The sequence below is a fragment of the Dysidea avara genome, chromosome 15 (genome assembly GCF_963678975.1).
Source record: "Dysidea avara chromosome 15, odDysAvar1.4, whole genome shotgun sequence".
Lineage (NCBI taxonomy): Eukaryota > Metazoa > Porifera > Demospongiae > Dictyoceratida > Dysideidae > Dysidea > Dysidea avara.
Genome location: NC_089286.1, coordinates 12,096,543 through 12,168,631, shown reverse-complemented (window position 1 = coordinate 12,168,631; position 72,089 = coordinate 12,096,543). Strand labels below are relative to the sequence as shown.

Here is a 72,089-nt window from a genome sequence, read left to right as displayed (position 1 = left end):
AGAGTGCTAGTGCTACACCAAAACAGGCACTTGCTGATTCATTGCAGAAGTGTGGAGGATTGCTTGGGGCTCGTAGTGTGGGATGTCTTCCAAAGAGTCGCAGTCAAGTTAGGTACCACCAGTCAAAAAACAAACAACCATCAGGAACTGACTCGTTTACTAAAATTATTTACAAAAAAGTTAACAAACAAGTACACGAAAAAATTGGGAATTTTCAACTAGAGTAGGGACCATAGCACATCGATAAAAAGTACTGAAACAAGTTGGAGTAGTCCATGATCACAGTAAAACAATAAGTGTTATATCCCTACTGTGCATTTCTATTAATAAAATGTGTGTACGCGTGTGCCCCATTGTTGCATGAGGCCATGCACTTGGGGTGTCTCAAGGTTAACTCCAGTTCCAAGTTGAGAGGTCTGTAAAATACGTATCAGCTACATTAATGCTCTTTGTTTCATCTTAAATTGGTGAAGAAAGATCAATCGCGTACAATTGCTTGACATTATGTAAACAAGCGCCCTGAAGTCACGTACCGTTTAGTGTACTGCAGTGACACAAAAGATTTTTGAACTCCTCATAAGTAGGCAAATGAAGTTGATATCCAGGTTTTATCAAGAATGCAGTGTTTAACAATTTTACGATTTTTCCAATTACGCAAACATTTTACCCATTGCAATCAGTGGCTTATGCTAAAAAATTAGACTTGCACCATTATATCGGGTTTTTGCAGATCCGGTCACATTTTATGGGTTGAAGTTCATATTAAACAAGAGAGATGAGTTGAAGACATCATATAACTTGCATTCCAATAAGTGTCCCCCAACAGTCATCCCCCAACTACATCTTTGATTCATCTGTTAAACAGAGGAGCCTATCATCACTGGCTTCATCAGGTGTAAAACTTAAATGATTGATTGTTTTCTTGACCTAAGCATGCATGCACTTAAATTTAATGTTGCAACAACGCATATTCCTGTATAAGTTTTCTAGACAAAAATATCGATTGCCCGACTCACTTTTTAAATATCATTTGTTTGCTTGCTCTCCTTAGTATATATATTATGAACTCTTGGTATCATAAACTAACTCTTGCACACTTACATTAACAGAGTAACTATTGTATTGGTGAACACAGTATGGAAACTTAGTTTGGCCACAACCCACAATCAATTATGACACTGAGTAAAGATTAATTGTGATAAATACCAATGCATGTACTAACAACGCAACCATTATCGAAGATTTCAAATTCAGGTAATTGAGTACAGTGGATAAATTCTCACTGACTTGGGTGACTGATTGCCCCATGCATGAAGGTACAGGCTATTGGCATGGGTACTGTAATTTACTATTTTTTCGTTGTAAAATAATTTTCGTCTACAAAATTTGCACGAAAACTTTTATACAAGATCGAACTACTCTAAAGAGCAGTCATTTACGTAAATCATATGAAAATATTTTTATACGAAAACTTTTATCACAAAAAAATTTTGCACAAAAATTAAGCGAATTACGGTAATTGGTAGCTAGATATACATATATGGTAGCATTTGTATACATACAGTAGCTGTACAGAAGCCAATTACAAATGATGTTAATTGCATTCTATGATTACATTATTATCATTGGCTGCCACCGCTGATGTCACAACTAAATACATATATCACAATAACTATTTTGGTGGCCACTACAGCTTGGCTGTTTTGCTATAGATATACATTTCTTGTCATTACAAAGCTTTAGGGCATACTTTTATTACAGGAACGTGAGGACGACTGCAGATTTTTTTTTATTTGTGGTCTATATGCCTATTCAAAATAGTCCATTGTTCATAAACTTATGTTTTGGTATTGTAAAACTCTCTACAGAGTAATCAACTTGAACTCTCTACAGGGTAACTTTAACATAGCTCAGCCATTTCTTAGTTGCAACCTACTTTTTCACCTGGGCTTCACCTTTTCTATGTGTTTTGGTAAAAGTAACGTTATCCTTGCACATAATTCTCTCAGCTGTGTTTGTGTAGGTTAATGCATACTTTTAAAAAAACCACATATAGTACATAATTACAGGATATGAATAGTGGTTGATAACCACTGTTGTAAAGAGCTGATATTCAAGATGACCAATCAATTGCTATACACTGTGTGTATTATGATCAATAGTGTTGTTTGAAGCAGTAAAGGTGAGTTGCTAATAGAGTAAACTATTTCATACATCCTGTATGCTTATTCTTAGTGCATGCATTCGTGGCAGCAGCTTTTGAGAAACAAATTTTAATTTTACGAGCTTTAAAAAAACATGATTGCATAATTCGCTATGTGGAATTTCGGTGAAAATATTGCCTTTATGAAAACTTTGCCCCTTGCTTAGCTATATATTTACATATATTTTGTACAGCGATAATTATCTAATCCAAAACAGCCAAGCTGTAAAAAGTGCAGCCCTCAAAAAAGCTGTGGTGAAAAAAGATGTGAAATCCAAGAAAAATTTTAATAACAATTCAGGTGAATTTTAGTGACGTTTCGTCTTGGCACAAAATTCACCCAAATTGTCATTATTAAACTTTTTACCATTAACCTACCATCACAGCAATTTCTTGGCCGCCACCTTGGATTTCACTGCTTTTCACCATAGCCTTTTTGAGGGCCGCACTCTTCTTGACTGTTTTGGATTAGATTTCACTTCTTTTTGTATTTGTGTATCCCAAAGCTAGCCTATAACTGGTTTAGGAAATTTTTTAACTTATCTTTTTTACAGAAAGAAGAAAATATGAAGCAGATGTTAAATACTTTAAATATTTCTGATTTTATCAGTAAATGTACAAATTATATATAATACATATATTTATTACAGAAACTCTCTACATGGTGGTTTCTTTGTAACTGTACACTCTACAAGGTGACTTCTTCTAGCTGACCTCTCTACAGGGTGAACTGTTTTTTTGTAGCTGAACTATCTACAAGTTAACTTCTTCTAGCTGATCACTCTACTGGGTGATTTGTTTGTAGCTGAATTCTTTACAGGGCGATCTGTTTGTAGCTGAACTCTCTACATGGTGGTTTCTTTGTAGCTGAAACTCTCTACAAGGTGACTTCTTCTAGCTGAACTCTCTACAAGGTGAATTCTTCTAGCTGAACTCTCTAAAGGGTGATTTGTTTGCAGCTGAACTCGCCACAAGGTAACTTCTTCTAGCTGATCTCTCTATGGGACGTTTCTAGCTGATCTCTCTACAGGGTGAATTGTTTCTAGCTGAAAACTCCTACATGGTGATTTGTTTGCAGCTGAACTCTCTACATGGCAGTTTCTTCGTAACTGAACTGTCTACAAGGTGACTTCTTCTAGCTGAGCTGTCTACAGGTGATTTGTTTGCAGCTGAATTCTTCTACATGGTGATATCTTTGTAACTGAACTCTCTACAAGGTGACTTCTTCTAACTGATCTCTCTACAGGGCGATTCGTGTGTATCTGAATTCTCTACATGGTGATTTGTTTGCAGTTGAACTCTTTACATGATGGTTGCTTTGTAGCTGAACTCTCTACAAGGTGACTTCTTCTAGCTGAACTCTCTACATGGTGGTTTTTTTGTAGCTGAATTCTTTACAGCGTGATTTGTTTGCAGCTGAACTCTCTACATGGTGGTTTCTATGTAGCTGAACTCTCTACAAGGTGACTTCTTCTAGCTGAGCTCTCTACAGGTGATTTGTTTGCAGCTGAATTCTCTACATGGTGATATCTTTGTAACTGAACTCTCTACAAGGCGACTTCTTCTAACTGATCTTTCTACAGGGCTATTCGTGTGTAGCTGAATTCTCTACAGGGTGATTTGTTTGCAGCTGAACTCTTTACATGATGGTTGCTTTGTAGCTGAACTCTCTACAGGGTGATTTTGTTTGCAGCTGAACTCTCTACATGGTGGTTTTTTTGTAACTGAACTCTCTACAAGGTGACTTCTTCTAACTGATCTCTCTACAGGGTGATTTGTTTGTAGCTGAACTTCTACAAGGTAACTTCTTCTAGCTGATCTCTCTACGTTTGCAGCTGAACTCTCTACATGAAGGTTTCTTTGCAGCTGAATTCTTGACAATGTGATTTGTTTGCAGCTGAACTCTCTACATGATGGTTTCTTTGTAGCTGAATCTCTACAAGGTGACTTCTTCTAGCTGAGTTCTCTACAGGTGATTTGTTTGCAGCTGAACTCTCTACATGATGGTTTCTTTGTAACTGAACTCTCTACAAGGTGACTTCTTCTAACTGATCTCTCTACATGATGGTTTCTTTGTAACTGAACTCTCTACAAGGTGACTTCTTCTAACTGATCTCTCTACAGTGTGAATTGTTTGTAGCTGAACTTCTACAAGGTAACTTCTTCTAGCTGATCTCTTTACGTTTGCGGCTGAACTCTCTACATGATGGTTTCTTTGCAGCTGAATTCTTTATAGTGTGATTTGTTTGCAGCTGAACTCTCTACATGGTGGTTTCTTTGTAGCTGAACTCTCTACAAGGTGACTTCTTCTAGCTGAGTTCTCTACAGGTGATTTGTTTGCAGCTGAACTCTCTACATGATGGTTTCTTTGTAACTGAACTCTCTACAAGGTGACTTCTTCTAACTGATCTCTCTACATGATGGTTTCTTTGTAACTGAACTCTCTACAAGGTGACTTCTTCTAACTGATCTCTCTACAGGGTGATTTGTTTGTAGCTGAACTTCTACAAGGTAACTTCTTCTAGCTGATCTCTTTACGTTTGCGGCTGAACTCTCTACATGATGGTTTCTTTGCAGCTGAATTCTTTATAGTGTGATTTGTTTGCAGCTGAACTCTTCATGGTGGTTTCTTTGTAGCTGAACTCTCTACAAGGTGACTTCTTCTAGCTGAGTTCTCTACAGGTGATTTGTTTGCAGCTGAACTCTCTACATGGTGGTTTCTTTGTACCTGAACTCTCTACAAGGTGACTTCTTCTAACTGATCTCTCTACAGGGTGATTTGTTTGTAACCGGACTCTCCACAACAGAGTACAATATAAGGGAAAATTATTGCTCGGACAGAATGGCCAATCAAAAGTAAATTTGATTGGCCATTTCTGAAATTGCATGGCCATAAGATAGAGGTGTACTATCCTGGTGTGCGAAACACACCCCGTAGTGCGAAGCACAAGCCTTCAAGGGGAGTTAGAGGGCATGCCACCCCAGGAAATTGTTGGAAAAGGGTCACTCTAAGATTGAATCTGAGACCACTTTCAGCTACTTATCACTGAACTTTATGCACATACATTTTACAGAAAATTAATTGTTTATTAGTAATACATGTACAAAATTTGTATTGTTGCATACATATTTTACAAAAAAAGAAACTATGAATCAATGTATTGTACAGCCAGTTTGTAAATTTAGTTAGGCTAAATGTTTTGCTACAAGTGGTGTTGAGTCAACACAGATTGAATTATAACTGTCCAACTAGCTATTTCTCTTGTAAATTGCAATAGATCAAAACTTACTCTCGAACCTGCTGTGTGCAGAACACTTTTATCACCTGCCTTTATTTTCACTCTCCAGCCAGTGCTGCATCTCTACACATTTTCTAACCACGAAATGGCCATCTTGTACTTAATATCGTACCTCCACTTCGCAAATATTAATTACTTTCTTTTCTTCTCCTGGAAAGCACCACTCGTGTAGTCAGTGTAGTGATCGCTTCTTCACAACATCGACTGTAACCCACAATCCATAATTGGGATAAACACGAGGTGCAGTGCTCTAGCTTACGCATCTGCATCGAGTCACATGCTTCGACGGGATCAAGACTTCAGGCAGCAATTAAGTAGCTTCGGTAAGGAAAGGTAATGATACGATAATAATAATAACTATAATAATAGCATGTTATAAAGACTAACGATAAAGAATTATAGTTGTGAAAAATTTGGTAGGCACACATGGCCGACCAACGGCTACATTGATCGGTCAACAGCATCACTTGGTCAGAAAATGACCGATGGCCGACCGTTATATTGTGCTCTGCCACAAGGTAATTTCTTCTAGCTGATCTCTGTACCCGGTGAATTGTTTGTAGCTGAAGTCTCTACAAGGTAACTTCTTCTAGCTGATCTATCTACAGGATGATTTGTTTGTAGCTGAACTCTCTACAGGTGATTTGTTTGCAGCTGAATACTCTACATGATGGTTTCTTTGTAGCTGAACTCTCTACAAGGTACTTCTTCTAGCTGATGTCTCTACAGGGTTGTAGTTGAACTCTCTTCATGATGGTTTCTTTGTAGCTGAACTCTCTGCAAGGTACTTCTTCTAGCTGATGTCTCTACAGGGTTGTAGTTGAACTCTCTTCATGATGGTTTCTTTGTAGCTGAACTCTCTACAAGGAAATTTCTTCTAGCTGATGTCTCTACAGGGTCACTCAGGGGCATACGGAGGGGAGTTTCCAGGGGTTTCAGGAAACCCCTTTGGATTTTACACAGTACTTGAAACATTAATAAATTGAAACTTCGGGTTTCCAGAATCTGGAATCTGGCATGGAACAGAACACATTTTAAACTTTTATAATAGTTTCTCACATGATAGCAACACTTATAACATTGCTCTGAATTATGATTTTGGTGAAAAGATCGAGATACTCTAATAAAGCAGTCAGACAATATTAACTACTCTAATATAACAGTCACTTAGCTGTAGTAGAAACCAGTGTTTTTGATAAGGCTATATGGCGCGCCATTGGCGCTAGCCATCCTCCACTGGCCCACTTATAAACAGAACTTAGCACCAGGCTGGCGCAGTGTAGAATTTATTAGCGCCAATGGAGCAAGTGCAATTTAATAGCAAAGCGCCACTGGCACTTAACATTTACCTGAGTTTTGATAAGGTAATGTCTTTTAAACGTGAATAACATTACTTATATCAACAATTAAGTAGCCAAGCGGTCCCATAGAGCTTCCTCCATTAGTCTTCGCTATGGTATTTGTATGTCAATGACCACAGATACCCGAGCGCAAATACATTATCCAATTAACATTGTAAGGCTTCAGTCACGTGTTTACAGATGTCAGCTTCGAAGAAACAGCGATTGCTCAGTCCATTTGTCAGGGCTGAGCTATCATCCAGTGGAGTACTAGAAGACACTGAGACTTTACCTTCTTCATCTTCATCGAGCACAAGTGAAGAAATGGCGACAAACCTCCATCACGACATTAGCACGAGAAAGTTTTTACCACGTTGGAAATATCTATTCCCATGGGTTGAGGTTGAAGATGATGAATGCAGCGAAGAATTTATAGAAAAACTATACTGTCGTGAGTGTAGAGCAGCAGGACTGAAAAATGATTTTTCACTTGGGAAGGTTCGTCAGTACCTCAGACGTCACGCTGATTCGAGCGACCATTCACGGATTGCTCCGCAGGTTACTGCTATTGCTAAAACCACCAGTTCCATGTTTAAAGCACCTAAAACATCTGCTTCTGAAAGAGAAACGTTGGGACTGTTAATTAACATCCATTTCTTGGCTACAAATGGACTTTCAATGAATAAAGGAGCCCCACTTCATTCTCTTGTAGATTTTCATATTTTATTTCATGACAAAGAGCCAGTGATAATTGAAGATGATTTGGAAGAGGTATCATCTCTATCTACAACAGCCAGCACTTGGTTGTCTAAGACCCATAGGAGCACCTACAGCACTTGGGAATTTGTGCATGCTCTTAATGCTGTAACAGAGAGTGAAGATGTTGCTAAATTACAAAAGGCAAGGTATTTTTCTTTACTGTTAGATGAATCCAATGACATTTCATGTGCCAAAAATCTTATGGTTTATTGTCAGTTTTTGGATAGAGAAAACAATAAAAAAGAATTGAAATTTATGAAATTGTTGGCTTTGAAAGAATGCGATGCGGATTCAATTTTCAAATCAGTGGCAGAATATTTTCATGAAATTGATGTTTCAATGGATAAAATGATCATGTTTACTAGTGATGGAGCATCAGTGATGCTTGGGTGCAGTAATGGTGTTCAGGCCAAGTTGAAATCTGTCGTGCCACATTTAATGGAATTTCACTGTGTTGCTCATCGAGAAGCGTTATCAGTTAGCCAGGCCTACCAGTCTGTTGAATATTTTATTCAAATAGAAAGCATACTCCGTGCGATTTACTCATATTTTTCGCACTCAAGCGTGCGAACTGAGCGATTAAAGCTTGTGTTTAGTGTGCTCAATAAGAGGTTTGTTAGGATACAAAAGCTGTTTGATATCCGCTGGCTGAGTCAACTCCAAGCTGTAAGGGCTGTTGTGCGTTCTTATGAAGTACTAGTTACATATTTTGAGGATCAGTCTAATAAAGATATCACTGCTGATGGAATTGCAAAAAGACTAAAAAAGTATCGGTTTGTTGTGTCGTTACATTTCTTGTGTGATATTCTTAGTACCCTTGGCCAATTAAACAAAACATTTCAAATACCTACTTACCACCCATGTGATGCACACAGAAAAGTTACTGAAGTTATTAAAGCCCTAAAAAACAGGTATTTACAAAAAGATATACGATGGGGTCCTTACACTACAGAATGCATTGAAGGAATTGCACATCACACAATACAGGTTGAAGAAACAGAATTACAAAAGCAGATGGAGGAAAAGAAGAGGCTTGAGACAGATGTAGCCAAATTTGTTCAGGCTATAGTCAACAATTTAACAGCTCGCTTTCCAAGTAGTGATATTATTCAAGCAGCAAGAATATTTGATCCAGCTGCAGTTCCTGGTTCTGATACAAATTGTGCAGCATATGGAGAAAGAGATCTGCTGTTACTGACTAGTCAGTATTCATCATTTGTGGATCACAATTTGTGCTCACTGGAGTGGGATACTCTGAAGCATTGTATGAAGATAAGCTATGCAAGGTATTCTCTGAGGGAGTTCATGCTGAAATTAGCTACTGATGTTACACTTATAATGCACTACCCTTCTCTCTCTAAACTAGCAGAAATTGTACTGATATATCCTTCTAGTACTTCTGAAGTAGAAAGAGGCTTTTCTTACCAAAATGCTACAAAGACAAAATTCCGTAATCGGTTGAGTGTGTGTCACCTCGACCAGCTGCTTAGATTAAGACTTAATGCATCCAAGCCTGCAGAATTTCCTTTTCACGAAGCATACAAAAAATGGGTTGAAACTAAGCACCGTCGTTACGTTATACCTCTGCCTGAAAAGCAAAATATAGACTTAGATGATTCAGACTCATCAGACTCAGAGTAATGTTTTTCATTATCAAACTGTAGTATACTCTGTATTGTAGTGTGACCTAGTGTTCTTAGTGATATTATTGTAATACATAGTGTGTAACTTGACATGACTTGAAAAGAAACGTATATATACATACATGATTTAATTGAGTGAATGCCAGGGTTTATAGTGTCAGGACAAACATACACACTAGTACACTGTATGGACACAAGCACTGTACTGTTTCTTTGTGCTGCCTAAGCAGAAGGGTTGGCATTGTATTTGTGGGAATGTAGCAACCAACTGGTACTTGTTAGTAGAATAAACTGTCACACATGAGTCAGACAGTAGGCTCCTGTCAAATTCAATTATGGTTGGAAAATGGGCTATTTGTCAGGAATTTGTTTATTGTAAACCCTGGTGGATGCTTTTCACATTGACACTGTTTAATTATGATTGTGGAATAGTGTGCTCCTTGAGTCCTTGACGTGACTTGATGGTACCTAAAATGATGCACACATACATAATCTGAGTGAATGCTCTTCACAACATAACATGTACACTACAAGAAAAAAAATTCCCTAACAAAAAAAATCCCTAACAATAGATTTCCTTCTGCTCATGGCGCAAGAGCAAACAAATCTGGCTCAACAGCATGGTGGGTTGGGCCAATTTGGTGCAAGTTGGTAGCTTTATCAAAAACCCTGGTAGAAACCCCTTTTCAAAATTCCTGCGTACGCCCCTGTCACTAGTTTGTAGCTGAACTCTCTACATGGTGGTTTCTTTGTACCTGAACTCTACAAGTTGACTTCTTCTAGCTGATCTTTCTACAGGTGATTTGTTTGTAGCTGAACTCTCTACAACGTAACTTCTTCTAACTGATCTCTCTACCAGGTGATTTGTTTGTAGCTGAACTCTCTACGTGGTGGTTTCTTTGTAGCTGAACTCTCTACAAGGTGACTTCTTCTAGCTGAACTACCTCTTCCCGTAGTTGAACTCCCTACAGCAGGGGTCAATATAAGTGTTTGTGGTTGACCTGTCATCTTGTCAGATCAAAATTGAAATGATAGGGTATTCAAGTGGTTTGATCGGTCATTAATCTGAACCCGAGCCTAACCCTAACGCTAATGTTACTTTTCGCGTCCTCTAAAGTTGAATGCTCGGGGGAAACTACTAGACGCGTCCCCTAAAGTCGAATGGTCTGGGAAACTACTAGACGTAAAAATAAAAAAAACCTTTCGTTCCATAACCACTACCAAAAAAAAAGGTCGCTACATGCTCAAAATACAAATAAGCACAGGTCAGTCCAATTTTATGCACAGGGCTAATTATAACAAAGCGGATATAGTTCCGGTACCGGTTACGAACGTGAATGGCTATTTTACCGGCACAAGTCCATCATTTGCTGGACTATTAAACAAACCAGTTGTGTCTAGGAGAGCTAGAGTTGGTACGCGTCCAATATTCCCCGAGCATTCGACTTTAGGGCACGCGTCTAGTAGGTTTCACCGAACATTAAACTTAGGGCACGCGTCTAATAGGTTGCCCGACCATTCAACTTTAGGGGATGCGAAAAGTAGTTCCTTGGCGTTAGGGGTAGGCTAAGGTTCAGCTTTTGTTTCTTATTCACTCTTGTTATATATAGAAGTCATTTCAGTCGGATGTTTATAAGGTAGAAACTAAAGGAGGTGAGTAGCTGCAGCACCGGTGGTATAATCGTTACAAACAAACCCTTGCATTTGAAAAGGGAAAGCTGAAAGCCAACCTACACAGTAGGAGAACTTTGGGCCAATCAGAACAATTTGGGCATACAAACAAGTTATACCACACTTTCCTATAATCAACAGTTTCAATTGATAGGTACGATCTGGCATAAATAACCACATCTTCTACCTCATCTCGAAGCGTTGGTATGTCAACACCAGTGGCTTCTAGTGGTTCTCTGAAGTGACTACACAGGAACTCTATTGCATCACTCACTTGTTCCAATAATATATCCTCATCCTCACTGTCACCATCAGTAGAATGCCTTTTAATCCAACTCTGTGTATGCAAGAAAACTATTAGAGCTCTTAAAAGCTTAACATCTGACCATTCTGATGGTTTTATTCAATCGATGTAGGTCTCCTAGTGCTTGCTTTTTGCAGTTTTCCAAGGTAGCAGAAGTATAGTTCTTTAATTCTGCTCCTTCATAGCTACTGATACTTCCTTCTGAATTAACTTTTTCTAACACTAGCTTTACTGTAGGCCATGGTGTTGGATCTTGGCTTATAAGTGACTTGATTGAATCAGCCACCTTCAGAATTTGTTTTAGACCAAACACAATGTCACAATCTGCTTTTTGCAAGCACAAACTCAGTTTGGATGGGCCTTTTAGAATGTCAACATACATCGCACATCTTATCAAAACCTTTGTCTGTGTCCACTTTCGAATGTATCCATTCAAACGAGCTCAGTCCTCAGATTTAACTGTTGTATCTTCGGATAATGATATCAAATGTGCAATGTATGCTCCATACTGATCTACTACCTTCAGTAGTGCTTTCCTTTTATTGGAAATCCAATGGGAGCCCTGTGACCGAACAGGAATACTACTGCTTGCAGTTTCATTAAATTCATAAACTTCTTTAAGATTTTCTTCAGCTGTCATACCTTTATTGCGGATCTTTGACATAGGTAGTAAAGACGTAACAACATCTCGTCAATACTCTGATGAAAAAGTTGACTACTCAAGCCATCCCCTGTGTGCCAAATTTCAAGGCAATCAGATATGGCGTTCACGTTTTATAGCAGTTTTTGTAAGCGTGCGAAAAGAGGAAGAAAAATAAGCAGAAAAAAACAAAGAAACTAAGTTAATTTTGAAGTCGCATATCTTGGGACTGCTTGACGCGATTTCGCTCAAATTTGGTATGTGGAGTACTGAAGTTGGTGGGCATGTCCACAGCAAAAATTGTCTTGTTTCATCAAGGCAGCACAGAGCTACGTGGGTGCGAAAATTGCATTTTTGTTCTTTCTGTCAATATACCGACAGGTGTTGCGCGCCGGCTTCTTGGGCACTGTGTGTCTTGATATTGGTGCTGTATCTATTAAGACTATAAATCACTTACAAGTTGACGTAAACAGGTCAGTAATCTTGCTACTTTATTATCTACATTAGCAAAGTACTTGCTCTCCTGATTTACTGAAGCTGCCTTTTCATTATACATTGCTTTCTTTTCTTCTGGTGAAGAATTCCAGTTCATGGATGAATTGGCATTTTTCTCTGCCAGGCAACTGCAACTCTTAGATTCTGCAGATGGCAAGAAGGCTTTAATATTAAAACACACACCAAAACCCTTTAGCTACTTACGACTACTCAAGAGTATCGAGACTAGCACACCACAGAATGTTGTACCGAGCAACTGAAATACCACCTCCATTATGTAAGGCATGAACATTGACATTTGCTTCCCCAGGTAACACCAGGTAAAAGTTAAATAACACAATTAAATAGATTTCCCAGTTCACACACGATCCCCCATTTATAGAATCTACATGGATAGACTGGAACAACATGTAATTCAATTTTTACTCACGCTGATAAACAGCAACAATGTAACCAAGCATCCACTTGACACACACATGCACACATACACACGAGCATTATTATGGAATAATAGGCTAGATAAAAGAATAAAGAAAGAATAATAATAGGAGAAAATTTGGGGAAATTCTGGAAAGAATAATAGGTAAAATTTTGAGCATATTAGGCTCAGTCCTAGCTTGTACCAACTAGCATACCACACCAGCATTTCTAACAGAAACAATAATAAGCATGGATATCATGCTCCATCCATGCAAACCACTAGCCCCACTTGTAACTGTTCAGCTGGTGAGAAACTTGAGATTTTGTGCATACAGTGACAGTACTCTGAGCAAGGACCTGGTTCGTCCTCAGTAGATGTCACTGTTGGTTTTACTCTGTTCTGGAAAAATAATGATTATAATCTTCCTCAGCACCAAGAACAATATCAGACACAGTGCAAGAGTCCGAATCATCGTTGCTTTCTGATAAATATGCCACAAAGGCACCAATAACAGATGAAGGAAATCCAGTCGCCATTGTTCAACTGTACCATGAGTAAAAGCGAAGTATAGGTGCTTAGAATAGATAATTGTCACAGAGAATCCGTGAACCTTACAGAACAGGGATTATGTGGTCTATCTCTACTTCTATGAGGGGTGTCAGGATTCTAATGTTCGTCTTTTTGCATCAAGTAAACACTGTCATCTACACCTGTGTCCCACTGCAAAAATGTTCATTTATAGTGTACTGTTTAAATCATGTATACCTTTGTGATGAGTGAATCTGGCACCATATGCAAAAAAAAAGTTTAAAGTAGTTTTCTTCAGTCCCACCAATATTAACAGCATCTAATTTTAATACTTTAATTTCATCCTTCAAATATACATTTTTAGCAGGATCATAGATTGTATAATACTGTAATTGCATCCTTCAAATATGCATTGTTAGTGGGATCATAGAAATAGCTCAACTTTGTACATTTCCTCACTTATCTTAACAGAACGGTTTCACAATATTTCATTATTTGCTGAAGTGATCCCTGTAATAACTGGTAATTTTCTTGTGCCATGATCACTGACAGCACAGCAAACTATGCTAGCTATTGGATGAATGAAATCAACCATAATAAATTATTCAGAACGGATGTAAAAATCTTGTAGCTAGCTAGATATACCGTATTTACTCGATTTGTGCTGCACCCTTGAATAGTACCGCAGTACGGTACTATTCGAGGGTTTTTAACCTTGTTTCCGAAAATAGTTTAATCGTACCACACCCTTGAATAGTACCACACTATTGTACTTTTGTAATTACTCTTTACTAGTTCTCTCATAGCTTTAGTATTAATCCCCATCTCGATTTAAGGAAGGCATTGTCCTGGTAAAACTTAAACGACTGTCACATAATCGAAATTCCAGATATTGGATAGAAAATTGACCACATAGCAAGAGGCATGACATGGTTGTGCTACAAGGACATGAGTGAAAGGAATGTCTTGTATAGATGAAGTATTTAGCAATGCACTGTGATCTATATATATATATATATACATAGCTGAAAAGCCATCTGTCCATCTGAACATCACGCAGCTTACTCACCAAACTCAGCAAGAATTGACACAATCTGTGCTGATGATGAAGCACTCATCATCCGGTTACTCTAAGATTATCATCACAAGTTCACACGTGCTTCCATTCGTTCTCTGCAGCATGTAGAAGGCCAAGGTGTAAAGAAAACTTCAGCAGCTTTCCTTTGAAAACCACAGCACAAACTGTTGAAGTGGTAGAGCATCCAACTTTCATAGGTGTGGTACTTGGTTCAAATCCAGCTGCGAAAAATATTATTTTTTGTAGTCAAACATTTTTGGTGCACCTTTTGTTTATTAGCACGTGACATCGACCACATTGCCATGGTAGTTCTATTGAAGTCAAACATGGAAGTTCTGCTAAATTCAAAAGCCTAGCATTAGTTGTGAAATTCCAAAGTTGAAGAGATCATCCTCGTCTCACAATGCGTCTCAAGCAAAGAGACGCAAACATAAACAAGAGAGGATCCTGACAAGCGATGCCAGGAACAAGAGCAAAATGCAGCTCCCATAGATTAGTTTCACTGGAGCCTGTGTCAAGATGGGAGGAGCAAAACAGGGACGCAGCTGCCCACAGAGTAGCTTGCTTTGATCCAGCTACAAGGTTAGAAAACTTATTAAAATATTTACTAAATTTCTTATTCCTATATACACTAGACAAGAAGAACAACATTGAAACACCGCTGCCTATAGAGTAGCTTGACTGGACCCCGTTTTAAGGCGGGAAGAACAAGACAGAGACACAGCATCCCGTAGAAAACCTTGCTAATTTTTGTTAAAAGTTCACATCGTGGGGCTTTAAAATTTCCCTGGAGAAACTGAATCATTTTGCTGTTGTAAAGGTAACGTCCAATTGGAGCCATTTCCTCAACCACAGTCATTCTTGCAGCACCTATATGAGGGTACAGATAGTGATCCAGCACCTGACCCTGAGTTGTACCAGATTGTGATATCCAACATGGTACATGGAGCATCAATTCATTGTCTCCTTGCATGGAACATGGCCAGTACAATAAAAGTTCCCCAACCATTGATACCTGAGACCCAACTAGGTACTGATAGCTACCCATTGTACAGGAAGAGAAGCCCTGAAGATGGTGGACAGGTGAGTACCATCACCATTAATGTGAGAGGCTCTCAGGTAACTGAGGAAATTGACAACAATGGATGATGCCTTACAATAAGTTTTTGTTGCGAGCGTTAAATTGCCACTGCAATGTTGAATTGTGCATGTCTATCGGTTCCATTAAGTATGTACTGAAGTATGTACACAAGGGCTGTGATCAGGCAACCTTTGTACTCATTCAGACCAGGTGGATGAGATCTCTGAGTATCAGAATGCTCGATACATCAGCAGCAATGAATCAGCCTGGAGAATACTGGAATTCCCAATTCATGAGAGATTTCCTCCTGTTCAACAACTACCTGTGCACTTGGAGAATGCCCACGAGTTTATATTACTGAGGACACCATTAGAGATCAAGCTTCAGGGGACCCTCCAAAGACCACCTTGACAGAATTCTTTATGTCAAGTTGACAACTTTGCTAAGACTCTGTTGTATATTGATGTTTCAGAGTACTACACATGGAACAACAAATCTTGGCAAAGGAGGAAACAAGGAACAGAGGTAGCTGGGTACCCTGGTATTAAGCAAGCTCAAGCCTCTTGGGTAGGGTCTACACCATCAGTCCACGACAAGGAGAGTACTTTTATCTCTGCTTGCTATTACATAATGTTAAAGGTCCTCAGTCATTTGCTACTCTGAGGACTGTTAATGATGACCTATGCAGTTCCTTCCGTGGAGCATGCCTCAAGTTGGGACAGCTTGAAGATAACAATCAATATCACTTGGCAATAGTTAGCAACTCACCAGCAAGTATTCGCTCTCTCTTTTTCAGTGATACTAGCATGGTGTGAGCCATCCAACCCTGTGGATATTTATGACAGTCACAAGGAAGCCATGGCTGAAGAGTTCTCACACCAGAAACGTACCTTACACAACGATGAGCACTTTGAGGTCAATGATTACATTTTTAACTTGGCACTTAATGACTTGCAGGAGAGTCATTTCCATGGGAGGTAGGCGACTATCTGAGCATGGACTACCTCAGCCAGTAACCATAGATAGTGACAGGTTTACAAGTAATATCGTAGGGAAATAGACTTGCCTATGTAGAATGTAATACTGCTTTACTTACAACAGACCAGAAAGAGGTTTTTGTTCCATGGTTGATGGGAATGAGGGAGGTGTGTTATTCTTAGATGCTCCAGGTGGAACAGGTAAGACTTTCTTTGTCAACTTTATTCTAGCCATAATCAGGATCTAGCGGAATAGCTGCCACACTATTAACTGGAGGTCGCACCTTGCATATAGCGCCTTCAAGATACCACTAGATTTTAATGCTTTGGACATTCCAGTCTGTAGCATTAGGAAACTGCACTCTGCAAGGTCATCCAGGAAGCCAAAGCCATCATTGTGGACAAGGTTCCTATGAATAACAAACGTGTATTTGAAGCATTGGACTGCAATCTCAGAGACTTCACAGGTACAACCAGCTAATGGGAAGAATTTTTTGGTGACTTTAGACAAATCCTCCCAGGTATTCCATGTGGCACCAGGGGTATCATAATGGATGCCTGTCTGAAGAAGTTGCACATATGGGACAGTGTGGTTATTAAACATCTACACACTAATATGAGAGTCTATATTTGTGGGGATCAAGAAGCTGGACAATTTGCTGACCAGTTGTTAGCCTTTGGAGATGGTAAGTTTCCCACTGACAATGACACTACTGATGTTGTTCAGCTGCCTGAGAGTATGGGTACCTTTGTATGTAACATTGATGAGTTAGTTTTTAGAGTTTACCCAGACTTACTCTTTTACTTTACAAACGTCACATGGTTATTTAAGCATTGCATTTTCGTTCCTCTAAGCAAAACTACCTGTACTATCAACACAACCAACTAATGGAGTAGTTACCTGGTGGATGTGTGCAGTACAAGTCTTTGGACTCTTTGCCTGATGAATCCCAGGCAATTGAGTTTCCAGTAGAATTTTGGAAGTGTCAGGGCTGCCCCCACATTTACTTTCATTGAAGCTTAGTGCACCAATTATAATGTTATGTTCCTTAGACCCCCACGAGCTACCAATGGTACTAGGTGTGTGATCACTTAACTTTCTGCCAACACAATAGAAGCCAAAAGTTTTTCATGGTAGGCATGCAGGTCATGACATCATCATTCCTCGGATTCCATTTATTCCGAGCAACTCCACATTGCCATTTGAGTTTAGACGTGTACAGTTTCCTGTTTTTTGTGTTTTGCAATGACTTAACAACAGTCAGGGCCAGACTTTTAAGGCTGTAGTAATACATATGACCAATGAGAGCTTTACACACGGAATGCTTTACGTAGTACTGTCCAGAGTAGGCTCTCTAGATTGCTTGACACTATTGGTTAGGGAAGAACACGCAACGTACTATATAGTAAAAATTTTTGTTTAGGGAGCTCCTCTAACTGCTACTGTTATTGTTGGTATTGTAGGTCAGCTCATGTGGTAAGGATTGTATCATGGTAAACATGTATTGAATGTGAAGTGTTAGTGTGTTTATTGCCCTCTGTGCTTACTGTATCATCTTGCTTATGTGATGTTTCTTTTCTTTGCACTCTAGATTACAAGTTATGCCACCATCAATGGTGCTCTGAAGTGGTAATTACTCACCCCACTATAAATTATTGCTGTGTTGATCAGCTTTGAGTTCAATTCACTATGTATTTTATTATTTGGTTTTATCAATTCCTACTATTATACATCTATTAATGGTGCTATGATGATCAGCTGTTCATCAACACCTTCAAAGGTGTTTATGATGACATCATGCTGTTGAAAGCCACTAGATGATGGCTAAGATCTGAGCAACATCAAAATTAAGACTTTCAAGCTACTTTTAGTAATTCCGTTGGATACTATTTTACACTGTATTCATTGTCATTTTAATGTTTACATTTAATTTGTAAGGAGCTCTGTACAATGCCTGCAAAGGTTGTTACGAAACTTTACGAAAAGGAACATGCACATAGATAGTGGTATGTTAAGTAGCTACAACATGCATAGTTCAATACCATATATACACACTTAATATAGAGTAATGCCGAACATTCTTTGGTAAATCAACATATAATATGTACCTATGAACACTACAAAGTTAGGTGTGCATAACAACTATTTAAATTCCTATAACTATGTATGGTAGACATTCTGTTAATGTAAATTAAAATTTTTAATACTATTTCAATGACCTTATAATGAACATGAACACACTACTTATCCGATCACATCTAAACACATTCTAAATACAGTGCTTTAACCCTTAAACGCGCAAAGGCCATTATAGTGGCCCTCACGCATGGCAGTAAACAAAGCGCTGTAACTTCCGAACCATTGTCCCTATGGCTACGCAACTGCCATCATTTAATTCGTGATGTAATAGCGAATGAAATGATATGTAGGGTTTTACCCTACACTGAAACACAGGGCCAAAACTCGCCATGAAACTAACTTTTTACGAAATGAACACGTAAAACTGTTTACATACCTTTGGAAAAAGACTCGTATCTCTTTCCCAGTTCATTCTATTGTTCTGCAATAAACGCCGATCGATTCGCCATTCAATTATGCCTCAGGCCATATATGGGTCACGTGACTCAGCCAATTACAAATATGGCTGCCACCGGAAGGAATACGAAATCGCGAAAAGTCAAAACGCTGTTCTTCATTGCTTCATAACAAGTGAACGCCTGTTGTTACAGTGGTTATTTAAACTTCCCCTGATAGCCTATTGAATAAACTTTCTGTTTATATAAGGTGTTAGGCTAATTCAGTTTAGCAAACTCTCACCACTTTCAATATAAAACCAATTTTGGTAAACACGCATTTCTCAAAACCTGCGTGCGCGTTTAAGGGTTAAGGACCTATAAAGTCATGGACACTCAACATAATAAACTACTCCATCACTGAATTTCATGTTGAATGCAGCAGCCTTAATGAAATGTCGTTGAGTGATTGAATCAGCTGGAACTTCAGCAATCTTCAGTACCAAATCATCAAAAGCAGTAAGGCTAAATCTTTCTTCATTTCAGCTTTCAAATGCAATTGTGCAACTATTGCAAACATAACAACTGAAGTGCTCCACATTTAGGACACTCCCCTATGTGATATCATCATCAACTACTGGCATGACCTTACCACTACACTGGACACAACTGCAATACTTCCCAAGTTTATCAACTGCGAAAACATGGACATTCCCTACTAACGACACTTGCAACTTTTTGGGAGTATCTTCAGAGACTGTGACAACCTTATCTATCTCTTCAATTGTGCAATTTTGCTTTGGTGTTGTCAAACATTTGTAATCGCGGAACTCTTTGACCATCAAACCTTTCATCGCATATGAACTACCCTCTTTAATACTGGCTTGCTAATCTTTCCACACGCTAAGAGTAATATGTCCAGTTTGATCTACAATGATGACTTCTTGCACCTTTCCACCACTACTTAGTTCATTGTATGTCATCAACATGCATGATTTTGACTTGCACATTGATTCGCTGATAATGAGGAATCTCTTTCACTTTATCCAATGAAGTAATTGAATTAATGTCTTCTATAGCAACTGTAAAATCTTTCTTGGACTTTCCAATTTCTGTTCCTGGCTTAACTATAACTTCTAATGCATCCATCTGTCTAGCCGTGTTCACTTCACAGCCTTCTAGCAACACTGCTTCACCTTTTCCATAACTTTCTTCTAGCTTACGATGAGTAGATGAATCAAAGCCACAGAATCTTAATCTCGAATGGCCATGTACTATCTCTCCATCATAGTACCTATGAGTTTTTCCAGCCTTTATCGGGGATGTACACCCTCAATTCTATACTGCAGTAACAATTCTTTTACTTCAAGTTTCCTTGCCTTGTTAGCTTGATATGAAGTACACAACTGGCTTTGTAGGCTAAAATTTACCCGCTATATACCAAAATTTTGCTTAATAGACAAAAAAAAAATCCAATCCAATCACACAATGTTCTGTAGCCAAGATTATTGTTGCTATGTACACATTTTGTCCAATGATATGCCAGCAAAATGTAGTCAGATTGCAAAACTATAGAGTGATGACAAAACCTGCTATACTTGTAATGATGATTAAGGGTCATTTACTGTTGACAACAGATGCAAAAAATGACATAACTTTATAAATAGTTACAACATCTACTGTGACTGTCACCCAGGCATCAAGAATTTCCTTACACAGATAACTGACCTCAGCACGTATACTAAAAGTGTGCATTATTTGAGAATTCTTTCCATGATAATTGATATTTTGCTGGTAAAACTTGGACAAAAAAGGGTATTAATCAACAACAAAAAATGTAAAAGAGAATCCTGGACCTCCAGGGTCTGAGGTCAGTGTACTGCTAGCTGTCATTCATGTAGTTACAAATTACAACGGTACAATAATAAGAATTTTCATTATCATGTATATTAATATTTACATATGATGTATAGCTACGTAAATCATATGTACTAGCCACAATCTATAACAGGGAGGCTGGCCTTAATGTTGGAGTAGTTTACAGACGAACTTCTGTAGCTACATACCTTAAATACACTGATTTACAAATTCAGTTACCCAGTAACTGTCATATAACATACTAATCAGTACGCAGCTATCCATACTTTTGTCTTAGTACAACAATCACATGTCCTTAAAAAAGCAATATCACCATATGAAGGGCTGCATATAGGGCAGATACCAATGCCAGTTGTTTTATAAAACTATAATGTAGAATAGCATAAAGCAGTGGCAGGTTTAAAATATTAGTAGTGCATCCTCGAATAATACTGCAGCACGGCACTATCTGAAGGGTTTTATCGTTATTTTTGTGCAAAAATTCCCTGGGCACAAATGGAGTAAATACAAAAATAGCTATTGATTTTCTTTATGACTTACACTGCGAAAAAAAATATAACTAGCAGCTATCAAACTAAGATCCCAGTCATGGTCAGGACCATCTGTGTAATAGTTCAGCCGTGTAAATCATATCATTGTGAAACTGCACTGTATAAAGCTATATATACAGCAAGTTAGTACACCTAAAAGTCACTGCTCATCGTACCTCTAAGCACGACCATAGCACTTTAGTTTTAACAGTGTGGTCTGTAACACAACTTGCATGCATACAAGCTAGTCATGTGTCTTGAATGTTTTATAATATAGTATAATATAAACATACACCATTGAGCAATTTTTAGTGCAATGGAGGGGATGAAGCTAGTTGGGTATAAGAAAGAGATGCAACTGAACCAGTTTTAAGGTACACAGAATTTAATACATATTCATGCTCTTTACCCATGCTATTACAGGAATTTTTACAATCCTAAAATTCATTGAACTGTCATCCAGCAATATACAATGCAAGTTTATTACGGAGGTTAATTCTAGATTGGAAAGTAGAGTAGAAAGTACTGACAATCCCATTCATGCATACAGTTCATTACAAACTTTTTGATGATAAAACTGGGCTTACAGCATATTTTAGTAAAAAAAAAATTCATGATGGGTGGGATAAGTCTCCCGAGTCAGATGTAGGTGTAGCTAGGGCAATTTTTTTTCTGTGGAAAGTTTTGTATCCTCACCTTTGAGCATGCACCAGGAAAGATTGCTTTTTTAAGTGTAAAAGTTATTATAAGTGAAAGGTCTAGTCGATCTGTAAGTTTGTTTGGGCTTAGTTTTACCTAACCAATACTGCCTCATCATCGTCAGGGAAAATTGAGGATGTTTTTGGATGATTTTATTTTGTGGCCCATGCCTACTCCTTTGTGGTCCCTACTGTACACTACTATCAGCTGACACAATAATGCATGTAATTTTCAAGGAATGAAACTTTGCGAAATTGTGCAAAATATGATTTTCACATTTTCAAATTTATGAATGTCTAGAAATGAGGTATGTAACAAGCCGAAAGTGGCAACATTCGGCCGGCCAAGAAATTGCCAAAAGTGGCAATTTCTGGCAACCAGAAGTTACCAATTTTGACTACTTTTGAACTGCTCAAAGGGTCACTAGAAAATTGCCAAATTTGGCAATTTTTCGAACAGTTCAAAAGCTGCTAAAAATGGAAACTCAGGTTAAGTCATCACAGTTTCCAAAATTGGCAACTTCTGTTTAGCTTTGAGCAGCCACAATGAATGGCACTCCAAAGCTACCAAATCTGGCAATACTTGTAATCGTGCTTTTATAACTGACGATAAACTAATCGATTGTGGAATTTGGTTTCCAAAACTGGTAGTTATTTGTTGTTGCAAAATTGCCATTTTTGGCAAGCTTTGAGATAGTCAAAATTTGTGCCACTTTTGGCAATTTTAAGCTGGCCATATAATTGCACGCATTTTGCAAGTTCGCTGTACTGTGTTTTCTTTGTTAAATGCTGAGGCGTTTTATACCTTAATCACTAATGCAGCAACTAATTACGTACTTACTGAATTAGTGAATAATCAAACTTGACTGCTACCAAGAGTTCATAATATGAACTCCTTCTGCTACTCAATTCTAAAAACAATTTTATAGTTTTACAACCAACTGTGGAACCACTCTAGGGTGGCTACTATTAAAGATCTGTCATCTTAGAGAGCAAAGTTAAAATCTACAAATTTATAAATAGCTACAGTATAGCTACTACTATTATACGTATAAGATGGTGTGCATCAATAATTATATTAAACTGCTGCGCACGCAAATATGTACAGTAATATATACTGTATATCGTCATTTTTTTCAAAATAACCCTGTGTAACATATTTCAAGTGATTATGAGGTGTCATAGTGTTGAATTTAGTATTGAACTTCTACATACGTAATCAAAGTTAATTAGCAAAGTGATAAATAGTTAGCGACTTGTTACTCTACTAGTATATGATTGTGTAAGATGGTGTCCAAGCAATTTGTAAAAGAAACATCAGCAACTTTTTTTCAAGGAAAGTTTCCGCTTACTGTCACTGTTTTTTATTGAAAGAAACAGCTTTAGATGGAAAACAAAGTTGGAATGCTTCATATATGCAAGTTGCCCCTTGATTCGCTGCATACCAGCATTTGCTTGCTCATTCACTTGTGAATTCAAGCTCTTTGTATCCAATGTATTGTATTGATCCAGACAGTAGCCAGATGGACATCCTACGTGCCCTCTCCAATGAAACCTGTCAACATAAAAAGAAGTGTTTTGAAAAAAGACTGGCTCTCTGTTCAGGCAATACTGATGAAGACCACAGGCATTGTCATAAACAATAATTTTAGGAGGCTTCAAAAAGCGCGTCTTGAATATCTGGAATGGATGCCGCGGTGATTCACATTCTTTTAGGACTTCGAAACCATAGCATATTGCGTGGGGACAGTATATGGTAAAAATTCCAGGAGTAAGCGTTGGATGCTTAGAACTTGTTTTATTACAAACATCACTGCCAGCTGCTATTCTGGACTTGTCAATCTGGTATACAGCGTTTCCATGTAACTGTGGTAACTTGGAAAATAGCTTAAACTATTTGTCCTGCTTGGCTCAGGATAATGGAACTTGTCAGCTTTTGAGACTTTAAATGGAGCTTGTATAGTCACAGATATTTGACCCAGCAAATCAAAAACCTCTTGAGGAATTTCAGAAGAAATATGTTGATGGCAGAGCGACAAGAAAGATGAAATAACAGGAACCTTTTTTGACAGCAAATTCCAATAGTAGCTGTTTTGTGGCATAAATACATCTATTGATCTATTAGCAACTTTCTTCAGCGTATCACATGCCTCTTTACATCCTGCGATTTGTACCATTCCACACGCTGGTGCATTTCTTGCAATTTCAGAAAAAAATCTTCTGTATAGCACAGGTGCTAACTTTTCTTGGTGTTCATCTTCAATTTTGAGTAACAGTTTTTCGAGTGCTATAAAACCATCAGAATGTAGTATTTCAGTGAGCTGCTTAAATTCTACGTCAGTAAGCTTTTGAGGACAAACAATTGGCTTTCTATCTCTTTTGAAACAAGAATATTGCAGTAGTAAATCTCGAGCTTTTTTGGTCTTGATCAAAACTCTGTCAACATGTGAACTTCCTTTAATAGGTGCTAATTTACTTTCATCCAAATCACAATTTTTCATCCAAATCACAATTTTTTATAGGTAGCATAAGATCTTTCTGCATGCCAATCATTGTTCCATCGCATACTATTGTCAGGACAGGGTCCACAGTTTTCACACGCAAAGGACTCATCAATTGGTATATCTAAAAGCCTACTAAAAGCATACCATGCTTTTCTCAAAAAATGTATTGAAGGTGTGGCATCCTCTCCAAAGCATGTATATGTTCTTTGAAGACATCTACGTAATAAATTAAAGGTACGTAGGTAAATAGTAAAAGTATATAGTTTACAAAAGTATAATATTTCTCAAAGTGCAGTCATAGAAGGAACACAGATGCAACGTACCTTTGGTAAGCTATCAGTGGGTTTCTTCCTTCAATCATGAGGTGCAAATAATTAAACAGCATTCCATAGTAAAATAACCTCTTGTTATCTAAATTAAAAAGTAAGCAATCTTGCCCATCAAAGTTGTATCGACATGAACAATCCCCGACAGTTGGCCTGTAGTACACTTTCCTTGTCTTGTCATGCATAGCAAGGTTTTGCTTATAAATCACAACACCAGTACCAGCAATCCAATTATTTGCAATAGGATCATTTTGATTCCATGAATTTCCATGTTTACAATGTTCATCTAAAATAGCATTCAATGTAAGTTACTGAATTGTACCTGAAATGAAGGGTGGAATCAAATGCATTGGGAACATCCAATTTCCTCCTTCATGCTCAGCTACACGACTCTGTAGCACTTTTGAGAGTGGATAAGGTATTTTCTTCCATGACACTGCAGTGGGTACTTCATCTACCATGCCATCATCAGTGTCCTCATCAGGTGTGAACTCAGATCTTTCTCTCCATTCTTCGAACATCTGCAAGGTAATAAAATTTTATCAAAACAATTTACAACCATATAGTACACTGTGTGTGATTTGCAATATCCTTCAATTGATGCAATACCGTTTACTCAGAAAATTTGGCAGTGACTTTAATTTGGCAGTTTGGCAATTTCCGACCAAATTGCCAAATTAAAATAATGCCAAGCCGCATCAATTCAACAAGGTCTTTATACCAAAGCACTGCTTTCTAGAGATCGACAAATTAAAATGACGCCAACAGCTAAAACAAGGCCAAACACCAAATTTTATATTTCCACTTCTACGGTATAATATTATTTGAATTTCCACTACACTGCTCACCTTGAGATGATCGCACTGTGGGTCGGTACATACAATACATTTGTAGGTTGAACTGTTTCTTTTGTGTTTCATTATCAGGCCTGCACTCTGTTCATCTTCTATCATATAAAAAGTTATATATTTATATCACAAGCATGAGATGTGACATCAATGCTATTACACAATACAGAGGGCAAAAGCCGAGGTTGAGTGTAAATAACATTGATATCATATGAGTGCTTGCATATGATATAACTGGATTCTAACCCACCACCTTTGTTCATCAATAATAATAGTGATTATTCTTGCTTTTCAAGTTACAATTATTGTGTTTAGTAACCAGCAAAGCAGATCAGCTACATATGTATAGGTGATTTTAAATGCTTTGCTAGTTTGCAGTCAAAAAACCCAAATAGGTAATAACTAAAAAATGCTATCCTCATCTGAGCACTTCTTATTTAATAGTAATTATCATCAACACATGCACTTCTAATGTTTCTCAGTGCAATAACTGATAGTTATATCCCTGGCATAACTTAGTTATTGCACACTTTGTTTCTTTGATGTAAAGCTTTAGTGGGTCAGAACACAGTATGTGTATGTAAACAATGAGCAAATGTCAGTATAAACTATAAAGTGTGCGTACCTGAAACAACGGCAACACACAGTGGACTTATGCTCAATACCACTATTTGCTGAGCTTCCTTAACACCACTATCTTCTTCATCATTAGCTTGTTCTGAACCTCCCTGATGGCTCTGAAGCTTACAAATGGTCGAACGATGAATGCAGTATTGTGACTCCTCCTTTAAGCAAAATGCGCTGTAGTTTTCCGTGATTATTGGAGAGGTGCACATCAACCCATCGCTTTGTACTTTTGATTCTTGACATGAGCAGGTAAATAAAAACGAGGTCTTTGACATGGAATGAAACTTCAGTTTCTTTATCAAACAGTACTCTGACTTGAGCTGTCCATTTTCAAAGCAATCTGCTATGGCATACCATTGCTTGCTCAGGGGTATAAACCTTTCTGATTGAAGTACAGCTTGGTACTAAACTATATCTTTAGGCAGTGCACAGACCTATGGGAATCAAACTACGTAATATAGTACTTGCCAGTTATGTAAGTACATACCTTTTCTTGATAAACTAATGTAGATGACTGAAGCTTTGGATTTGGTAAAGATTTGACTCCTGAAGTTTTGACTCCTGAAGTTTTCTTGACGTGGAAACTCCTTCCTATCTTCATGGCCCTTCAAATGTGCAGATTTGTGATTCATAGAGATTAAGTATAATGCTACTCAGAAGTGTTGATTGGATTGTAAAACTTGAAAGTGTATGTCATGTGAGGAAAACTGCTTTGAAGTAATTATAGTAAAAAAGTGCATAATTCCTTAAAGTCAATAAAGACTTTTGTAGCATAATTTATTTTGCTTAACCCTTAAACGCGCAAAGGCCATTATAATGGCCCTATTATTTATTACACCGAAAACGCACGAAAGTTTATGCTTACTTTCGCGAAAATAATCGCACGTCTTTACAAGGCTGTATCTCTGAAAATCCTCGACGTATCAACTTGAAACTTGGTACACAGATGGTGGATACCCTGGGGTTTACCCATCGTGACTATCAATTATTTATCATTAATGTTTCTCTATTTATCCGAAGTAATATGCGCATAACTTGGAAATAACCGTCATGGTAGGTGGCTCCGTTGGCGATTCGTCTCAATACTTGGTGTCGAGAAAGAGTTGTACCCCTGATACAAGGTGGTGAAATTCCATTGACATAGCTGCAACTCTCAGGTATTTATGAATTTTAGAAAAAACTTGTGGTATTCACACAATTGTGCGAAGTAACCGCACGTCTTTACACGACTGTATCTGTGAAAATCCTTGATGTATCAGCTTGTAACTTGGTACACAGATGGTGGATAACCTGGGGTTTATTCTATATTATTATTATGTTTTTATCAATAATACTTCTCCATTTATCCACAGCAATACGCGCATCAATTGGAAATAATCATCATGGTAGGCAGCTCCTCTGTCCATTCGCCTCAACACTTGGTGTTTAGAAAGGGTGGTACCCTTGATACAAGGTGGTGAAATTCCATTGACATAGCTATAACTCTCTGGTAGTTGTGAATTGAAAAAAAATTGTCGTATTCTCAATTATTTTTACCCTGTAGGCATGTAACAAAGAACTCCCAACACAATCACTGTGGCATTTCAACGTGCTGCCAAGATGTATTCTGGTGACTGGTCAATCAAATACCAACAGCAATCCATTTTATCATGCACTGTTCATCAAACATAAAGTATTATTATTAGCATTAGAATTTGAAAAACTTTTCAAACATAAAATGTACATGAAATATATACACTAAAGAGCTGGGATCTTTACTCAGTAAAGGGTTTGCCTCATTTAGAAACCACCGATCCAAGTGATTCCAGAGAAAAAAACCACAATCGTGGAAAAACCTGAATTACAAACAGCTCTGTACATAACTAAACAGATAATACTGTCAACACATCTAAACTATATACATCGGCTGAACCTGTAAAAAGTCTAAGACACAGTAAATAGCATACACCCCTTATTTATTTATAGTTTTCCTTGGTGTGGTATATCTTAAAACAATTTTCAAGGCACAAATGAACCATTCCACAATTTACGCAGCCATACTTAGTACGTTTTCTATGTGTCTTCCGGTCAGAACACACTGCACAGTCACCGTCAGTCCCAAGGTTCTCTATGAAATGGCGTTCCTCAAGCCTCGCAGGCGATTGAGGTGGAAGAGCCTGTGATTGACGTCCTCCATGCTGGCGTGAGCTATGTTGACATAAAAGTTTAGTAGCCAGTTGCTCCATAAAGCTTTTGATGGTCCTACGATCATTCACAGGTGTGAAACAGCACTCTAGAGTAGAAGCATTATCGATAGCCAAATCCCTACCCCTACCGGTACCTCTACCCCTACCAGTACCTTTCCTCCTACCTCGACTAGGCACAAGATCCATTGGAGACACAGTTCCCCTACACATTCCTCTACCTCTACCCCTCCCTCTATTTCTACTAAACAAAGGATCAGATGGAGATGGTGAGTAGTCCCTGCCTCTATCACTAGGTGAAAATGGGGCATGTGGAGAAGAAGAACGAGAGGGCAGGAAAGAACTAACAGGAGAGCCATGGTAAGCCACAGGAGAACCACCACAGGGGTATTCAGTTTCCAGGCTACCCATCCCACCGTCACTCACTCCACTATGTAGCCCAGATGGTCCAGGATGGCTTGACTCATCATGACCTTCACAATATCTCACATCAACTATTAGAAGAAGCAGGACTCAAGTTATAAAACATGTGAAAAGCATTATACCTTCATAATCATCGTTTGTTTCTTCCTCGATGTCTTCTTCGTCGTTGCTGAACTCTTCCTCACGATCATTTTCTTCCACATCGCCATAATCATCTATAATGGCAGGCGAAGTGATAGGACCGATTCATCTGTCCGCCATTTTACCGTCTTGTTCCCTGGTAAGCCTATCAAGGACAAAAGAGTCTTCTCCATGGACAAAAGAGTCCTCTTCGTCCGAGTTGTTCCAGTCATCGTCGGTGTCGCTATAGAAAAGTTGATCAACAACAGTATTTTCATCCATATCTCGCTTATCTTTAATCACAGCACAAAGTTCTTGAGCTCGAATTAAAGCCCAGAAACGTGGCTTTCCGTTGCACTAAACCGTTTCACGATCACGTAATCCTAGCGCGCGCACCTCTGTGCCAAATATGGAGGGCCACTTAAATGGCCCTTGCGATTTCAGTGCAATATTTCGTAAATTCGCGTGCGCGTTTAAGGGTTAAAGACTGGTCTAACCTGTTTAAACTTGCTGTTTTGCAAGGATCAGCCGTTTTCAGCTATAAATTTACACTATCACACAACCTATGGCATTTGGCAACTATTGGCGGAAAAGAATGGCTTCTAAAAACAAGATGATTTCGAGGGACTCTAAAAGGAGAATTGATGTTATTACTAAGACGATTGGAGACCTTGAGACGTATGGAATACCAAGCTTGTTTGTTTATGCTACACCTTGGACTGGAGGTCTTTGCGTTGCTGGAGACAAAGGAATGGCTTCCATTGTAAAAGATAACAAACTTCAATTTCTTGAAGTTCTAAAACATCAGCCTCAAGAGGAGTCTCAAGAGGATGTTTCATCTCCAAAGCTGATTCTTCCTGCTTTGCCTCAACCAATTGATGAAATGAATGGAAGGACACTTAGCTCAGTCATTGTAGGAATTGGAAAAGATTTTGGTATTGATTGGAAAGGAGACCAGCCTGAGTGGTGGCCTAATACAGTGCCTTTTAATCATCCTAGAGAGGTTCCAACACAATACAAAGGTCAGTATTATTTATTGTATAATTGTTTGATAGTTCTGTTGTATTGTAGGTGAATGGTCAGAATGCCTAAGAATAGTGCTGAAAGAAATTTACAGGAAGTTTGAAGGAGAAGGAGCTTCCATTTCTGAGTTGAAGAATGCTACAAGTTCAGATGCAGTTAGTAGCTCCAATAGGAAATCGGTAGAGATGCAAAGTCATGGTGAGGAAGAAGCTGAGGAAGAAGCTGAGGAAGAGTGGGAGATAAGACAACAAATAGAGGCCACTATATCTCCTATATCATCAAATAATGAAGAAGAGACTAATGAAGAGGATGAACGTGATGACGAAAGATTAAAAGAATTTACACTATTGGCCAAATGTAGATGTAAAAGGATTATTAAGAAGCGGTCACGATATGGAGAATATTAAACTTCAAATTTCTTATAGCTGTGTACTGTAGAAACTGCTTTTAAGTGCTTTAATCAAATTTGCTTTCAAATCAATTCATTTACAAGATTGCATATGTTATTATAAAGAATTACACCAAGTCCCAGATTAGGTGGTTTTTGAGGACCATTAGCTTCTGCTTAAAGCAACAAAGGCAATGCCAATTTTGGGGAATTATGGAATAATCTCAGTATTGGTGACCTTGGTTGAACTCAGATAACTGCGGTTGAAAAGTTAGCTACGTATAGTAGAACTTCTGTTTTGGAAAACTATTGCATAGCTTAAAAGTGGCAACTACGTATGTAGAATGTCACCAAAAGTGGTAAATTTTGTTTATCACAACTTGTGGTTTTGGACAATTCTGAAATAATTCAAAATTTGCCACTTTTGGCAAACTAAATCCCACAATTAATTTGTTAACTGTCCTGTATAAAAGTGACAGCGTGTTTGTTGCCAGATTTGGTAACTTTAAATCATTGAATTTACCAACTTTGGAAGCTTCCAATTTTGGCAACTTTGCAGTTACACAAAAATGGCAATTATGGACAACTATCCAATTTTGGCAACTTTGCAGTTGCACAAAATTGCCAAAAATGGCAATTATGGACAACTATAAACCTGCCAAAATTGGCTTATTTTTACTTTTGAGCAGCTCAAAAGTAGCTAAAATTGGTAACTTCTGGTTGCCAGAAATTGCCACTTTTGGTAATTTCTGAGCAGTCTAATAATTTCCAAAATTTGCCCTGTAACATACCTGGAAAGCAAGTAATAGCTATTAGGGATGCAACAATATGGGTAAATACCATATTGCATATTGCCTTTAAAAATATTACAATATGTTACCTAATTTTAGAAAACTGTTGATATCAACACAATTTTCAAAATGCATTTTATTTGTTCTTTTGTTTTCTACAGGGACAGAGGAATGAGCTAGCTAAGTTTCAGCTTCATAAATTAAGCAGCGTTGAAAACACAGCACTAGACAGCCGGATGAGCAAATAAATTGATATGTACCGAAGCTATCAAGAAAAGAATCTACAGTCACTTACATAAACCATCATAACTTACTGATACAAAGGCATACAGAATTGAATCTTTGCTCACTGTGTTCACCACGAATTTGTGCATCCACCAAGTTATAGTTTTTGGCCCAGGCATACTTCTGTGTTCGAGAAGGAAGGCAAATTCACTGAAAAACGATAGTCGGTAAATTCTTTCGTCACCGCAACGTAAACAAACGTCTGTAACTTTGAAATCCTTTCATGTATGGAGATGAAACAAAGATTTTCGTACTCCCATAGTTTTTAAATGTGTTTTATTACAAAAGTACTATTGTGCGTATATCGACGGTTTTCCAAAATTCGGTCACATATATTGCTATATTGCAATATTTGGATTAAGGCCTTTGGTGATGTTAAAGTGCTATGCTTGTGTAAAATAATTCATGGACTTAAGCATCATAAGATACAGCAGATAGCATTAGTGTAATGTGGTGTACACCCACCATACTGGCTGGGGTGATTGATCGCCTAGCGTGACGAAGGCTATTAGCCTGAGTTGTCTGGGTGATTAGTCATGCTAGAGTGGGCGTCATTCGACTGCCCACATCGGGCTATCAGCCCGTAATCGTGACACAGTAATGTGTCACGTGACATCCCAGGTGAGTATATATACTTACCTGGGTGAGTATAGATATACTCACCTCAGGTAGGTATATATATATACTCACCTGAGGGTTGGGGTGCATATGCCCTATATGCAACCAGCGGCGCCTTTGAAGTTTCACGTGATCATGGTGTATATATATATAAACTCTAATCTTGGCTATAAAAGCTATGATATAGCTAGGCAATACACAATTATTTCCCATATCTGTTAATATTACTGTAGCCTTGTAATTTTACAAAAATCCGTACCATATCTACATAAAAAAATTTTTTTGAATTATTAAATGGAATTTTCTACTGACTGAGTAACTGACTGGCTGATTCCTTCAGACAAATGTAACTCGACAACGGCTAAGGCTACAGGCTTGATTTTTTCACTGCTCGACGTCGCTTCGGACCGAGAAGTACCTTTTGGCATACCGCAGTACGTACAATGCATTCTTCATGGACTTACCAGTGTCCTTCTTTGTGTTTGTTGACAGCTAAAAGTGTCAATTTGGCAGTAGCAAGTGATGGCTTCCCTTCGTAACGGAAATCATTCGAGTTTTTCACAGTGGTTGTTTTGATTGCAGAGGTACTTTTCGAACAGTTTTTGATTTGTACTGCTTGAACATAGCCGACAAAGAAGCGTAATGGATACTTTACTTTTCAGACAATATTTGGGTTAACTGGGACACGCAGCACCACTTCTTCTTTTGGTATGCATGGATTGCAGAGGCATTTTTTGAACAGTTCTTGATCCGAAATGCTGTGTAATGGGTTGAACATGCTGATAACAAAGTGTAATGAATACTTCACTTTTCACACAATAATTTATATGGCTGGGGCGCGTAGCATCATTTCAGATGCGGTATGTGTGGGTTCACCAGTCATAATGATTATTTACAAGAAAAGTTAACAAACAGGTACACAGAAAAATTTAGAATTTTCAACGAGAGTAGGGACCATAGCACATCAATAAAAAGTACTGAAACAGGCTGGAGTAGTGCATGATATAAATCATAGTAAGACATTAAGAAGTGTTATATCCCTACTGTGCTCAAGATACCATTATGGAAATACACAGTAGGGATTTTACACTTATTGTTTTTCTATGATTTAATATCGTGCAATACTCCAGTTTGTTTCAGTACTTTTTGTCAATGTGCTATGGTCCCTACTCTAGTTAAAAATTCCAAATTTTTCTGTGTACTTGTATATATATAAACTGAAAAGCCATCTCACTGTCTGTAATGCTGCTTACTCACCAAACTTGGTGTGAAACAACACAATCTGTGCTGATAACGAAGCACTCATCATCTGGCTACTCTAAGATTGTTATCACAAGTTCATGTGTGCTTCCGTTTGTTCTCTACAGCGCTTAGAAGGCCAAGGTGTAGAGAAAACTCAAGCAACATTCCTTTGTTAACCACAACACATACTTTTCAAGTGGTAAAATACCTGACTAACGTGTAAGAGGTCATGGATTCGAAGGCATTTTTTTTCTACTCAGTACCTTTTTGTGCACACTTTTTTAAAACACGGCTTTTAACTCACCGTATCTTGACATGCAAAGCACATATCGATGCAGGACTTCAGTGAAATTAAATGCCCATCATCTGGCTACTCAAGTGTTGTAGCAAATCAATATGTGCTTTTGTTTGCTCTTTCAATGAAGGCACTGGTGTAGGGAAGGATACATTTTTGTTAAAACCACACAACTGTGGCGATTTGTGCACCTCCCTTAACCCCTAGGTTTAATCCCCACCTAGGTCATAACTTTTCTTAACCCCTAGGTTTAATCCCCACCTAGGTCATAACTTTTTGGGACCTTTTCGTTTTGTCTGTTCCATGCAAGTCTTCATCTGCAAACTCTTACGCTCAGTTTTTCAGCACTGGCACTTAACTGCCTCACATCATCAGGACTCTTATAGCACTTTTGGGATAGGGCAGGCGAATTGCCAACATATTTGTCCATCTGTGCATTGGTCCAGTGTGTTGTATTTTCTTTTACCAGTATCCAGAATATCTACATATTTGTTTTAAGCACACAGGTGTGCACTGAAAACTATTTGTTCAGATTTACCTCACTTACTACTGTAGTAAATAGGTAGCTTGCATGATTGGACAGATACTACTGTGCATCTGAAAAATGATAATACTGGAACCATGCAGATACTGTAATTTACACCGAGGAACTACGTCCCTGACACAATTGTTTCACTACAATCCTACTTACATGCTTTCACTCTAAAGAATCATACATTAATTTAATGGTCATTACACTGCAGGTGTTTTAAAACTGGGTTTTTGTATGGCAAGATTGTGTTGGCTTTAAATTATGCCCAAGTTCATTTCTCTTTGTGACAGTCAGTAAGGTAAACATCATGTAGAAACTGAAACTGTACCATGTGTATGCCACCTGTAATGTAGGTATACTGTATATATAATTGCCTTAGCTCGCATGCAGTTTAACTAATTAGCCTGCATGCTTATATGCACTGCAGAAGGATCATGTACTATCGACATGCATGCTACTCAGCAAATATAGGACACTAATATTTATACTTGGTTCCCAATATATTAATTATTGTCGCATTAGTTGTCCTGCATGTAAAGCAGCGAAGGTTTTGTTTGTTCTTTACTGCACATTGAAGTCACTGATAGGGAAGACGCACTAGTAATTGAACTACATTCCTGTCAAAACCACAAGCAATCAACTTTAGTGTTTTGCATCATTAATTCCAGCACATATGTGACATCATCATGTACTCTACATAATTACATTGGCAGTGCTGGTGTTTAGTGCTTGGTCCCTCTTCCTGGCACTAAAATGTTTAACATGGAGATGGTCCTGCACGTAGAACAGGTACCAATGCTAGTAATATATAATGTGTCTGTTAGATAGCATGTCAACAGTTACTTGCATTGGAAGTACATGATGCTCAGTGTAGTTTCTACTATGCTACTATAGTGAAATACTTTAAAAGTATCAGCTCACATCATAATTTACTTGTGTTACATGTGTTGAAGCATTGTTAATGTGATAGCTATAAAATGAATTATTATGTATTCCCTAGCCAAGTCGAAACCCATTAGTTATGTGGCATTGTAGGAGTGTTTAATCTTATTAGCTCAAGGTGTTTTTTTCATCATTGTTGTGGCCCAGTTCCCACTCAAAGTTCTCAACAAAAGGAACTATGGTATGACCAGCTAGTTCGTGGCCAGCTAAGTTCATGTAATCTTATTAGCTCAAGGTGGTTTTTTTGTCATTGTTGTGGCCCAGTTCCTGCTCAAACTTCTTGACAACAGAATATTGTGGTTAATTATAAGCATATGACTGGCTCTGATAACTAGAAGCATCAATATGATTAGCATTGTCATTGCCAAGTCCTTGATACTCCTAAATAGTACCACAAAATAGGATCAGCAAATTGGTGTTTGTATCATCAGAGACTGTGAGGTGATCTGCAACATTCCGCATTGTGGTCACAGAAAGTGTGTGCTACAGTGACCAGACCCATGACCATATGATTTATTTGCCACCCCCACACAAACTGTTTGGCACATGAAGCTAAGCCTGTGGTGCCTGCACAAGGTAAAATGATCCACTACAAACACAAATATACCACAAAAATATTATCCCACCTTTTCTGCAGAATTCGGGAAGGCTTTATTCCGTCTCACTGTTCCTGGTGCTCACTGATATGATACAGATGATGTTTCTCAATATCGATTGTGGGTATTAAGTTTCCTAGTTTCAGTGTAGTGAGTGAAGTTGTGTGAAGAATACTCCACTCCTGGATTTTCGCTGTCACTTACAAAACGGCATGTACTATGCTGGGTAAGTGACTGAAGAGCATGTAATTCAGTGAGGCCATTTAAATAGTTTAATACTGTAGTTCAGTATGTGTGCTTGAGTATGTGATTCTATAGTGTAAGCTGTGATAGTCATGTACCATAATATTGTGTGACTGTACATCCTAGGCAAACTAGCTGTGTTGCCTGCCTTAATAAGAATCTATGATTGTAGCAAGTGAAACTAATGGACAGGTTAGTTTCTATGTTTAATGTGAGGTTTAATTCCTGGTAAGTCATAATTTTCCAACAAATGCTTCTAGTATTTGCTAACTAGAGTGCTATTTTACTGTAAAGATTGTGTTTTAAGTGATTTCACGCTGTATTTCAGTGCTTTATGGATCAAGTGCTCTGTGGCTTAGACTTCTGCAACGTCTGACAACTGTGCTAGTTGAACTCTTCCAGCTATCTTGTGCCAAACATATCATGGTTGAAATTCTACACTTTTGATTACATTGACGATGTGCTAATTGCTAGAGCACTAAGTCCATCTGCATCTTGTGCTACAACGCTTTCACCAATACAGCATCCTATTGAATCGAGCTACATTTTTGGGGCACCTCCTCACTTCGTCTGGTGTTTTCATACTACCACAGCAGGTGCAGACAATCAGAAATTTTCTCCAACTCTTCGCAAAGTAAGGGTTTTTAGGCTTAGTGAATTTTTAGCACCGCTTTATTCTGCATTGTGCCACTATTCTCACCCCACTCAACTCGATGCTGAAGTCAAAGCGGCACCCAACAACCGTGAGCTACAGTGGAGCAATACTGCTATACCACTACCTTCCCAGAGATCAACAACGTACTAGCTAATGCCACCCTTCTGGTACACCCCACAACTTGATGCTCCTATCAATGTCATGACGGACACATCAGACAACACCTTTGGAGCAATTCTGCAGCAATGTCTAGGTAGTCAATGGTGCCCATTCTCCTATTCCTCTTGGAAGCTATCACCAACCTAACAGAGCATATTTGATTGCCAAGTCCTTGCTGTCTACTGTGCCATCCAGCATTTCCTTGAAGATTATGAATTTCACATCCTTACCGACCACATGTCCTTAAACCACAGTTTGTAGTCCAAGCCAGACAAACATTCTCCACATCAAATTCATCACCTGGACTTCATCTTGCAATTTACCAGTGACATTCGTCACATCGCTGGGCAAGGAAACCCCATAGCAGATGTTGTCTCGGATGGATCTCGCTGGACTCACCTACTACCAGTAGACTTCCAAGCACTGGCAAAGGTTCAACCAGACATTACGGCACCACAGTCTATGCAGAAACAGACAACTTTCTACACTTTGTTACAGTTTCCATTCCTGTGTGTACAGATCAGCTCCTGTACATCTACTGGTACACCTCGCCCCTTTGTATCAGAGACATTCCAACACACAGTGTTCAACTCTTTATACAACATCTCTTACCCAGGTATCAGAGGTTCTCAGCACATGATCACATCCCATTTCTTTCGGCCCAGAATGAATGCAGACATTTGCAAACAAGCCTGTTCCTGTATTCAGTGTCAACGAGTAACGCCATTAGCCACCTTCAACACACCTGATGTTCGTTCTGACCACATGCACATAGACATAGTTGGCCCTCTTCCAACCTCACAAGGCTGCACTTATCTTCTCACATGTGTTGATAGGTTTACTAGTTGACCTGAAGCCATTCCAATTGCTGACAGCACTGCAGACACAGTCACACAAGTCTTCATCAATGGATGGGTCTCAAGATTTGGCATGAAGACTTGATGACTACCTCACCCAGAAGACTTGATGTCTGGTATAACTGGTGGCTGCAAGTTCTCCAAACTTCAGCTTACCAGCCCATGCTGTGAAGCATAATGGCACCCGTGAAGCATAACACCTCTGCTATTGAGCAATAATGTTTGTAGCTTTACAAAATTGATAATAATTTGTCTAGACGCACCATACAAAATCTTTTAGTTACTACACTATAACTGCTTTACAATGAGTTGATTTTATGTACAGTAATAATTTATGCCATCAAGTGGCTAAAAAAATTGTAACATTTAGAATGTAAAGGCTACACAGCTCCAAAAATATGCTGACCCCCTTAAATGCCATCTCCGTCTTTTCATTGAACAAATCTGCATCATCGTAGCATGTAGGTATCCTTGGAATCAAAACAGGTAGATACAGTTGGCAAATACTGTTGGGAGCCCAAGAAGACAAGGTCAATCTTTTAATGAAATCCTAATGGTGGGACAGAGTCTGCATCAGTACAGAAAGATCAACACTTTACATATGCCTTCGCCAGCTGCAATCAGTGTATGTACATGTGCATAAACAATGGGTGTATAAGTTAATATACACGTTCACCTTCAGGAAGTCAACAAAAAAAAACACATATATGATTGCTCCTCTGAGTGGGCTGCTTTCTTCTGAAAAGGATGTGCTAAATATCCCTTTTAACATTACTTTAAAAATACATGTAGATGTAAAAATTTAATCAACATTACTCAACACGATTAGTGCTAACCTGCAGTCAGTTGTATCTTTGGTTTACAAACACTAGTGGCTTCATTATTTCTGGGTAGTGCTGAACATAATGCATGACACCACTGCAGAAAGACAGCCAAATTTCTTTTTGTGTCATTTTGGACAGTGACATTCATTGGCGTAGCCAACCCTTCAGGGATGGGTGCAAAATGCAAGTCCATCTTTAGTGGACTTTATGTACATTTGGTTTGAAAACTGTTTAAAAGTGTATAAATATGACCGTCTCAGCAAAAACCTGACTTGTTCGCACAAGCATGCGTATTGAGAAAGTCGAAATTTAAAAATAATTCATAAAATTACGCATGCTACAAAAAACTATGTAAGTTTTTATTGGGCCAGTACTCAAAGAAGGAAGATTCAAATGGATTAAAACTATACACCATTAATATTTGCCTGTTCATTGAGAATTCAAAAATCTTTGTTTTGTTTCTCCAGCTCAACCGGTATATGTGTCACGAGCTTTTGTTTAAGATGCGGTAAATGTAAACAATATTGTCATCGTTTCTTTTACCAAACCGCCTTCTTATCCATATGCGCAAGTATCTACAGGGCTAATACTATACCTTGGCTAATGTGCTGATCTATGGTGAACGTTTTAAGCCAAATTGCAACATTGTAGACTAATTCAAACGGAAGTTATGGCTACGAATGTAAGAGCCTGTAGTTTATTTTCAGTATAGTCACTGTACAATCAATTACCTTGCTCTTCCTACTGTCTATCGCTATAATACCAAAACTACATGCCACAGAAGCTGAAACTTTGGTGGTCCATTCCTTAGACACTGCTGATATTGTTGAGTGAATAAATTTTTTTTTAAATGTGTGAACAAGTCGGGTTTTTGCTGAAAGGGTCACAAATGTATATAGCTAGCTAAGCTGCTGCCAGCCCTTCAGGGATGGGTGGGCACACTTTACCTAGCACAAAATGCGAGTCCATCTTTAGTGGACTCTACGTACATTTGGTTTGAAAACTATTTCAAAAGTACATAAATGTATCTAGCTAGCTAATACAGTAGGACCTTGTTTATCCGGACCCCAAACATCCGGACACTTGGTTAACCGAACAGGTTTGAAGTACTGCACATGACTAGTAATTGAAGGCAGTTATTGGCTTGCCAGCTGGAGGGCAGCCATTCAAAGACATTGGCTTGTAATTAGATGGATTGATGATGGTTTGGTGGTAATCACTGGTTAATTTGTTGATATCTTGGTGGTGACCACAGACCAAACCCTAGCAGACAGTGGGGTAACGTACTTGTATTGATGTGCTAAGTGCTATTATTGCAGTGTTGACCACTAGTAGCATTGAGTACCATCATTTAACAGGTATGTAGTGAATATGTGACTGCATTTATACATGCACTAATGGATGATTCAAAGTTACAGATTATCCAAAGTTGTGAACAGGGCTTGGCCCCAGTGGGCTCGGGTAAACAAGGTCCCACTGTAACATGCCGTGATGCTGTTCCTGCAGCTTATTTCACTACTCAGTCTCATGCTACTGTATGAATGATATAGAAGCTAGAAATGAAAACCAGAGGCATAGCTAAGGGGGAAATTTGCCCTATATTTTTTGTTTCGTTTTTGCTAACTTCTTCCACAAGCTTACCAGTAAATGACATGCATCCCAAATTATCTTACTTTAATGCATCTTGATATGATAGGTTTAAGTGGCAGGAGTATTCCATAGAATGTGATGCATGCTTTGTTATCCATGCCACATATTTGGATCAACTACCAGTTTTAGTGTATCTAGACCAGAAGCTAGTTTCATTGTTACCGGGCTCAGGAACTGGAAGAATGCTACTGGTAAGAATGGTGTACTTAGCCTGCATGCCAATAGCATTTCTCACAAAAGCTCAGAAGTAGCATGGCAGCAATATAAACTGAACTTTGAGCAAGGAATAAGTATTCCAGAATGGTCTAATTCAAATAGGTCAACCAAAATCAACCAAAATTGACACTACCTTGCATCAATCATGGAAGCATTATTGTATTGTGCCCAACAAGAAATAGCACTTTGTGGTAATAGAGAGGGTTGTGATTCCCTCAACAGAAGCAAGTTTATGGAGCTGCTTAACCTGATTGGAAAATATGATCCAATAGTTCACTAACAGTTGGAATGTGGCCCTAGGAATGCTACATATACATCCCCTGACATGCAGGGCAGTTTATGGCAAGCACAATAACATCAAAAATTTGTACAAGTGTTGAAAGAGCTGGCATATATTCAGTATTAGCAGATGAAACTAAAGTAAAGCAGTTGTCTATTGTTATACAGTATGTAGACATAAATACAGCTAAAATATATGAACTGATGCTGAAGCATTGTCCTCATTGATATTTAAAGTCTTGGATGATAATGAGTTATACACCAGTGGTTTGTTTTGCAGGGGTATGATGGTGCTTTGCAGGGTTATTATGATAGTGCTTCTGTCATGAGTGGACACTGCTCAGGTGTTTAGCAAAGAATTAGAGCAGTTGCATCCATGGCTGTGTACGTACACTGCTATACTCACTGCCTCATCCTTGTTCTAGTAGACAGCACAAAGTCCATACCTAAGGCAGCAGAATTTTTTGGATTACTAGAAATTTTGTATGTCTTCATGGGAACTTTCACCAGATGAAGTGATTGACAAGTTTGTTGCAGAAGATAAAAACACAGGGATACTTCTTGTATAACTGCATGGTTAACAGCTTTGATGGTTACCCAGCTTGAGCTTTTTCGTCAGAAGTATTTTTTTGTAAACTATGTAGCTAATATTAAATTGTTTTATGTAGCTAGGTAAACTTGTAAACAATTGTGACTATAATAAGTAATGTTGATACAGTAATACAGGTGTACACATTGTACCCACACACTACACTATATTTTTTATCATCACTTCAACACAATCTAAAACTATCAAACCATGTTAACTCGATGTAGTTTCAGTAACATTGGCTAGCCAATTATTAGGCTTTCAACATCCAGCAGTTGAAGAAGTAGAACTGTCAGGCAATGCTAGTAGACACCAAACGAAAATATTAGACACACTTCTATATTTGCCCTAGACTACTCACGTGATTGTCACCTCACAAGAGTGGTAACTCAGAAGTGACCAAAAGTTCAGTGTTTAGTGATATGCAATGATGCTACAAACTTACTGATAAAGAGTTAAATGTACCAACTTTATTTTCTCGAGTTGATCATACTGGATCTTCGTATATACGGTGCAGTGGCATGCCTTTTTTACTTTGTCAGTCAGTCAGTCAGGCAGATCTGTTACAACCTTACAAGTAGTGCTAGCAAGAGAGATTATGTCTGATTTTATTTGATTTATATATTTAACCTCCAAGCAATTGGCTACAGCCGTTCTTCATTACCCTTTCTTTCTTCCCGGCCTTGTCTCAGCAGTGTAGAGCTGGAATTTCATATGCATGTAACTGATGCAAGACATGGCATTTGAATTTCGCCGGCTGAAGCGAGTGAACTTGTTACATTATCCCAGTGTGCCTGATAGGACTGGCACAGCCACTCAGGTTGTAGCAAACGTAAGTAACTGTGATACTTTGCATTTGTACTAAAATATTCACAATATACTGTATTGCCTCAAATTATGGCCCAGGCAATTATTTCTTTAAAGCACCTATTGGTCATTCAAAAGTAGCAATAAATCTGATTTTTATTGCTATAAAATGTTTCTGTTGACACAACAAAGGTTTCAGTTAATATTAAATGATGTCTATTAAAGCTATGAATACTACAAACTGGTATTCATGGTGGTCACACAGTTATCAACCCCGGCGACTAAACGAGACCAGACGTTTATACATGACCGGCCATAATTCGAGGCCATATGGTAGTTCTAATGGATTGTGGATGAATCTGTTGCAGTACAGTTGTGGCATATGCGATGATGCTCGACAAATAACCCTTTAGGGACCAGCATCGTACATGTACGTCATAATATTGACTCATGCGAAAGCCTGCCGTCGTACAACTTTCTCCAAGCTGCTAGATCGTATTCTTCACCTCGAAGGGCTCTAAATCGAATATATATTATTAGATGCGCTTATTGGTAACCAAGCTCAGTAGTTAAGACTAAAAAAGGGCAATGGTGGGGATGATTTTGAATACTTGAGTGGGGCAGTCGTTCTTTCACGGATGTCTGATTCTAGTGAAGAAATGGACAATACTGATGATTCTTTGGAAGTTGTCTATACTGGAATGGATGCAGGTGAGTTAGAAGAGGTGAGTTCTTGTGATAATTTGTCTGATAGCAATGTAAGTAATCTGTCTGGGAGGGGAAACAAAAGCGTGATCGATCCTTCTTTCTCAGGGACTTCTAGAGATTCTGTAGGTGTTTCTCGCCATCATGTTCGCTTAACCTGGGTTGAAAACGAACAGGGTAGCAGTGGGGAGAGTGAGGAAACTGAGTCTTGTGTATCTGATGGCGATGAGAGCGAAAGTGAAGAGAATAGCACAAGTGGGAAAACACCTAAGCATGCCAAAACTTCACAAAAGTATGCTCAAACGTAATGGAGAAATTCTTCAAATTTTTCACCACTTTCTGAAGAATTTTGATGATAGCAATTCAGGTATTCAAGCTGTTCTTTGATCTGAAGCTGGTAGGTGAAATTTGTAAAGAAATCAATAGCTATGCCAACCAGCTTTTTAGCTAGTGCCTCAGTAAAGACGAAAACACTACAAGACTGGGTAAGGACAACTCGTGATGAAATGTATACGTTTCTTGGATTGGTTATTTTGATGGGTGTAATCATTAAAAAAATCATTCAAGGAATATTGGTCAACTAATCCAATCATTCATATGTCAATTTTCAGTGCGATTTCTATTTGGAAACGTTTTCTTCAGATCAAACGTTGTCTTCATTTCTCAAGTGACACTGTAAGTGTTCATTTCTCAAGTGACACTGGAGGTGCTTCAGCAGACAGACTGATAGATTGAGAAAAATTAGGCCTGTAGTTAGTTTTTTTAACAAAACGGTTCTCTGAAGTGTTTGTGCCATTGCGTAACCTTTGTATAGATTAGAGTCTTCTTTATGGAAAGCAAGACTCTTGTTCAAGCAATTATACCAAAAAACTTGACCATTTTGGAATAAAACTATTTGTCCTGTGTGATTATAAAACCCGCTACATCCTCGATTTTATTGTTTACACTGGTGATAGGAGCAACATTACCTTCGAGAGGGAGTTTGGCTATACTGGATCTGTAGTTAGGACTTTACTATCACCATATTTAGTTAAGGGTCATGATGTCACACCCATCAGCCTTCAGCCACCACCATGTGTCCGTGTTTGTTTTGGCAGCTTCATCAAGAACTGCTTTTTAAATGATCAAGTCACTTACAATATTAATTAATTAGTAAAACATACTTGGATTTGAGAAATAAGATGTATATTGCTGGATGCAATATCACGGTGAAATATCCTGTCTAGAAGGGTGGGAATGTTAACCAAGGCCTATAATGATAGCAATAACTCACACTGCTCTCATACTGCTGTGTAACGGGTTGAACATAGCCGACAACAAAGCATAATGGTTACTTCACTTTTCAGACGATAACTGATATAATTGGGGCGTGCGGCACCATTTTGTTCTTTTGGTATGCATGGATTGCAGAGGTGCTTTTCGAACTTCATGATTCAAAATGCTGCGTAACAGGTTGAACATAGCTGACCAACGAAGCGTAATGGATACTTCACTTTTCAGACAATAATTGATATAACTGGGATGCACGGCACTATTTCTTTCTTTTGGTATGCGTGTATTGCAGAGGTGCTTTTCGAACAGTTCTTGATTCGAAATGCTGCGTAACAGGTTGAACATAACTGACAACGAAGCGTAATGAATACTACTACCACTACCACTACTACCATTACCTAAACTTGAGTGCAAAGCGCCTATATAAAAATTTTCTGAAGGTTGTACAAGCAGTCATTGACAACCATCACTGCAGAGAGGATTTTGAAATCATCGCATCTCTTATCATTATAAAACAACTACAGGTGCAAGACCACCTTAATCAACGGCGGTTTAAAAGAGGTACACATACATCTACATGTTTATACACCCTGCTACCTTGTCTCGATAATAGCAAGATCTTAGAAAGGCAGCTATACATATTACTCACTTATCGCATGTGTATCTGTAAAATATCAGATGTTAAGATCATGCTCATTGTGATCCCACAGGTACATACGATTGTTTGATGGCAGTACACGCTCACCAAAGACGAACGGTCCACAGGTGTATCATTTTATCAGACTCCAAGAACCACAAAAATAAGTACTGCTTATGACTCTCAGGGGATTTTTTTGTACTCACCCACTTTACAATTATTATGTGCACAAAGAAGTGCACCTTATCTTAGGCATAATGTGGGTGAAGATGATTGCCTCGATGATTGCTAAAGAGCTTGTGTGAATCTTTGCGAACTAATCCTCGGATCTTAGATTACTAAAGAGGAGGAATCTTGTTACCCATAACCGGCGAAGATAACTTGTCTTTGGTATTTCAAGTGAGTCCCCCGTTTGTGTAGTGAAGAGTGTTTGTGTGTGCGTGTGCGTGCGTACATGAAAAGATTGGGCCATACTGCAGTTCCTTTTATTTTTTACTAACATCACATGTCATATTATATGTGTAAAGACAACATCCGGTCGCATCTATGCAAAGGGGTGGGTGGCACCCGACTATACTTACTACTCAAGATTTGCAATTTCCATTTAAATAATAAAGCCTGTATTATCATAATGAGTTTTGACTGTGGGTTTCATTTGTTACCAGTTGAAGCTATGCCAGTAGATACAGTGTGGCTACATGATAGGAGTAATACTAGGCCTTGCTGTAGATGAACAAAGTACAAGGCGTGTTATATTAGGGATATTTATACCACTGAAGGATGAGTGACATGAGTAAAATTCAATAATCAGTTAAAGCATTAAAGTGCTATATTGTTTTTGTTTTGTATTTATTTGATTGTGTATTGCATGTATCACTGTACTTTCGTGCTCCCTCCAACAAGGAAGATTGGCTTACCGATTGCTGTGAGGTTAAAAACAATCAATCAATGAATATGGAATAGAGCTGAAACAAATATTCAATTCGTTCAGATATTCTCTTGGTTTAAATACAATAGTATTCCAATACCACAAGACAATTCAAACTATTCAGATGCTGACTTTTGTCTGCAATAATTTGCTGAATTAGTTGTAGCAAACATTGGCTAAAAATTTCTACATATTTATTTATTTAAAGGATTTACAGCGCATTTAAAGATAATACACTGTAATTTTTTAACTTTGTGAGGCATCCAATCTATTGGAATATTAACTTGCTTAGCCTCTCAAACTATTCAAGTACTAAAATGTGGTGCTCGTTTCAGCTCTAATATGGAAAATAAAGCACGTCGCTCAAGGGTGAGTGCTTTATTTTTTGTGTAGCACTAGCAAGGCAATGCTTTAACATATACGCATGGTACTGAATGGAGATGGAGGTATTTTTACTTGTTCACAGGCACACTGGAATGTTAGAAAACTTCCACAACACCTTACAATCATATTGTTCCAAAAGAGAATTTGGGTGAGTACATTGTGATAACAAACAAATGCAACTAGCAGTAATTCTCATGTTGACCGGAGCCCAAGGCAGACTCTGGAGTGCCAGTACTATTGGCAGTACAGAAAATAAACCAAGAATTGAAAAGTGTTGTGCAGTATGTGTATGTGTGCGGTATTATCAAGAGTTCATAATATATATACTAAGGAGAGTATCCTACTCTCATATACCCCTGTAGAAGGGCGTATCGTGAAGTTATGACGTAACGACAAGATGTTGTGGTTTGTGATGTACAAGCAGCCGTAAAAGTGCAAGAATCGTTAGCACTATTTTACACTCGCAACGCTCAGGATAGCCAATGGCCTAGCAAGAAACGCCTACGAAGCGGTCTTAACCCATGAAGGAATGATTGTAGTTCGGTGAGAAACGCTTAGAGCTGGAGTTAATTTGGTTGTTAGTGACGTTGTTAGGCACACGTTCAATCGATACCATGTTCAACTAATGACATCATTAATTATACAAAGAAAAACGGGCGAACTCAGAAGTTCTACGTCATAACTTCACGATACGCCTTTCTACAGGGGTATATGAGAGTAGGATACTCTCCTTAGTATATATATTATGAACTCTTGGTATTATGTATAGTATAGTGTGTGTGTATTGTTGTGTGTGTAGTGTAGTGTGACTATACCTGTGACACCATGTACAGTGGAAAATTTCTTATGTTTTGTAACCTTTTAAATACAGTTAGGTCTTTATCAGAGGTACAATTCACGGAGCTAGACCTGTTGAAATTATAATACTTCACTTGTACTTTGTAGACATGTTATAATTTTTATGAAGATAGAATCTATTGCTATGTAAGTATGATGATCATGTAACCTTCTAAGTAGACATCACCCAAGATGCCCTACACTACCATCCCAGACAACTATATGAATAATTAACCTTAGCAGTGAATATGATTAAGAGGTATGGTAATCAAAGTTTATATTGCTCCTGCCCACAATCAAAAGTCACAAGGTACACTTTAAAAGGAACTGAGGGATACTTTACAATTGGCACTGATCACTTGGAATTGTTTGGCAGCAACATATCACTTACTGCCGGCCAAGTCTATTTTTATTTTTTTATAGTCACCATCAAATGGTGGCACAATAAAAACTGTTGAATAGCTATTGTGTGTTACTAGTAGTGTAGTATAGTGTGGTGTGTTCACATGTGTGTATTATAGTCTGTACGTAGTGTCATGTGGTGTATTGTATGTGTGCAGTGAAGTGTAATCTATCTTTAGGTAGTGTGTAGTATAAGGTGTTGTATTTTATGTAGTATACAGGGGCGGATCTAGGATTTATAAAAGGGGGGGGCTAACTCAAGGTACTAATCTCTTGGGTAGAGGTGTGTGAAGTACACTTCCCAGCATGCGAAGCATGCTGGAACTAGGGGGGTCTGGGGGCATGCCCCCCCAAGGAAAATTTTGAAAAATAGATGCTAAAATACTGCAATTTGGAGACATATCCACATAAAATTCATAATATTTTCTGCCCGTAGATATTTTATAATATACCGCCTTTAGATTATAGGTATGGCTCTCTGAAGCATTTTGCTAATGGAAAAGTTTAGGTAGATATAGACAACCAATTACATGATGCACCCCTCTCACAATTGCACAACACTGAATAGGTGCATGTTAGAATAATAATGTTGAAAGTGGAAAATTTTGAAATTTGAACAATACAAGATTGAATCTGAGAGCACTTTCAATGGAAATTGTGTACCTGAATTAAGTATTGCCATACATATTAACTACACAAGTTGATGAATGAAGCCCTTTAAACAGACCACTGCACTTCATTGTATGTATAGGTGCAGGCAGATTTGGAAAAATTCCATAACAGAACCAACTACATGTTTCCAGTGAATGTTCTATTAGAGTAGTTAGCTGACTGCTCTATTAGAGTACCTCGATCTTGTACACCTCCAATGCTGATCCCGGTCCTTGTTGCATAAACTTTAGTATAAATCCACTGATAATATCTTGGAAAGATGTTTATAAGATGGTTTTATGAGTATTTGTATTATTAGTGATCATATAATTATACTAAGACAAAATTTCATTATAATACTCAGCATATTGATCAAGTAAAGCCTAAATATGAAGGGGGGGCTTCAGCCCCCAAAGCCCCCCCCCCCCCCCCTGGATCCGCCCCTGGTATAGTGTGTGGTGTTGTGTATAGTATAGCGTGTAGTGTGGTGCTGTGTGTAGTGTAGTTTGTGGTGTAGTATGTAGAATAGTGTCACTTTGTGGCATAATGTAGCATGGTGTAATGTAGTTTAGTACAGAGTGTGACACATAGTGTGGTGTAGGCATGAACGAACGTTGAATTTTTTGATTCAAAACTTTTACTAACAAATGTTGACTTTATAACTTTGGTAAGAGGATGGTGTAGATGTACAGACAGGGTATCATGCAGACCCAGAGGAAGTAGCAGGACATGATTGTAGTTTTATGGATGCGAAATGCTTAGCTTGCACTTTTTTCCAAAATGGTCGGTTGTGACTTACAAACAGTATGGGTTTTTTTTAACCTGTTTGTTAGGATTGTGTGTTGCAAAACTACAGGCAGTTGGATGTTGTTGTGTCTAGTGATGGACGATGCAACACTCCAGGGAATTGTGCAATTTTTTTTAAGGTGAAGTCCACTTCTGTTGTGAATACGTTAGGTTTATTTTCTAAATTGTGTACTTTATGTTCTGTGTTTATACCTCAATACAGCTGATCATCACTCTAGGGTTGAACACTCTGGATGGCACAAGTCAAGACTGAAGAAAGTTTTGGGTACTGATGAAAGCCGGAATGGAACGGAACGGAATGGAACCAATAGGGGGCGTGCGCCAAGTTAAAAAATCATTTAAACAGATTGTGCACTGTTTCCAACTTTCACACAATAACTAGAATTGTGCTAGAATTAGTTCGCTTCTGCTATAGACATGTTAGAAAGCATTTGCTCAATGGCTCTATTTAATGCCCACTGCAAGAACGCATTGTGCAATCGTCTAAGCTGAACAACGATCATTTAGCTAAGCTGTTTACCTATTTTTTGTAAGCACTGTTAATCATGACATACTGCAGTTTGCTAACTCTCGTATGTTAATCGCTGCCAATAATGGTAGAATTATAGTCTCTTCAGAAATATTGGGGACTGTATTAGTATAGTGACGTCCTGATCGTCTACGGTCTTGTGTCGCCCTGATGTCAACGGATACAACTGCTGCTCACACCTCGTGCACACACAACACTCTTATTAATGCACACTAAGGTATTACATCATACATTCTAATTATAGTATACTACGCTAAGTCAGTCAGTGTCACTGGCATTTCCAACATCCTCCGGGGGGGGCACGGATGGCCTGGATCCATTCTGAGATTCGATGTTTTTCTCTACCAGCTGCCAAACGCGTCAGTCGCTTCTCCAATGTCGGTTCCAAACTCTCTTCTTCAGTGTTCTTGTCAGCAGGTTGTAAGGTTGGAGAGACAGTTGTTTCCACACTGGCAACCTCTAAGGGGTATAGCTTCACAATGGGGCGATTCGTACGGCCTGTACTTGTTCGAATGTTTGCAGCTCTTACAAGACCATCATTTCCAGTGAGTAGTTCTTCAATTACAGCTAAGCGCCAGCTCAGTCGAGGCCCATCATCATGAATCTGCACGACATCTCCCACTTTCACTGACTGGTTGTTGTTCCCTTGTGATCTGAAACTCCCTTAAGGAAGTTAAGTACTCGTGCTTCCATCTATTTTGGAAATGGTTGAGTAGAAAGGAGAGCCTCTTAGCATTCTTGCGCATCTGGCTACTTGCGCTGCCATAGTCTGGATCTTGTAGGACTTCTGTCACCAACATGTGAGGAAGTGTAGTAATTCTCCTGCCATGAAGCAGATAGGATGGAGTTAATAGTTCTGGGTCCCTTGGATCCTCTGACAAGTACGTCAGTGGCCTGTCATTTAAAGTGGCCTCCACTTCTACTACTAAGGTTTGTAACATGGGTAGGGAGATGCGTGCTCTGCCAAGTACTCTCTTCAAGGCTGCCTTAGTCAATCCTATGAGTCTCTCCCAGTACCCACCATACCAGGGTGCCCTTTTTGGGATGAACTTCCACGTGACCCCACGCCTACCAATGGATGTTTCTAATTCCTTTGAACTAAGCATCTCTTTCAGCTCCTCCGCGGCCGAGAGATATGTGGATGCGTTGTCTGACATCATGATATGTGGGAGGGACTTTCGGCTGACAAATCTTCTGAAGGCGAGTAGGAATGTTTCAACGGTCAAGTCAGCCACAACTTCCAAGTGTATCGCCCTAGTGGTAGCGCATGTAAATAAACAAACATACACCTTACTCTCTCCACAGTCACTCTGGACGTACAAGGCACCGGTAAAGTCAACTCCGGTGATAGTAAATGGGGCTACATCTCTCAGACAGTTCTTAGGCAACGATGCTGATTCTGGAGCAGGATATGGCTTGCCATGGTGCCGTTTGCAGATAGTGCAGTGTCTCAGGAGTCCTTTAATGTACTGTCTGCCTGACGGAACCCAGTATTGTTGCCTCAGAGCTGTGAGTGTGCTGTTCGCACCTCCATGGAAGAGTGATTTGTGAAGGGAGTAGATCAATAACTTGGTGAAGTTGTGCTTCTGAGGAAGGAGGTATGGAAATCTTGCAATATCACTTAGTGGAGCATTATGGATGCGTCCACCACATCTGACAAATCCATCATGGTCGAGGAAGAGTCGTAACTGTCTTACTAGGATTGGAGTCTTGCTACTGTGTTTATTACTGTGTTGAGACTTGAGGGCTGAAATTTCAATAGTGAAGATTTGTTCTTGACAAGTTCTAATCCACTTCATCCTTGCGGTGTTAAGCTCAGTTGGGGTTAGTGGACCAGTGGCTCTTGACTGCTGATGTTGCTTGAAGTTGTTAATAAACCGTTGAACATATGCTGTCACTGCAAGTAATCGCTCAAGGGAGCTGTAGTTGTCTGGAGTGATTATCCTGTGTAAGCCAGTTTTGCTCTCAATGGGAGGTGCTGGAATGACAAATTCTTCTGCTGTTAGTGCTGCTACATATAGTTGAGACACTGATTGTATGTCCCATGATGGCCACTTCCTTTCATCAAGTAGCCAGCTTGGCCCATGCCACCATAACAATGAGGTATGAAACTGGTTGAAGGTAAGGTCTCTGGTAAGGAGGTCTGCTGGATTGTCACTGGATGGACAATGTTGCCAGGTAGCAGTAGGAGGTAACTGTTTAATCTCTTCCACTTGATGTTTGATGAATGAGGGTAGCACCTTAGTGCTCTGAATCCAACACAGTACAATTTGGCTATCAGTCCACATAAAAATGGTGGGCTTCAAACAGAGAGATTCAATAACAAACCTGGCTAGCTTTGCTGCAACAACAGCAGCCATCAGTTCAAGTTTGGGGAGAGTAATCTGTTTCAATGGTGCAACACGTCCTTTGGCCATCACAAAACTGGTCTGCTCTAGGTTAGATAGATAGGCTACAGCACCATATGCCTTGGTGCTGGCATCTGCAAATACATGTAGCTGCAATGAGGTAAATACTCTATTAATTGAGATTACATTGGACTTACGGATGTCAGCTAGTATGCCTGTCCATTCTTCCAGAATATCTTGATCTAATGGCTCATCCCACATGACGCGTTGCTGCCATAGTCGCTGCATTAGTAACTTAGCTCAAACAGATATCGGGTTGAGAAAGCAGAGGGGATCAAAAAGTTTGGATGAGTCCTGGAGCACCTCTCGCTTAGTCGTCAGCGGTGTCGTGGAGTGATCAAGTCCCTTCAAGGTTAATGATAGTGTATCAAGGGAGGTGTTCCAATGTACTCCCAGAACAGTAGTTAATTTATTCTTGTCTGCAGTGCCTTCCCTTTGTGTAATGTCCATTAACTGTCTGCTGTTGAATGCCCAGGCTCTTAGGTTAAACTTAGCTGCTGATAGGATTGATCTTGCCTGGCTGTAGAACTGCAATGTCTCTTCTTCTGACTGGAACCCTGTAACAATATTATCCGCATACAGGTTAGACCGTATGTTATGAGAGACAAGTGTGTTGTATTGTAGCAAATGGCGGTTCAAAGTGGCAAATAACATGAAGGGAGAGCTTACAGAGCCAAAGAGCACTGTGCAAAATCTGTACGTGTCAAACTTACTGCTAGGATCAGACGGGTCTGAAAGCCATAAAAATGTAGTGAAATCACGATCCTTGACATGAAGACTAATATGAAGGAAGGCCTTCTCGATATCTGTTGAGACACCATACTTGTTGAGACGAAAGCGGAGGATGATTGACCCTAGATCAATAAGAAAGGGTGGACCGGTCAGAAGATAGTCATTGAGACCAGGTTGGTCTGCAGATCCTCAGCAGCTGCAGTCATACACAATGCGAATAGGTATAGTACATACACAATGCGAATAGGTATAGTACTGGAATCTTTCAGCACTGGGAGGTGTGGTATGTAGTGGACAGCACTGCTACTGGTAGATGTTACCTGTTCAATGAAACCTCGGTCAACTTGTTCCTTTAATATTTTGTCATAGGTCTCAAGTGATCGCATCCTGCCTTGACATATAGAGTAGCTGTTGGGAAGGGGCGGGTGGTCATCTTTCCAGGGAAACCTGGCAGTGTAGGAGCCATCTTCTTGCCAAGTTATGTGACTACTGGAATACTGCTCCAGGAAGGTCTTGTCTGAGAGGTTGGTAGTGACTCCAGCATCTTCCACTTCCCAAAACCTTTGCAAGTCTTGTGCATCAGTCTCATGGCTCATGGTCACGGCTACATTAAGGAAGCTTCATACAGAGTAGTGGGATTGTGGAACTGATAGTGGCCCGGACAATACATATCCCAATCTGGAACTAACAGCTGTAGGACCATCACCTCTAACAACATGGTCACCAATGAAATTCCAGTAGAAATCTGCTCCAACAAGTAAAGATATCTCAAAGTTCTCAGCACTAGAGACAGGGTGGGCCAGTGGAAGACCCTTCAAATATGATACATCAGAAAGTGTGGTTCTTACAGTGTTATTAAGTGGAGCAGCAATGTTTGGGACCACAAGTGCTGAAATTGGCATCAGGTCACCCGTTGATGTCTTGAGGTTGATGATTACATTGTCCAAACATCGGAGGACAGGTTTTGTTGAGCCAAATGAAGTCAAGCTAATGTGCTCAGAGTTGTGAGGGACCACCTCTAGCAAGTGGGTAAGCTGCTCAGTTAGAAACGGTCGCTGAGATCCTTCATCAAATAGTATGTTAGCCTCGGCCTGTATGCTACCATTTATCACAGTTGTTATTGTGGTCTTCAATAAGCAAACAGTATTTCTAGTCAGCTGTGGTGGAACAAGGGTGGTAAGGGATGTAATTAAATCTGTACCTGTAGCAGAGTTGGACGGTGGCTGGGTTTGGTCACTTGATGTGGTACCAGAGTTGTTAGAAGCGACAGAGCTGGAGCTGGAATTGGTAGAGGTGGAACTGTTGCAAATACTGGTGTGATGTTTTCCATTGCATTTCCGGCACCGATTCCTTGAGGAGCACTGCGAAACACGATGATGTGCAAGACAGTTGAAGCAGAGTTTCTCTTGCTTGATGATTGCTATCCGTGATTGCTGATCTTCGTGCACTTCACAATTGGTTGGGGTATGGTTTCCCTTACAGTATGTACGCATCGGTTGTTTAGTGGTGTGCTCTCTTGGTTTCTGGCTACTTTTCTTGCCTGTTGAGGTGAAGAATGAAGCAGTTGGTGGTCTATCCTGACTTGTAGAGTGGGATGTCTGATAGCCGGCTTCAAAGATCTGTATTTCCTTAATGATGGCTTTCTGTAGTTCATCAACTGTCCACTCACTGCTATCATGTGCTCTGGCCATGTTCTTCTTGGTCTCTTCAGGTAGCTTTCCAAGCATAATCGGTACCAGTAGTGTTTCCAGGGAATCAGGTGACTTGCCAAGTGACTCTAAACATCGGATGTGACCTTCAATCGTATCATGAAATGATAGCAGGCTAGCAAGCTTGTTCACAGGCCTAGGAGTGTCCAGCAAGGCTTGGATATGTGCCTTAATTAATTTGTCTGGTTGCCCATAACGACCCTTGAGCAGATCAACAGAGTGTTCATAATTAGTGTTAGTTAGTGGAAGCCCTGTAATTACTCTAGCTGCCTCACCCTCCAGCTGAGTTCTCAGGTAGCTCAGTTTCTGTACTCCACAAAGGTTTGGGTTAAGGTGGATAGCGGACTCAAAACAGTCCCAAAATGACTGCCAGTTCAGGGGATCACCACTATACTTGGGTACTTCTAGTTTTGATAATCTTGTTACACACTGAGGGGACGGAAGAGTATCACCTGGCTCTCGGCGGGAAGGTTCAAGTGGTTTTTTGGAACTCTCATGGTGAGTAGCCTTTGGGCTGTGTAGAGGGGAGCTTGAGCCTGAGGTAGCTGATGGGGGTTGTGGGGATGAACCTGAGCTGCTATCACTGGCTATTTGTTGGGGTAAGGCGGTGAGTTTGTGAGTGATTATAGCGATCTTTTGTGAGAGGATTGATTGCATCTCCTCTGAATCGATAATCATTGCTTCAAACTCTTCATCTTCTAAAGTGTCAAGAATGTCTTTATCTATATCCTTAATCACGGTGGCCTTGTGCTGTAACTGTTTGAGGTAGTCCTCCAAACGTGCTCTGTCCTCCGGCTCTACCTTATCACGTGGTTGCCTCTCGAATATAGCATCGTTTGCGACATAACTTCTTAAGAGCGTCCATCAGTTCTTGGCGACGAGTAAGTGAACTAAAAAAAACAACACAACAACAACGATTGGACGTGAAGTCTTGCTTGCCTTTTGGGGTACCGTTAGTGGAATCCGATTATGCCACGGTACAACAGCTTCTAAGTGACTGGTTAGAAGACTACTCAACGAAGTGGAAGGCGAAGCAAATATCCCGGTCGCGGTACCAACAATTTTGGGGACTGTATTAGTATAGTGACGTCCTGATCGTCTACGGTTTTGTCTCGCCCCGATGTCAACGGGTACAACTGCTGCTCACACGCTCGTGCACACACAACACTCTTATTAATGCACAACCATACATTCTAATTATAGTATACTACGCTAAGTCAGTCAGTGTCACTGGCATTTCCAACAAGAAAACCAGCGACACTTGTACAAAAAGGCTTGAACACCGCTACAACATGAAAATACTACAGTAGTTTACCTTTTGGAATGGTAAAGAAGTACTTCTACATCAGGATGAAATTAAACTGAATGGATTTTATTTACACACACCTCGCCACGTGGTGAGCATTTAATGCAACTTTTCGAGCGAACAATTACTGGCATGTCTATAAACAGAAACAAGTTAATTCTAGCATAATTCTAGTTATTGTGTGACAGTTAGAAATAGTGCACAATCTGTTTTAAACTTGGCACGCACCGCGATTGATTCCGTTCCATTCCGGCGTTCATCAGTACCCGAAAGTTTTACATAATGTGAGTTTCTATGACATTCATGTTGTACATATCAAATTGATATCAAGTGTGTGTGTGTTAGTGCAGTGCACTGTGTGTACATAGTAGTGTGTCTATCAGAGTAGGTTGAACATGCTTTAAGCGCCACTTAAAATTGTTGTTTTAATTGCATATTTCCTTGCGATATTTCACGTGAGCCTCAATAGACGCAATACAAAACTAGCTAACGATGGGGTTCACAGGGGATCAGTGGATGTTTTGAATACTTTTCACATAAGCATCAAGGCAATGATTCAACATTTCATACACTGTGTTTGCATCTGCTTTGCTAGAATTGAATTCCCTTTTAATAAAATTTTGGATAAACTGACAACTCTACACTACACAACGTGCTATTGCCAATCTTATGCAGCCTTAAATGCATGTTAGAGGTACACATGTGCATATATACGGATTTGACAGATTAATACAGATATACGTGCACGTTAAACTATAAATGTAGAGAATGTATGTGGTAGGGCTCAAACGAATAGTTGACTATTCAGATATTCGGGGATATTCAAATAGTCGATTGCAATTTAGGTATTCAAATATTTGTTTCAAAGGAATTGTAGTATACAGTACATAAAGATTCTATCAAAGAAGCATATTATGGACATCAGACAATCAATATAACAGGTTTACTATGTTACCTCATACGCATACAAATACCAAAAAGATTTTCGAATATTCAGTAGTTGTTATATTAGAGAATATTCAAACAGTAAAAAACCACTAGTTGTTTGAGCCCTAGTATGCAGTTTAGTGTAAAGTACTATAGAGTGTAGTAGTGTTGTGAAACATAATACAGTGTATGTACTGTAGCGTATATTGTATTGTTGTGTGTGCAGGTGGGTGTATGTAGTGTAGTGTACAGTGTGTGTACGTGCAGTGTTAATTTGTAGTGGTTACCAGCTGATGAGTCCCACCACTATAAACAATAGGGACGAAAAATCTCCATCATGGAAACTAATCCATAATGAAGACTTCCTGGTTACGTGCAAGAATAAGCACACAAGTACTAGGAATCTGTACGCTGCCAATCAAATTCAAGGTTCCACCTTCACTCACTAAGAAAGATGCAGACAGCTGGTAGATGGTAGAAGATGCTGTACATGACACAGTTCAATTGGTGTGTATGTGCATGTGTGCGACTGATGTTTTAGTGATCTGTGTGTGATTTTCATATTGTCAGCAGATGGTTAATGATGGTGCGTTTGTGGTGAGATATTTTGAATGTGTTTGTTTCTGTGCTTGCCTTTAATTTGATTCATATTTTTAGAAAATATTAGAAGAATGGCTCCAGAGTTATCTCCCAACAGTACATGTTTGTATGTTTCCTTCATCTTGATTATGTGAGTGTCTATTCCTAGGCAATCAGAGACATAGTTAGGAAAGAAATTAAAAGGTGTGTGTGTGCGTGCATGCATGCATGAGGCAGCATAGAAAAGTGGTTATGGCTTTGGCCTAGTAATCAAGAGGACTTGGGAGGAAAATTTGATGTAAAAGGCGACTATGTTAGCATGAGGCTTTTGCATGCACACACATATGATATTTTAGTGATCAAATTGGAGATGTTTTACAGCTAGCTGCAGTCCATGCTACAGCTGTAATCCTACGATCATTCTATAATTTACCTTCTTTTCTCATGGGAGGAGAGTGTGCCCTGGTCATCAGAATACTGAATTGACCTGCTTTCCTCAGGCTGTTCAGAATATTCGCTTCAATAAAGAAGATCGTCACCAATCAGCTTGCCAACTTAACTTACTCAAAAGTCAATAAAATTCATAGTCTCCCCAAACACCTGGCCTATCCTGTGCAAGGGCCTGTGCTTTCTATAAATTTTAGACGATGTAAGGAGATGCATAAAAAATCTTCCATCCTATGTATAGACAAATTTAATGCTGCAGGACAATACCTTTTCCTTTATCTGCCCTAGCTAGCTTTGTAGAATTGAAAAAGACTTGTTCGGTACTCTAAGGGTAGAAGTTATGTTATAGTAAATTATAGGTATTTGTATTTTATAGTCATTAGCTAGCAAAGACTATCAGAAGGGTCTAGAATAGCATTCCCAGCACTACTGGAGAGATTTGAGATTGAGTCTGAGAGCATTTTCAGTGGTACGTGTGTACTTAAAGTAATTCTATGTATATAGCAATTCCAATTATCATTAATAAGATACTGTACAAGTAGATGGAAACCATTTATGGATGAATTTATAGCTATAGACTGTAAAAGCAAAGAGAGAAATATGGAATGGACAAGCGAGATTATAACAATACATGTATGTAGTATAAATAAGTACCTCATGACCAGTTAGTTTGGTTGCGGTACAAGCAAATAAGAAACTTCAGCAAATGCGTGTACCATTTGTACTAGATATTGCTGACCGTACGAACAAATAAGGAAGCACTCTGTGATTCTTGGTAGTATTTTGAGTGTGCTGAATAACTAGCTCGGTATGCCACTGTCATTGTCTAACGATCTAAAATGGTCGGCAAGTAATTCAGTTTAGTTATCCTGCTTTGTTGTAAAAAATAGCTAGTTCATGTGTTTGGACAATCACACATGCAAATTGTTCCCAATTAATCTATTGACTGTGACGTGCATGAAAGAGAAACAGAGACAGATTCCATGGAAGCCATAAACTTATTTGCATACCTTAGCTGAGGGACTTTTCTAGTTGGATAGTAATTATTATGAATATCAGTAATTGTAACTCATAAAAACTATGTAGAGTTATTATTGTAATTACATTTTCTAAAAATGTTGTATGTATGTGGACTCTGTACATAGCTCATCTATTTCAACATGCTTACCATGTACAGTACACCATGATAAAATGGTATAGAAATATGGATTGCCATGTCCGTCAATAGTCTAAAGTTTACTCCCCGGTTGAGAAAAATGGAGCAGAAGCAGTTGGGTATGTGGGTCATTTGCCTTTATACTAGCCAATATGGACCACCATATAATATCAAATACTTGGAAATGTTCATTTAGCTCTTTTCGCCAAAGGTTAGTGCTTTCTTGTGATTGTGTATAGGAATATACATTATGTACATATGACATAGTCAATGGGTATATGTATGTAAAGTGAGATCCTCTCGCATGCATGGCTTGGCAAAATGCTCACTCTTTTGAGCATGTGTCTACTTGCTACCATCATCTTTCAACATAATTCCAGTTCAATCAATGGCATACCTACTCCAAAGCTATCTCTGTAGTGCCACAAAAGTATCACGTTCCTTTGCACCACTAGCTGTATAAATTGTATGAAGTCAAAGAGTTTCCAACACAACTTTTCTCTCACCACAAGTTAGTGTTTCTTTGAAGCTATTTTACAGATTTCTCTTGACTTAACTTGCATTAGCTGGAATCACTGTGATTAATATTAATGTGCAAATTCAAGCTACACAGTTGGGTCATTCCATGTCAAATCAACAAGGAATTTAGGGTCACCTCTCGGATTATGACGAAACTTGGTGTGTTTGTAGTACCTGTGGTGCTTATCACTCATGCAAATTTTTAGCTCCGTACATTCCATAGTTTCTGATTTATGACCACAAATATTTTGAATATTTCATGAAAATTTGGTCCATCTCTGGTTACAAAATCAACTGCAACTTTGTACTGTGTAAATATTTTTAAACACAGTTTTCACTGATGGAAGACTGTTGATTGACCTTTCCAGTGATCCTTAAATTATGGGATATCTACTTAATTATGGTTCAAAAGTCCTTCATTGAAAACTTTAATCCTTTATATTTTGAAAAATGCTGCTTGAAATTTTTTAAATTCTTTTGTGAATAATGATTGGGTCATAGTCTATGTTTGATAAAATTTTTGTGGTGGGACCACAATGGGCTCAAAAGATATAATGAATTATGTTGTGGTGTGTGGAGGAATTTGCAGGCTATTATTGCTGTATTGGAGTGTACACCTCCAATAACCACTCATAACAAGGCCATGCCAAGTTTGTCTTACAGAGTGAAGGTGTCTAACTACATTGAAACCTGTATTAATGACCACCTGTATTGAAAGACCATCTATAAGCTGCAGCTTTATACTTTAATTGGATCTTAATGTATAGCACCAAAGCATCAATCTTTTCTAGCAAATCCAAAAATGGTCCTTATTAGACAGGTTGGCTATAAATGAGATCATCATGTGTCCATAAACACATTAATGTTGTACAATTGTGTTTAAAAATATTTACACAGAACAAAGTTGCAGTCAATTTTATAACTACAGATGGACCAAATTTTCATGAAATATTCAAAATATTTGTGGTCATAAATCAGAAACTATAGAATGTATGGAGCTAAAAATTTGCATGAGTGATAAGCACCACAGGTACTACAAACACACCAAGTTTCGTCAAAATCTGAGAGGTGAACCTAAATTCCTTGTTGATTTGACATGGAATGACCCAGTTGTCACAGCTAAAGCTTTATGTACATTTAAAATATATATTACCCCTCCAATACAATAAACAGACACAATTCCTAAGATATATACAACTGAAAATCTATACAAGAAATAACATACTATCAAGGCCAAACCGAAAAGTGATGTTCAACTTTACTACACCATGTCAAGTCACCTTTAGCACTGTAATGGATTACATTGGTACTTACCATTTCATTGATAGTACTGTCATTGTCATCTATTGGTTTCCCAGGGTAGTTACTTGGTCTTACGAAACCATTCTTCCTCACACCTTCCAGTAGTTTAGAAGCACCTGTCAATTATTTACAGCTATGTTGCCATTTGTTACTAATTTTTACCTGTTAGTTGTTGTTACCTCTTGTTCTTACCTCACCTGATGTGTACCACAAGTTACCTTAGGGCCATTCCTTTGTCCAAATGGTGGGCAAGCACCAGGCCCTCTTCTCGCCACCCAACCACCTCCAAGCATCTTGCAGTGGGCCGGTGCTCGCCTCCCTCTCCAGGGTGAGCAGTCGCCACCTGTAATGGGAAACACACAGCAAAACACAGTATAACATAATCTTGGATGTTAATGATGGTTGATGATGAATATAGGTAAGGTAAGCATTACTAGACCATCGACCTAGGCTTTTGATTAACCATGCTGGGAGTGCTGCAGCTGCTGCAGTGGTGGCTGCGCAGATGCGAAAGCTGTGTGACGCTTACTGTGATTCGTTGAGCCCAGCTTGGTGGAGGAGTTTGTGAAGTGTCTCGGTAACAGCTGCGCGTGATAAAGGATGGAATCTGCCAGCTTTAAAAAGAAGGGTAGTTGGGGCCACAATGCCAGAGATTTTGCGGTAAACTTCAAAGGTGTGACATGGGCATGTTGATGATTTTGTCTTGAAAATTTTGACTGTGCAACCGCGTCGAAAAGGATCAGTCTTAGATTGGTGCAGGATAGTGGAAAGGTGATTGGTCGCGAAATTAACATCACACCAGCGGAGGTTAGTGTAGCTCACCCTTAGGAAGCCATAAAAGGCTAAGGTGAATGCACACCATAGCATCCATTGTTCATGGACGGCGTAAGGTGATTGGTGTAGCTGCTCCTTTAAGGTACGCATGACATTGACCATGATGGAAAACCGGGTGCACTGGTTGTCACCCTGCAGACGTCTGATACCCCTGCACACTTCTGATACCCCTGCACACTAGTTTTAAGAGGTTATCTACAGTAGGATCAGGCATACCACATTCTATGTGGTTGAGGCGGATGGCTGCTAGATATACCTTAATAGTTTTATAAGACACGAGTTGGGATTCATGAGCACAAAAATACTGGAGTGTCGGGGATGATGCTGGGGCTGATGTAAGGGAATATTGATTGCAAAATGACCAATACTTTGCTAGCCCTGATTGGTATGTTTGTCTCGTTGACTCGTGATTCCGGCATTGCAGGAGGCAGTTGTGAAAGTTTGAGTTGGCCATGCAGGGATGTGATTGGGGAGAATGTTGGCCTTGGGGACTAGCTTCCTGAATCTCTCCATCTGAAAACGAGACAGGGAATTGGCTATATCATTGCACACACCAGGGACATGAATCACACATACCTTGATGTTATAATTACTAGCACAAAAGTATAACAGACGAACCAAAGCCATGGTGTGAGGTGCACACGTAGAACCCCTGCTCCAGATATCAATGACAGCTCGATTATCACAATGAAAGAGAATTTTTTGCCAGGACCAAAAAGAGCCCCATGTGTGGACTGCCAGTACTATGGCAAATAATTCTTTCCATGTGATGTCCATTTTACTTTGTAGTGGTGACCAACGGGATTGGAGCCACCTACCATCCCAGTACGCACCCCAATTATGTAGTCCGGACGCATCCGTGTAGAGGTGAATGGCTGGTGAAAGTACCCATCTGGTATTCAGAATGAGACTTGTGCCCGACCATTTGGGCAAGAATCCAATCACCATTGCAGGTCCAAGTTTGCCTCAGTTGTTAGGCCGATGTGGTGGTGTAGGCAAGACACAGTGTTGCTGAGGTCGATCATTCTGCACAGAAAGATTCAGCTCACCTTGCAGCAAAATGATAACTTCCCTATTAGGGATAACAGCTCACGCTGAGTGCATTTGTCTCTTCGTCTCATCCAACGTAGCTGATCCATCAAGGCATGCTTTCTTTCATCTGAGATACTAGTTTCCATTGTAAGACTGTTTAGGTGGGTACCAAGGAAGGTTATTGAGGTGGTAGGACCCTCCACTTTAGATAGTTTTATAGGGGCATTAATACTTTCACACAATGTGAACATCGATTGTAAATTATGTGCGAACTCCTGTGAAGCTGCTGGCCCGGCTGTGAAGAAGTCATCGAGGTAATGCAGCAAGTGCTGCACACCGTAGGAGTGCTGCAAGATTCTGTGGATGGCGATAGAAAGTTGATTAAAAAGGTAAGGGGCAGACCTGAGGCCAAATGGCAAGCATGTATCTATGAAAAATTGTTGTCGCCATCATATACCTAGTAAATTCCAATCATCTGGTCTAACTGGTATCAAGTGAAAAGCGTTCTTAAGATCGATCTTACTCATTTGTGCTCCTGGGCCTAGTGCGTTAAGAATTGTGTAAGCGTCATCTATGGTGCAATAGGTTAATGAGTATAATTGTTGATCAATGTAATCATTTATGCTTTGTGCAAAGGATGCTGATAGGTGGTATATAATCCGCCACCCCCATTGTGCTTGGGAACAAGACCCAAACCAGAGGTGTGGAAGTTGGGGAGGGGTGGTTGGTCAAATGGACCAAGGATTCGTCCAGCTCTGCACTCATCTTTCAGAGTTGCGTCAATGACTTCAGGCTGCTGAGAGGCAGACTGTAGGTTTGAAGCTAGATAGGTGAATCGGGGGCCTGTGTAGCCAATAGCACAGCCATGTCACAAGTTATCAATAAGATGTCTGACAAAGACTTTGTCGGGATAGGTACTTAATTCACATTAGAGAATGAACGGTCGTAAGGGAGTCCATGGAAGGGGTTTAATGGTGGCGGGGCTGCCCTTTTGAAGGGCAGCTCTTGGCCGGGTGGGGCCCGCCACAGTTCTCACATCTGTGAACAAATCTGCAGTTTGCACGGAAACAGTTGGACCTGTTGTAGTCGCGGCATGTGTTGAGGTAGGATTGGGTAGGTCGTTGTTGAGAGTTGGCTTGAGTTGGTGGTCCTCCTACATAAGCTGGTGGTCCTCCTACATAAGCTGGTGGTCCTCCTCCATGAGTGTGTGGAGGAGAGGAACGAAAAGGACAATGGCTAGGGTAATGAGTGGTACTACCACAATGATTACATGGCCAGCGGCTGGACTGAGCTGCTGTACCGGGGAAGTGTTCAAGCCAATAGTCTAAGTCTCAGATGTCCCACCTTAACAATGGGCCATTGGCGACCTTGGTGCAAAACTTTACATCATAACTGACCCAAGCTTGTAGGGGATGACTAGTGCTTGCGGAGGTGATTATATGCTGATAGGCTATCAGGTACGGGGCACACGAAGGATTGAGCGATATGCAATGAGCTAGATACACATTCCAAGCTTCCATCCATGCACTAAATGATGTTATTTTTCTGCTGGAGGTTGGGGACTGGATGGAGAAATTATCCCGTGGTTGAATTATCTGGAGTGTTGGTGTCTGGGACTGGGGTTCTGGTACACCAAACATGGATTTTGGCAAAAGAGCAGTGAAATCAATGTACTCACCTTTAGCTATCTTTTCTTGAATCCTGGCCGGGGAGGGTGGTAAAGCAGGTTGAGGCAGTGACGGCGTTGGTGATGATGGTAGCACTGTTGTCAGAGTGGATGGATTAACTGGCTGAACTAAAGTGCGAGTTGCTGCAACTTGTGATGAGGCTAAGTTGGTTGGCTGAACTGGAACAGAGGTGGCTGACAGGCGGTCATCCTCTATTGTATCCAGGATGGTTGTTGTGGCATTCGTGTCACCAGCACTTATGGGCTGAGTGTTTTGGGCTTGCTGGAGGATGGTTGTCAGTTGGTTAAGGATTTACTGAGGCAACACGGGAGTGCCATTTTCTCGCTGCAAAGGTAGACCTTTGTTGTGGGATTCTAGTAGTGGTAGTTTGCTGGTTGTTGGTGGCATCACTCTGTGTGCCATTGGTGACAGCTGCTTGTGGGGCATTGGTAGCATCTGCCTGTAAGTGGGAATGCAGGCGATCAACCAGCACAGCCTTATTACCTGCGGTTTGCAACTTAAAGTGTTTCAAATGCGATTTTAAGGCTGCTACGGTTAGGGCGGATAATTGAGCTTTTGAAGTGCCATCGAGGCTGTATGGCGAGATGGGGCGTGTTTCTTCTGACGCGGTGTGGCGTGTAGCTGGCATGGCGGTAAATTACTACGAGGGTATTAACAAATACACAACTTAATTACAAACAACACAAACAAATAATAAACGTACGTGAAATCGGTGAATACGTTGGTATCCAATGAGGAAAGCTACTGTTCTAGGCATTCAGGTGGCCAGGCGATCGTTGACGGAAGGTGTCACCAGGTGCTGAATCACAAGTTCAGTAACAGCAACTGAGAGTCCTACTACATTGTGAATTAATGTCCCTGGAGTACCTCGAGCTGAGTAATAGTTCCACAAAACGCCTTACAAAGTTTTTCAACCAGGAAGGTTATCACACTACAACGGCGTGGTGACTCACGAGACACAGTGTGACATGTGAGCTCAATACTTGATAAACTGGTTTCCTGTTCTACGCTATTGTTGAGTATTCCACGTGAACTTAATAGCTTGATGTTTTCTATGCTCTTGATTACCGCCGCTGTGTATCAGGCATGTTAACTTCAATTTATTGGTGAGCAATAAATTACCTTAAACTACATAAACAGATAAACAGTTGCGTTTATACTTAAGGTTGCTTGTGTACTTCAGCTTGGCATTGCTTTTCTTCTTCAATGCTTCTGTGATATCATGTTCAAACCCCTAACGTCCAGACAAACTTTCCTATGTAGAATCATAGTAACTATATTGTTGAATCACATTAAGGTGAAACTATCCCATAATGTACCTTAACTACAGTATCAGCGTCATCATCTTCAGATAGATTTTGCTTACGTCCGAACAAACTTTCCTATGCAAAATCATATATTATTGAGGTGAAACTCTCCCATTATGTACCTTAACTGCAGTTAAGATAGCATCAGTATCATCATCTTCAGACAGATTTGGCTATAAAAAATTACGTTCAATAGAATATGCTATAGCATGTATTAGATGCACTCAGCAGCAAGAGGAGGCGTATGTGTGCTAGAATACTTGTACCTGTAGATTATCATTTTCATTAAAATCTTGACTGCTGCTAGCATGTTAACCTGAACAAACAGTTGACAAGGCCGGAGCCCACGGTCCGGCTGGTCCAGCATTGGCCGGACCACTTTTCAGCTACTTGAATTTGTAAAAGATCGAGATACTCTAATAGAGCAGTCAGCAGAATATACTCTAATAGAACAGTCATCGCAATACTCTAATAGAGCATTCAGTATAGAATACAGCCATTATTCTGATTACACTTCTTACCCTAAGCCTTTACATGCATGTCATGCATTAGCAATTACAATCCCAATGGTTTCTGTATCTCAAAGAACTAAGCTTCCACTGAATTTTAAAAGAATAAAATTAGATGTGAAATTGAATTATTAGGTATACTGTAAATACCAGGATATATCCTTTAAGTTAACAAAGAGGAGAAAGAGATTTTGCATGTAAAATAGCTTCCAGATGCCATTTCAGATCATTGTTTTCAAAAATTTCCCTGGGGAGCATGCCCCCATACTCCCTAGCTTAGCATATGCAGTTAAGTATCACGCAAAAACAGATGATCATAGTAGATCAAAATAGTGTTCATGACTATTACTTCCATTTCAGTCCATAGATGGCCAGACCACTCAAAATCTCTGGGCTCCAGCCCTGGTTGATTAGCTTAATAACTTAGCTGTGTGTATTCACTGACCAGGTGTGACTCCTGTTCTTCAGACTGTATGTGAGGACGATTGGGTCGACTCATCACTGCAGGTGAGTGTGTATAACGACAAGGAGGTACTCCTGCACGGAGTCGTTTCTGGCGTGGTGTTTGCATCATTGTCTTGAACTTATTCATCCTTTTACTTGGAGTCTCCATGTTCACCATACTGCCAATGGTTTAAAATTAGCAGGCTGTGAAAGCACGGTACATTTTATACTACTGTGAGACATGATGTCACTAGACCACATGGCAACACCCTGGATCCTGTGGGATCAATTCAGCCATTCATTAGAGGAGCAAATAAGGCTTGCTCCTACCATGATACGTATTCACCTAGTACATGCTATTATGCAATAGTAGCCATTGCCATAGTGTTTACTAAACATGGTAATAGACCTGTCCATCATATGAGGAAATATGCAGCGAAGCCATTAAGTGAGCGATTCAGAAGATACTGTTACACTTGGAGTGCATCAGTAGCTAATACAAATTTACATAACGACAATTACTTACACATGCTACCATATATTCTATTAATACAAAACCCACAAAAACACTATTCTTTTCTCTTTGTATTGGTGGTGGTTGCATGAAGATAGAGCAAAGTAGCTGCAAGTTATACGATTTTTAAAAAGTGGTACACTTCAGAGTGATTCATGGATGTATACTAGCTATGTATGTATTAATAACCTGATAGTTTGTTCTACAACACTTGCAATTATTGGTTTCTGGCGCTGGGGTTCTTCTCAGATCTCCAGAACCTTCGAGATGCTGTCTGGTACTATTTCGTCCTTTTTTGTCATTGATGAACTGCTGATATCTGATGGGCACTACAGCTAGTGAAGCATGAAATCAGTGGGTACGTGCTCGCTTCACAAGCCTTTTTTCTCTGGCTGTGTCTCTTGTTCTTTTGGCGAAGCAGATCACACCCCTAAATACTTGTCAGCCTTGTTCCTTGTGTCGCCATTCCTGAAATGTCGACAACTAAGTCACATGTTATTCATCAGTTGGGGAATATTTATGTTGGCTTTGCAACTTCAAGTAAAACAGATAATTTTATTCACAGAAACCATAGGACATAGTTGCTTGCCCCTTAATCAAATTAGAGGATTTGATATTCATGTTTACTAGATTTCTTACTGGAACCCACAGTTACAATCCCATAGCAAAACATAGTAATTATTGCCATATTTAGTATTAGAGATATGGTGGCAATTCAGTCAGATTAATTGCTGACAATTTGACTCTGACTAATAATTTAATAATAGATCTATGTAAAGCTTAAAAATAGTCAGTATTCAACCACCAAATCAGATCCCGTACTCTCTACAGCTGCCAAATGTTTCTGTTGGCTTCTTTGGTGTTTCTACTGAGCTCGGTGAATACACAGCATTAAAGGGGCAGGCTTATCCAGCTACTCTTTACTTTTTTTATTGCATGCTTGCTTGCAAGGTAGTCTCACTTAGCCAGATCGCTTTTTCTCCTCATGCCACTTAAGTTATCAATTGGAAACTATAAGCGCCATACTCATTGATAAGTGCCATGCTAAGAAATCAACTTCACCATTTGCATATTAAGGTGAAACATTCGGGGGAGGGGGCACCCCCCTTTCCGCTACCTTTAAACATCGAGATGCTGTAATAGAACAGTCATTTACTCTAATAAAACAGTCAAGAGCAACATAATTATAAAACACCATTTGCTATTTAAACAACTAAACACCTGTTCTAAATTGAGTTAATGACTCTATACACACTCTAGTGACTATCGAAATTCTCTGGAGATGCAGCTGCACACCAATTGCCATGACGCTTAAATTTTTTGTGATGCTTGTGCAGGGTACCTTATGCTAATTCTAAAAATTTCAACTTAATTTCTGGCAAAATTAGCACCAAAATCATTCTCAAAAAGTCAGTAGCATTCATGCCTCCAGCATTGAATTTTCATAAGCATTTAAAATTTTTGGTCAAAATTATCATCTCACAATGTTAAGTTTTCAAAATTTCATAAGGGAGCAGTTTAAACTAATTCTATATGATTTTTAACTCAGTATCTTCCACTGTTTGAACTATCAACAAATTTCAGTCAAAATTGTTACCAAATTTAATATCAGAATGTTAATTTTTCAATATTTCCTGGGGGGGGGGGGGGGGAATGCCCCCAGATTCCCTAGAAAGCTCATGCTTCACATTTCACAGAGTGTGCTTTGCACACTGCTACCTGTGTGCACCCCCCTTAGCAAATTCTGGATCCGTCCCTGTATTCCTTAACAGTGCATACGTGTTTGGTGTTCAGGAATGATCAACAGGTCATTATCATCATAGTACCGGCGCATTAATACCTGAGGCCATTGCTGCTGGATCCCTGCCAACTTTATGGGATATCTTATATCGTCTTAGGTAAACTTTGCAGAAAAGGTATATGCATGCACGTGATAAACATGTTGGTATGATACAGGCTAAGAGCATTGCTGCAGTTACTTTAATGCATGCATCCAGCTATACTATCATCTGCTGGCACAAGCCGCTACATGCATGGTAAGAGGATTTTGTTAATAGCTAAGAAGGCAAGAGGGCAAACGTAGATGGGTGTCATCCCACCAATTTTAAAGTTTATTCGATAGTTGTGTAAGATGATACTTCATTCAACTGGTTAACTACAGAGCTCAGCCCCATGTAATTACTGCAGTTTTTGCACCAAAGTCATCCCATCCTTTCATACCCAGCATACTCTCTGAGATCATCAAGTGTCCTAAATAATAAATTACATATTACCCAATACTTAAATAGAAATGTGATTTTATTATCTGCATGCTGATGTATACAATTACTGTACATGTAACTAGCCAAGTAGCTATTCTCACCTGCTGGTAGCCTGATCTTTCACACTAGCTATACTGAAGTCACTTAATAGCTGGCGTGTTCTAATGCATTTACTCTTGAGTCTAGTACAATAGGCTAGCCTGCTAGACAAAACATTTTTTAAGAAGTAAGTCTGTTTGTGGAGATTGTTGTGTTTCCACCACTTCTATCAGGACTACCAGCATCAACTGCTTTATTCTCACCTCGTAGCTGAATATGATGATTCCTCTCTATACGTGAGCATTTCATTCAACGCTTGTATAACAGTTAAAATGGCATTTTTACTCAATAATTTTTGTGCAGGTGTTACTTTCGGAGTATAAAGCACGATCAAGAGAGTTATCAATACAGTCCAGCAGACTGGATTAAATCTATGTTGGAATATTGCCATAGTAAAATTTCCTCCAGGAAGGTAACACTACAAGATGCTGCATTTGTAGTCACCAGAGATCACATGTGTTCTGGTGTGTTTCTGCTGGGACATCATTATTTTATATATAAATTTACATTATTAAACAATGTATCACAGTGTAACTAGACAAAATCATCAGAATTCTTTACTTCCTAGTTCTTTACCAACTATAGAATCATGGGATACAGGTCGCCTATAGCAGTTGAAGCCCCCGCACTTACCAAAACCTCCTCAATTGTATGGAGGCAAAGAAGTTGGAAGCAGAGCAGATAGAGTGTCATGTATTGTATTTGCAATATCTGCATGCACTATGTGATGTGTTTACCATCAGAGTCATTCACAAACAGTGATTTTGAGGGTGACAACTAGCCCACCACAGTCAACAGTCATATACTAACACTGTCACATGTGTCACTAACATAGTCCTGGGTATCAACTCTTGTAAAGGTCACTGAATTGTGTGACCTTGAGAGGCTAGCTATGTTATTTATTAGTTTCTAGTTATTTTTTGTTAATAATGCTGGTCATTTCCTGCATCCTTGTAACATGAATATTTCTAAGTATAGCTTTGTAGATAACAGATGAGAGGAGGTTTGATACTTGACATTATCAAATTATAAAAGTGTATAGCTGTGAAAATACACAACATCATCTATATAAATTAGTGCATGGCCTAAAGCTATATGTTATATTTATATCCCATGGTAAAATCAATCCATTACCTTTGAGATATTGCAATTCACATGTCCACTTTCTGCTCTACAATCACTTCCATCGTGTACCCTACATGTTGTAGTGTTATACTACTAGGATTCCTCATCACAATTGTTATATTACCGTATAAGCAGAAATTTTGGCGTGAAATTAAATTTGGCGAATGGTTACAAAATCACCAAATTAAAATTTTGCCATTTGTGTTTCTGTAATAATAATCTAATTAAAAACAGCCAAGCTGTAAAAAAAGGAGTGCAGCCCTTGAGAAGGCTATGGTGAAAAAAGATGTGAAATCCAAGGTGGTGGCCAGGAAATGGCTGTGATGGTAGGTTAATGGTAAAAAAATGTAATAATGACAATTCAGGTGAATTTTGTGCCAAGACAAAGCAGCACCAAAAACTGTAAATTACTAACCTATTTCAACGTAGCAGTAGTAGCTTTGCTGTTCCGTGGTCTGTTCAAAGGCTGATACTCGGTGGGTAGAAATACACATCCACAATCGCCCAAACAATTATTTTGTGCCTTCGTTATCCTTTAGTAACAACCAACTACTCTATCTTAGCCTATGTACTAAGCTTAGCAACCTCTACAAAACCGAGTTCCACAATACAAAGCTCTATGTCGCTCAATATAACGAGTCAAAGTGCATCGATTCTTTGAACTGGCTGGGTATCAAAGTCATTGGCAAACCGCTTTCCCATGATATTGCCCGGGCAATATGCGAGTTAAACACCAAGCGGCGCCTTTGAACGCCCACGTTAAAGTGATATATATATATATATATATATATATAATGCATATATTTATTACATGTCAATTAATCCCCACAGGATAATTTGCAGCTGATCTCTCTACTGGGTGACTTGAAATGTAGCTGAACTCTCTACAGGGTGATTGAACTCTTTACAGGATTCTCTCTACAGGGTGACTTGACTCTGGCTGAATTCTCTACAGGGTGATTTGTTTGCAGCTGAACTCTCTACAAGGTAACTTCCTCTAGCTGATCTGTCTATAGGGTGACTTGTTTCTAGCTGGTCTCTCTACAGGGTGATCTTTTCATAGCCGAACTCTCTACAGGATGATTTGTTTGCAGCTGAACTCTCTACATGATGATTTCTTTGTAGCTGAACTCTCTACAGGGTGAATTGCTTGTAGCTGAACTCTCCATAGGGTGATCTATTCATAGCTGAACTCTCTACAGAGTGATCTGTTTGTAGCTGAATTTTCTACAAGGTACAGTATCTTCTTCTTGCTGATCTCTCTACAGCGTGAATTGTTTGTATCTGAACTTTCTACAGGGTGATCTGTTTGTAGCTGACCTCTCTACAGAGTGATTTGTTTGCAGCTGAACTCTCTACATGATGGTTTCTTTGTAACTTCTTCTAGCTGATCTCTACAGGATGACTTGTTTCTAGCTGAACTCTCTAAAGGGTGATTTATTGGTAGTTGAACTCTCTACATGATGGTTTCTTTGTAGCTGGAACTCTCTACAAGGTAACTTCTTCTAGCTGATCTCTGCAGGATGACTTGTTTTTAACTGAACTCTCTACAGGGTGATCTGTTCTTAGCTGAACTCTCTACAGGGTGATTTGTTTGCAGCTGAACTCTCTACATGATGGTTTCTTTGTAGCTGGACTCTCTACAAGGTAACTTCTTCTAGCTTATCTGTCTACAGGGTAACTTGTTTCTAGCTGATCTCTCTACAGGGTGATTTGTTTGTAGTTGTACTCTCTATAGAATGATTTGTTTGCAGCTGAACTCTCTACATAGTAGTTTCTTTGTAGCTGAACTCTCTACAAGGTGACTTCTTCTAGCTGAACTCTCTACAGGGTGGTCTTTTCATAGCTGAACTCTCTACAGGGTAATTTGTCTGCAGCTGAACTCTCTACATTTGTACTTGAACTCTCTACAAGGTAAATTCTTTTTTCTAGCTGATCTCTCTACAGAATGATTTCTT

The 72,089-nt window shown here is 39.2% G+C and overlaps 6 protein-coding genes and 1 long non-coding RNA gene across 9 annotated transcripts; 3 read left to right on the top strand and 4 right to left on the bottom strand.

Annotated features, from left to right (window-relative positions):
• Positions 1-7,043: 7,043 nt before the first annotated feature.
• LOC136245291 (zinc finger protein 862-like) lies at positions 7,044-9,242 on the top strand. The gene has a single exon (XM_066036776.1). The coding sequence runs from the start codon at positions 7,044-7,046 to the stop codon at positions 9,240-9,242; it is 2,199 nt and encodes a 732-aa protein (XP_065892848.1).
• A 15,323-nt stretch (positions 9,243-24,565) lies between these two features.
• Positions 24,566-26,750, bottom strand: LOC136245290 (uncharacterized). The gene is made up of 5 exons (XM_066036775.1): positions 26,363-26,750; positions 25,738-25,835; positions 25,212-25,410; positions 24,887-25,175; positions 24,566-24,779 (listed from the first exon to the last, which is right to left on the bottom strand). The coding sequence occupies exons 1-5, from the start codon at positions 26,637-26,639 to the stop codon at positions 24,566-24,568; spliced, it is 1,077 nt and encodes a 358-aa protein (XP_065892847.1). The 5' UTR covers positions 26,640-26,750.
• Positions 26,751-27,162: 412 nt separating this feature from the next.
• Positions 27,163-28,166, top strand: LOC136245562 (uncharacterized). 2 transcript variants are annotated; one of them, XR_010695935.1, is made up of 3 exons: positions 27,179-27,521; positions 27,717-27,856; positions 27,908-28,166. It is a non-coding gene; the product is annotated as an uncharacterized lncRNA (long non-coding RNA). The 2 variants fall into 2 exon arrangements; XR_010695934.1 differs by having other exon boundaries at positions 27,163-27,521; positions 27,717-28,166.
• Positions 28,022-29,501, bottom strand: LOC136245561 (uncharacterized). 2 transcript variants are annotated; one of them, XM_066037078.1, is made up of 4 exons: positions 29,237-29,479; positions 29,093-29,185; positions 28,974-29,041; positions 28,022-28,605 (listed from the first exon to the last, which is right to left on the bottom strand). In XM_066037078.1, exons 1-4 carry the CDS (start codon positions 29,370-29,372, stop codon positions 28,570-28,572), a joined length of 333 nt encoding a protein of 110 aa, XP_065893150.1. In that variant the 5' UTR covers positions 29,373-29,479; the 3' UTR covers positions 28,022-28,569. The 2 variants fall into 2 exon arrangements, with proteins under 2 accessions (XP_065893150.1, XP_065893149.1); XM_066037077.1 differs by having other exon boundaries at positions 28,022-29,041; positions 29,237-29,501.
• Positions 29,502-29,685: 184 nt separating this feature from the next.
• On the top strand, positions 29,686-30,520 carry LOC136245288 (uncharacterized). Its single transcript, XM_066036774.1, has 2 exons — positions 29,686-30,112; positions 30,162-30,520. The coding sequence occupies exons 1-2, from the start codon at positions 29,686-29,688 to the stop codon at positions 30,518-30,520; spliced, it is 786 nt and encodes a 261-aa protein (XP_065892846.1).
• Positions 30,521-49,829: 19,309 nt separating this feature from the next.
• LOC136245287 (uncharacterized) lies at positions 49,830-51,842 on the bottom strand. Its single transcript, XM_066036773.1, has one exon. It carries the CDS (start codon positions 51,840-51,842, stop codon positions 49,830-49,832), a length of 2,013 nt encoding a protein of 670 aa, XP_065892845.1.
• A 39-nt stretch (positions 51,843-51,881) lies between these two features.
• Positions 51,882-52,969, bottom strand: LOC136245286 (uncharacterized). Its single transcript, XM_066036772.1, has 3 exons — positions 52,630-52,969; positions 52,355-52,552; positions 51,882-52,198 (listed from the first exon to the last, which is right to left on the bottom strand). The coding sequence occupies exons 1-3, from the start codon at positions 52,967-52,969 to the stop codon at positions 51,882-51,884; spliced, it is 855 nt and encodes a 284-aa protein (XP_065892844.1).
• Between the last annotated feature and the right edge of the window lie 19,120 nt (positions 52,970-72,089).

Excerpts from the sequence above, each read along its gene's own strand:
- LOC136245291 (XM_066036776.1), top strand. The coding sequence starts at position 7,044 with ATGTCAGCTTCGAAGAAACAGCGATTGCTCAGTCCATTTGTCAGGGCT.
- LOC136245288 (XM_066036774.1), top strand. The coding sequence starts at position 29,686 with ATGGCTTCTAAAAACAAGATGATTTCGAGGGACTCTAAAAGGAGAATT. Across the intron at positions 30,113-30,161 it reads GGTTCCAACACAATACAAAG|GTGAATGGTCAGAATGCCTA; the intron begins GTCAGTATTATT and ends GTTGTATTGTAG.
- LOC136245287 (XM_066036773.1), bottom strand. The coding sequence starts at position 51,842 with ATGTGGGATGAGCCATTAGATCAAGATATTCTGGAAGAATGGACAGGC.
- LOC136245286 (XM_066036772.1), bottom strand. The coding sequence starts at position 52,969 with ATGAGCCATGAGACTGATGCACAAGACTTGCAAAGGTTTTGGGAAGTG. Across the intron at positions 52,553-52,629 it reads CCCAGTGCTGAAAGATTCCA|ACCAACCTGGTCTCAATGAC; the intron begins GTACTATACCTA and ends GAGGATCTGCAG. Across the intron at positions 52,199-52,354 it reads AGACCCGTCTGATCCTAGCA|GGTTCCAGTCAGAAGAAGAG; the intron begins GTAAGTTTGACA and ends ATATTGTTACAG.
- LOC136245290 (XM_066036775.1), bottom strand. The coding sequence starts at position 26,639 with ATGTCAAAGACCTCGTTTTTATTTACCTGCTCATGTCAAGAATCAAAA. Across the intron at positions 25,411-25,737 it reads CACAGTGCGATCATCTCAAG|ATGTTCGAAGAATGGAGAGA; the intron begins GTGAGCAGTGTA and ends ATTACCTTGCAG. Across the intron at positions 24,780-24,886 it reads CCACTGATAGCTTACCAAAG|ATGTCTTCAAAGAACATATA; the intron begins GTACGTTGCATC and ends TTTATTACGTAG.
- LOC136245561 (XM_066037077.1), bottom strand. The coding sequence starts at position 29,372 with ATGGATGAAAATACTGTTGTTGATCAACTTTTCTATAGCGACACCGAC. Across the intron at positions 29,186-29,236 it reads GCTTACCAGGGAACAAGACG|ATGATTATGGCGATGTGGAA; the intron begins GTAAAATGGCGG and ends CTGCCATTATAG. Across the intron at positions 29,042-29,092 it reads AACAAACGATGATTATGAAG|TTGATGTGAGATATTGTGAA; the intron begins GTATAATGCTTT and ends TTCTTCTAATAG.